The sequence below is a fragment of the Prionailurus viverrinus genome, chromosome C1 (genome assembly GCF_022837055.1).
Source record: "Prionailurus viverrinus isolate Anna chromosome C1, UM_Priviv_1.0, whole genome shotgun sequence".
Classification (NCBI taxonomy): Eukaryota; Metazoa; Chordata; class Mammalia; order Carnivora; family Felidae; genus Prionailurus; species Prionailurus viverrinus.
In genome coordinates this window covers 130,531,406-130,603,494 of record NC_062568.1, presented here as the reverse complement: position 1 = coordinate 130,603,494, position 72,089 = coordinate 130,531,406, and the positions used below count along the sequence as shown (strand labels likewise).

Sequence of the window (72,089 nt, the reverse complement as noted above, 5' to 3'; positions counted from 1 at the left end):
TTTCTTCCTCAGTTATGGCCATAAGCAAGATCTTTCCTTTTGTTCTCTGTTTCCTGCACTGCCACTTCCTCTTTGTTCTGAACCCTGCCCACAGTGAGCTGCTGTTTTGTTTGCTTTGTTTTTTTGTTTGTTTTGGTGTTTTTTTGTTTTGTTTTGTTTTGTTTTTTTGCCACAATAATACCAGTACTATTCTAGAGTCCTTAAAGTGCCAAAGTGTGGAGGTATTTGGTGGAAGTGGAGGTGAATGCTGATCTCACCTTTTTTTGTGTGAGGCACTCTCCTAGGCAGCAGAACAGTATTGCTTCCACTCTGATGTCTTGCAGAGTTCCTAGATGCAAAGGAAAGCTCTTTTAATCATTCAAACTTTTTAAAAATTTAAATCCAAGTTAATTAATATATAGTGTAATAATGATTTCAGGAGTAGAATTTAGTGATCCATCACTTACATAAAACACACAGTGCTCATCCCAAGTACCTTCCCTAATGCCCCTTTACCCATTTAGACCATCCCCCCACCCTGTATCCCCCAGCAATCCTCAGTTTATCTGTATTTAAGACTGTCTTATGGTTTGCCTCCCTCTCTGCTTTTATCTTATTTTTGCTCCCTTCCCCTATGTTCATCTTAAACATTCAAACTTATACTCTTCCTGGGACTTCAGACCCAAGTTCATGAAGGTTAACCTAAGAGGCAAAGCTATGTGAATAAATATCAGCAAATGTTTTGAGGTCCATACCCCCTCTACCCGTAGACCAAACTTCTCTGTCCAGGTCTTTTTATGTAAACCCTGTGGGGAAATTCCCCCTGATAAGGCTTCTCAATATCTTATGCAAGTAAACTTCTGGCAGTATAGACTCATTTCATCTGATAAAACAGTTTAAAACTGTTTTACTCCTAATAGTAGAGATATAATGTAGAAAAGAGGTAGCAATTGTGGTCTGGGGGTCACATTCGTCCTGATGCTTATGTTGATATGGTCTGGCCAGCTAATTGTATTTTATGTTATTAAGTGGTTGGAAAAAAAATAAAATGGAGAATATTTTGTGATGTGAAAATTTTAAATTCCATATCCATTAATACAGTTTTATTGGAAAACAGCCATACTCATTTTTTTGCAAATTGTCTGTGGCTGCTTTCACACTACAATGGCAGAGTTGGGTAGTTGAGCCATCATAAACCTAAAATATTTAGCATCTGGTTCTTTAGGGGAAAAGTTTACCTACTCCTGACAGAGTAAAGATGGAACCACCACTTTAGGTGAAGGTCTGTATTGTGGAGGTTGACTTTTTAGCAAGAGCTCAATAAACATTAGTTTCAGTTATCCCTTTCTAACACATTACTGTATGGTGATTTGTAGTCTTTTTCTCCTCCCTCCCTCTGCTTCCTTCCCACCTTCCCCTCCCCATCCCCTCCCTCCTCCCCTCTCTACCTTCCTTCTTCCCTTCCTTCCTTTTTTCCTTCCTTCCTCTCTTTTTCTTTCATCTGCAATAACTTTTACCTTTCCTGGTGAGTATTTCACTCATTCCTTAATTTTCTCAGTGTATGACAAGAAGTGACTTTAAAATATTTTATGTCAGATCAGTGTTTCTTAAAAATTTCATTCTAAAGTGCAATTTTAATATACTCTAATTAATAATAGTCAAAACATTAAAGACATTTTGATTTTTTTTCTCAATTAAATGTCAAACATGGTTGTTTCATTTACTTTAGATAAATTTTGCTAGAAAAAGCATGACTTATGGGCAAATACATTTTAAAATATCATTTGAGGACCAAAAGTATATTAAAATGTATATGGCAGCTTAACTGTTTATTTATAATATTAAACATTGGCAGTTTTGAGCATTGGCACTTTTATGAGTTGATATTTGATGTTCTTGCACTTTGTGTTTAAAAATGTGTTTTGCAATTTCATTTTTATGTAAGTTTAAAAGTTTTATATAAACTTAAGTATTTTATACAATATTTATATGATTTATCTCCTTGTTATTTAATGTTTGTTTTATGATTAATGAAATAAGAAAAGTCTCAGGCTTCTGTTTGCAAACAATTTAACAGAAATAGCACAGTATGTAAGTGGATAATCTTTGTTATAAAAGAAAAGGCAAAATGAGTGATCATTATTTTTTCACCTTTTTATTTTGTTTTTAAAGTAATAGACATATCTTGATATTATACAATTATTTTATTTAGGTGAATAAACTTTATTAACCATGAATATTTTTTATTTATTTAGGTGAATAAACTTCATTAACCATGAATATTTTTTAAAAAGTTTATCTATTCTGAGAGAGAGAGAGAGAGAGAGGGAGAGAGAGAGAGAGGAAGAATGTGTCAGCGGAGGGGAGCAGAGAGAGAGAGGGAGAGAGAGAGAATCCCAAGCACTGTGCTCACAGCACAGAGCCTCATGCAGGGCTTGAACTCATGAACCGTGAGATCATGACCTGAGCCGAAGTCAAGAGTCAGACGCTCAACCCACTGAGCCACCCAGGTGCCCCTGAAAAAAAAAATTATTTTTTTTAATCATGAACAGCATGAAGGTAAGGATGTATCTTCATTTTCACATTTCAGGGATTAGCAAAATGAGTACTTTTTGGGTGAGTTGATTATGGAATGGATAAATAATTATCTTTAACTTTGTATGCCACTAGCATAATCACTCAGCACAAACATCTTCACCATCTTGGCCATGAGATGTCTTATCTTTCCCCACTCCTACTCAGCACATAGCTGCCAGGCCCATTGAGTGCTCTTACTTTTCCTGGAGGAGGGTATTGCTTTCTCTGTATTGAAGTCGTATCTCCTGACAATGGATGCTGCCATCATCCTAAAGTAAGGAAAACAGGCTCCATCCATTTGTTTGCAAGGACAGCATGAGGTTACAGCAGAATAAGCTTGTGCTATTTGTTTTCTATGGCAGTGTTCTCCAAATGTTTGAGTGTGTACCTTGTTTATACATTTTTTAGTGTATTCCTTCATAGGTAGATAGATGCATAGATACATAGATGGATGTGGATAGATGGATTAATGAGTGTAGTGATGAGGATAGATGGATCTGAATGAATTACTTCAGATAAGTATATAAATAACCTTTAATTTTGACAATTCTTTTAAATACATTGCCTCAAGATATCTAGTGCACATAAATGTAGTAGATAACATTTTTATATATAGTTCCATCCTATTTCAAATAATTGTGAACATCCATTATAGAAGACAATGTAATGCATAAATCACTTGAAAATGTCATAAATCATGATGTCCTGAGAGTTAACAAATGTTGGACTACTTAGCATATCGTATGTGATGTAAGGCTGATGACATATGGCCCTGGTGCATGTATCAGTATCTAGATGTGCAATAAAAATTATTAAAAGTAGTTTTTCTAATTTTTCTATAGAAGACATAAGTAGAAATTCTAACATATTACCTTACATTCCAGTGGATTGTCTTCCACATCTTCTGGGTAAAAGAAGCTCATTTTTGGCAATTATTTTGTTGTACCTCTGGATGTGTGGCTTTTTCAGTTCATTACATTCCTTCTCCTGATGTAATAATTCTAAAGATTTGTGTCAGGAGACAAAAATGAATTAACTTTAGTGTGCTCCCTTTAAAATTTTCTGTTCTGTCATCTAACCCTAATCCTGGATACCTCCAGACTAACATCCCTCCAGACTAACATCCTTCCTTATTTAGAGCATGGCCTGGAAGGCTAAAGAACAGTAGTCATTCCTCAACAAATGAACAGGTCTAGGTGTGAGGTTCAGTGGGTTTATTCTCTATGTCTCTTTGGAGCTATCAAGCCCTCCTGTAGTTAGACACATTTAGTCCTACTCTGTCAACCTGTTCATGCATTCCTGGTGTTCTCATTAGTTTTGTAGATTGGAGCTCATCGTAGGACCTCAGATAAATTAGTAATCTTGCGGGAGTCTCATCCTTAGAGAGTTGAAACAAGTCAGCATGTAGGGGATAGGGAGGAGATAGTATGTAAGTTTTGTTCCACATGCTAGTATCAGTTATTTTGTGGATGTTTAGTCATATATGAACAATGAGTAAAGGGTTGGGAAATAGGGTGTCAAACTTTTGAGGTGCTTTGATTCCAAGGTTGATATTAAATTCTGCATTCAAACATTACCATATATAAAATGGAAATAGCAACTAGTAGAAGTCTTATTAATAGGCCAGAAGTGCTTAAATGTCCACCATTAGAATCATGCTCTTGGACCAAGATGTTCATTACACAGAATTAGGATAGAAACACTAATCTAAGAAGAAAAGCTTATTCATTCATTCGAAAATATTTCTTTGGTACCTACTTACCTACCAGGTATTCACTGCTTGGCCCTGGGTATAAAAGGAGGGCAGTGTCAAAAAAACAATTTCCAGAACTTACCAATTCATAAATTGAATACTGAATGACCACTTTCTGTTTAGAATTGTGCTTTGGTATTGTGTGGAAACAAAAAGCGTAAAAGGAGGTCACACAACCTATTTAGTTGAGTAGGTTCTGAGAGAAGATACTTACTGTCTTACAGAAATCTTGTCCTTTTTATACTTTGGTGCATCCATGTGAAAATTTGGAATAATAGCTTCATTACAGGTGTTAAGATTTAGTTCATTCATGGTGATGATAAGATCTCTAAGTCAGAAGCCTCCTTAGGTAAGGGGATCATTTAAGTGTCATAAGTAGAGAATATAATTGCATTCATGTTCATATATTGAATAAATTCTACCTTGTAAACATTGACTGAGTCTCATTAAGACGAAGTAATAAGATTCTCTGCTAACAAACACCATTTTCTCGAGTATGCATTTGCTTCTACAAGATCAAAATCCTCCTTCTGAGAAGAGTTGCCAGTGACATGTTTAAAAGACCCATTTTAACAGGAAAAGTTACAAAGCCAAGGAAGTTTAATTGCATGTCACCTCTTGGTTTTGACAAAATATAATGGCACAAGTTGCTAGTAAACTTAATTATGTAGATTTATTTTAGCTTAACAAAATATATGCTATATAGAGTAAGTGGTTAGCTATGAGCCAAGTTTTAACTTGATCTTCTTTTTTTATTACAGTGAAAATGCTCATGAAAGAATGATTTAAATTAATGAAATTTACCAGTGTCATTGTTGTCAAAAACAGTTTTATACTGGAAAAATACCCCTTCTTATGTTATAAGGAAATATATAAGGACCCCTTTTCAATGCGTAAGCAGAAATTTGCTAAGGATATTACAACTCCTTGTCTGGCCTTGTGCCTCTGCCAAGACTCCCCAGAATTTCCATAATTACTCTCTAACTACTAGTGTTCAACTTTTTTTTAAGCCACTTCTTAGAATATGTTGTATGGGGACAGAGATTGTTAACTAAATGAAGATTCATGGTCTTTTGATGACACCCACCCTACCCCATTCCTCCCCATGCTATTTTTTTTGCCCATTTCTTCAGTTCCATTATTCTTCTTTTGTGCACTAAAATGAAAAACAAAAACAAAAAAAACCCAAAACTTGGAGGCATATTTGACTCCTCCTTCTCTTTCAGCACCTCCCACTCTTTCTTAAATATTTTCTGATGTCAGTGTTTCCCATTCATTCTCCTTTCTATCACCTAGTCTGAGAGAGAGCAATGGCCTTTTCATTTATCCTCTGGTCTTCTTCCTCTTTAACCAATCCAATACCTATGATTAATATTACTAAGATAGAGATTTTATCACTGCCCTGCTCAGTGTTTCTATATAGCCAGGAAAAAGTTCAAAACCTCCTCTTGACCTTTAACCTCTTCCATATGACAACTTTTGTCTATCAATCCATGTGTATTTTCATTCTCGCCAGGCTTGACACCATATCCAGACCACAGCATTTGGTTTTGTTTTTGTTCAGAGTGTTCCCATTTCCTGTTATTCCTTCTCCCTCATCAAATCTTTCCCAACTTTCCTGACTCAGCTGAAATCCTAACTTATTTACATAGCTTCTCCAAGTTTCCTAGCTCCAATTGATTAATTCTTCAAGGTAAAAGGAATCTCAGAAACTATGTAAATGTGCCTCTTCATTGTACACAAAAAGAAATTGTTAGTCCTAGTTAGAGGCAGTCATGGTTAGAAGCAAACCTGTGATTGGAGCCCCTTTGCTTTCCTTCCTGCTTTATCTTGTTGCCTTTCTAACCTGCTTGAAGAATTGATGGCATTTAAGAGTTATATATTCTCTGTTTGGTGATTAAGGATATACTACCTTGCATTACTGCCGAACTATTTTATCTGTATGTGCTTGTTCTTGCTCTCTATTCTGTAAGCTCTGAAAAATAAGGGACTGTGTATCACATGCCCTTCAGTGGTAAGCAAATTCAAGCAATTGTAAATACTTAGTGCTTGGAAGGCTTGAATGTAGCCTTTAAAATTAGATCTAAAATTCTAATGAGGTCCCTGGTTTGTTTGTTTTTTTTTGCTAATGTGTTCCACTTGAACATTAAATCATATTTTATTCTTAAAGAATAACAAACTGTTTAGATATTCAGCATCTAGCCAAGTAATGAAGCAAAGGGAATGAAGATTGGATAGTATTAGAAGGTAGAATTCAGATATTTAGGTTAAGAAATAAATCCAAATACCTTAATGCAATTTGCTAATTAAAAGATAATTTCTGAAATAAAATTAAGATGACATGTTTTGCCAACTTGTTGGATTTTCTTCAAAATCATTTTTTGTATAGTTGATTAATATTATTGGATTAGGGGAAATATTAGTATATGCATAGTAATGTCATTATTTCTTTGGTAAATAAAAGAATTTTTTTTCTTCCTGTGTCTTGTTTGTAGCCTGTAACACCTGGGGAATCTCCAATAATTAATTAACTAGACAAGCTTTTGAACTATAGAGAGACATACATGAAGTCTAGCTTCTCCTGATAAAAAAGAAATTGTCCTTGACCTATAGATACCAACTCCTGATATTGTCTCATCATTAGGGGCAAGCTAAAAATTATCTGTAACATTAACAATATCCAAATATAATAACACAGTAAACAGTTTAAATTTAGGACAGAAAAAATATGTTATCTCTCATTAATTACCACCTTGCTGATGAACAACAGTGATGATCTATGAGTTAATGCAAAGTCAGTGGAACAAAAGTTAATTTTTTAAAATGTCATTTACCATTCTGAGAAAGTCTACATGCAACATTACATTTCTCACTTTCTGCAAGTCTTGGAAAGACATAAAATTTTCCTGGTTTCGTCAGCAGTGAAAATGCCTTCACACGGGCCTATAGTTGATGACATTGTAGTGAAAGCTCTCCAAACACTAATTGGAAATTTAAAAAAAAATCTTGACAACACCTCACTACATCATAGTTATGTTTCATCACCTTAGACATTCATTATCACTCACCACATACACATATGTTAATGGGAAAATTATTTAGAATTGTATTGGAGAGTCAAGATATTTCTCTTTCTCTTTTTTAATCTTGTTAAATTATTTTTGGGTGACTAACAACATGTGATATTGAGTTGTAATTTTATATGTATCTTATTGTGCAGAGCAATAAAGATCCCCCCCCCCCCCATTTTTAAAGAAATTCTTTAGAGAAAGTTCTTCCAAAGAAAAAATTGAAATGCTTAGATTTCCTCACAACATTAAGAGAAAGACATTAGGAATGCCTGGGTGGCTCAGTCGGTTAAGTGTCCGACTTTGGCTCAGGTCATGATCTCATGGTTTATGGATTCAAGCCCGCATAAGGTTCTGTCCTGACAGCTCAGAGCCTGGAGGCTGCTTCAGATTCTGTGTCTCCCTCTCTCTCTGACCCTCCCCAACTCGTACTCTGTCTCTTTGTTTCTCAGAAAGAAACAAACATTAAAAAATTTTTTAAAAAAGGATGGTCCTTTAAAAAAAAGACATTATGCACTCTCTTCATATTTATGTGATTTATTAGAAGATCATCACTATCTATATGACTTTAATTTTCTTATTATTTGAAAAATTATTTCAATTTTTTTCATCAATGAAATATTAATTGACATTTTAGTTGTTTATGATGATATATGAAAATTATTGAATGAGGTACATAGAGTACATTTTAATATTTGAGAACAAAGAATAACAAGAGAAGAAAATACTGCTTAGTTTGTACAAGGGACTGTAAGGAATTTGGAATATGATAAAGATTTAGTAAACTCCCCTCTGCCTGTTTCTCCACTTTGTAACCCACAAAGAGTTACCCCAGGTCTTCTTGCAAAATTATAAATAAAAAAGAAAGCCTCAATTTGTGTGTGATTTGTAGAATGAGGTTTATAATGAATGTAAAATACTAAATACAATACATACAATAATACAATTAAATATTAAGTACATTCAATATATTGTACATATTAATACAGCCAGTACATTTGGCCACACCATTTTCTGTAGCTTTAGCTTGGGTTCTGTCTTCACAGAATACTTTCTTTTGGATAAGTCTAATATGACTATATTGTATATGGAGACTATCCAAAGGAAATAACTTCTTTGTTCTCCTCATAAAGTTCATATAAAGGATATCCTATAAATGTATGATGTGACATAATCCATAATAGTTCTTAGCCAGGCCAATATTCCATCTCTTTCCTACCCATTCATTTGTATAGCCATGAACTTCTGCATGAAAACAGTAGCTACATCAATGGATAGGACTAATGTCCTTTCTAGAAATACCTAATTATGCTCCTGAATTCTTCACACTACCTATACAATTAGAAATTTGTGACCTGGAAGTAAAAATGTGCTGAAGATGTATTATCCTCAGCTATTGATTGTTCACCAAAACACAATAAAATTCCCACACAATGGTAAATAATGTTCATTGAGTAATATTATGTGCATGGCATCTAAGTTAAAAACAAAGAATTCCTTAAGCTTGTAGGAGAAAATAACAGTTTAACCATGGTAACAAGTAAACCAGAACTGGTTTTAAACTTATTTAATCAATAAATGATAGTTTGCTTCTTTTAATTTGCTGCTGAAAGCCAACAAACCAGTGATAGCATCATGTCTTCAAGGTTAGTCAATCAGTGGTGGGCTTATTCCAGTGAATAAAAGCCAACATAGACATTAACCCACTCCTACAGCACAAACTGCATTTCCAAGGCTGATGTTAATAACTCTTGTCTTTTGAATTAAGATGTTCTCAAGTTGAGCACTTCTTGAGTATCGTAAAAAAGTTTGGCAATTTGTTTACTGAGTGAGTCTGTGCCTGGCTAACATAAACCCTTATTAATTCAGGATAAAATACATTACTAATCCCTTTCATTTCTGATATTGAATGGTGTTCTCACTCTATGACAAAGTGTTAACTAATTTTATTTTTATATTAGCTCCATGAAGTAGATACCATTATTTTCTCCCATTTTAGAGAGTAGGGTACTGAGATACAAGGAAGTTAAGAAATTTTCTCAAGGCTACAACTACTCAAGTGTCACGTAGCTGGTAAGAGTCCAAGCAATCTGCCTCAAGCCTAGACTCCTAACAACTTTGCTACACTGCCTCTTACACCTTGTAAAAGAGGCCTAGAAAAGTTCCCACAGTCTCTCACAGACTAGAAAAAAGAAGCAAAGTTTCAGAAAAATGACTGCAGTGTTTTTCCCCTTCACTTTTATCAGTTTGAAGCAAGAGTGATTTATGAGGATGTGGATAAAAAGTGAAGCACTTTAAAGTATTATTTGGGGGATTGTAAAATATGAAATCATCAAAATATGGATTATGTGTGTCTGAAGAACTACTTGGTGAATAACCTTATACTCCATTTGTGAACCTTTTTCTTTCTTGTTATTTATTTGTTTGTTTATTTTTTAGGAAAAAAAAATCTCCTGTGGTTGCTGCTGCCAGACAACCCATAATTCTCATCTGCTTTTCTTTTGGGGCAGTTTGGCTGGAAGTACGCAGTACCCAAGTACCAGTTTGACCAAAATTATATAGGCTAAACAGTACTTCCTCAGTGGAGAAGTGAAAACTTATTAAAAGAGGCCAGGGAGTTTGTTTGGTGCTTCATGATTAGGTGATTAGTAATGAAATTATTATTAGTATGTACAAAAGTATTACTAAAAGGTTCTTGGTGGTAGGTGCATCATATTAAGCAGTTACTAATGCAAAAAAAAACCCCAACATATAATTAAAGAATGGATGGGTATGATTAATGTGAGTTCCTCCAGTAAGCACCAACATACTAAAATTAAAACAGCAATTGTTAACAAAGAACTCTTAAAACTAGACAGTAAGAAACAAAACAAAACAGAAAACAAGCCAATTAAAAAATGGGCAAGAATCTAAACAGACACTTCACCAAACAAGATATACAGATGGCAAAAAGGCATATTAAAAGATGCTTAATATATTTGTCATTAAGGAATTAAAAAAAAAACCACTCAGTGTCTTGCATTCAAGAACGATCTGATTGATTTTATCGTTTCATGTGTTTCTAAATGGTATCTTCCCTTACCTAACTCCGGGCTGGATTTTATGATCCCCAAGTGATTAAGATTATACACCTTTTTTTTTTTTGGTATATAAATGCATTTACAGACTACTGCACACATCATAGGTGTGTGATAAATTTTGGTTTAAAATATATCTTTTGTAAAAAAACATATACAGTAGTATACAGTAGTAATTTTTTTTTTTTTGAAGCAGAGATCACAAGCAGGAAAGCGGTAGAGAGAGAGTGAGAGAGAGAATCTCAAGCAGGCTCTACCCTAGTGCAGAACCCAATGTGTAGCTCAGACTCAAGAACTGTGAGATTGTGACCTGAGCCGAAATGAAGAGTTGGATGCTTAACCACCCAGGCATCCCATACAGTAGTAACTTTTTATTCATTATGAAAATCTCCGACTTTAGTTGGCTTACTTCATTTACATCTAATGTAATTACGAATATAGTTGGGTTTAAGTCAGCCTTTGCTGTCTGTCCCCTCTATTTTATCTTTTCCTGCTTTTTGTGTAAATTGATATTTTTTTGTATTGTTTCCTTATTTAAAACTTTTTAGCCAGTGGCTGCTGTAAGCATTACAATATGCATTCTTAACTACAGTGTGTTTAGAATAATATTATGCCAATTATTAAAAATATAAATACCTAACAATAATATGTTCTATTTATTTTCATCCATTGTATTATGTAGTCATATATTTTACTTCTACATACTTTATAAACCCCACAATAAAATATTACTGTTTTTGATTAAATAGTAACTGTCCTTTAAAAAAAATAGAGTATTTTATTTTTTTCAACGTTTATTTATTTTTTTTGGGACAGAGAGAGACCGAGCATGAACGGGGGAGGGGCAGAGAGAGAGGGAGATACAGAATCGGAAACAGGCTCCAGGCTCTGAGCCATCAGCCCAGAGCCTGACGCGGGGCTCGAACTCACGGACCGCGAGATCGTGACCTGGCTGAAGTCGGATGCTTAACCGACTGCGCCACCCAGGCCCCCCGAGTATTTTAAAAAAATGGTTAACTATGTATTTATCATTTCATGTTATTCATTCTTTCTGTAAGTAAAAATTTCCATATTGTATCATGTTTTTTTCCTTTCTCCTGTGTTGTAACATACCTTTCCTAGAAGCAAATACTGTTAAGCTTTTGCTTACCTAAACATGTTGGCCAGGAGGAGGTTAAACTTTCACTCTTCGCAGAGGACATGATACTCTATTTGGAAAACCCAAAAGATTCCACGAAAAAACTGCTAGCTCTGATTCATGAATTCAGCAAAGTTGCAGGATATAAAATCAATGCACAGAAATCAGTTGCATTCCTATACACCAACAATGAAGTGACAGAGAAATCAAGGAATCGGTCCCATTTACAGTTACACAAAAAGCCATAAAATACCTAGGAATAAATCTAACCAAAGAGGTGAAAAATCTGTACACTGGAAACTATAGAAAGCCTATGAAAGAAATTGAAGAAGACACAAAAAAATGGAAAAAGATTCCATGCTCCTGGATAGGAAGAATATTGTTAAAATGTTGATACTACCCAAAGCAGTCTACATATTCAGTGCAATCCCTATCAAAGTAACACCAGCTTTCTTCACAGAGCTGGAACAAATAATCCCGAAATTTGTTTGGAACCAGAAAAGACCCCAAATAGCCAAAGCAATCTTGAAAAAGAAAACCAAAGCAGGAGACCTCACAATCCCAGACTTCAGCCTATGCTACAAAGCTATAATCATCAAGACAATCTTATGCCAGTATGATACTGGCATAAGAGCAGACACTCAGATCAACGAAACAGAATAGAGAACCCAGAAATGGACCCACAAACATATGGCCAATTAATCTTTGACAAAGCAGGAAAGAATATCCAATGGAACAAAGACAGTCTCTTCAGCAAGTGGTGCTGGGAAAACTGGACAGAGACATGCAGAAGAATGAACCTGGACCACTTTCTTACACCATACACAAAAACAAACTCAAAATGGATGAAAAACCTAAATGTAAGACAGGAAGCCACCAAAATCCTAGAGGAGAAAGCAGGCAAAAACCTCTTTGATCTTGGCCACAGCAACTTGTTACTCAACACGTCTCCGGAGAAAAGGGAAACAAAAGCAAAAATGAACTACTGGGACCTCATCAAAATAAAAAGCTTCTGCACAGTGAAGGAAAATATCAACAAAACTATAAGGCAACAGACAGAATGGGAGAAGATATTTGCAAATGACATATCAGATAAAGGGTTACTATCCAAAATCTAGAAAGAACTTATCAAACTCAACACCAAAAAAAACAAATAATCCAGTTAAGAAATGGGTGAAAGACATGAATAGACACTTCTCCAAGGAAGACATCCAGATGGCCAACCGACACATGAAAAAATGCTCAACATCACTCATCATCAGGGAAATACAAATCAAAACCACAATGAGATACCACCTCACAGAATGGCTAACATCAACTACTCAGGCAACAACAGATGATGGTGAGGATGTGGAGAAAGAGGATCTCTGTTGCACTGTTGGTGGCAATGCAAGCTGGTGCAGCCACTCTGGAAAACAGTATGGAGGTTCCTCCAAAAACTAAAAATAAAACTACCCTACGACCCAGGAATTGCAGTACTAGACATTTATCCAAGGGATACAGGTGTGCTGTTTCGAAGGGACACATGCACCCCCATGTTTATAACAGCACAATCAACAATAGCCAAAGTATGGAAAGAGCCCAAATGTCCATCAATGGATGAATGGATAAAGAAGGTGTGGCATATATATACAATGGAGTAATACTCGCCAGTCAAAAAGAATGAAATCTTGCCATTTGCAACTATGTGGATGGAACTGGAGGGTATTATGCTAAGTGAAATTAGTCAGAGAAAAATAAAAATCATATGACTTAACTCATATGAGGACCTTAAGAGACAAAACAGATGAACATAAGGGAAGGGAAACAAAAATAATATAAAAATAGGGAGGGGGATAAAACAGAAGAGACTCATAAATATGGAGAACAAACTGAGGGTTGCTGGAGGGGTTGTGGGAGAGGGGATGGGCTAAATGGGTAAGGGGCATTAAGGAATCTGCTCCTGAAATCATTGTTTCACTATATGCTAACTAATTTGGATGTAAATTTTGAAAAATAAAAAATAAAATTAAAAAAAAATCTTTATTCTGCATATTTGAAGAACATTTTCACTGGATATAGAAATTTGGTTTGCTTGCCATAATTTAAAGGTAACACTTATTTGGGGGGCTCCATTGTTTCTGATTAGATTCATCATTATTCTTATACATAGGATGTCTTTCTTCTCTAGCTTCTTTTTTTCCCCCTCTAACTTCTTTTTATTTTTTAAATTTAAATCCATTTTATAGTCCAATCTATTTAAATCCATTATATAGTGCAATAATGATTTCAGGAATAGGATTTAGTGATTCATCACTTACATATAACACCCAGTGCTCATCCCAGAAAGTGTTCTCATTAATGCTTCTTGCCCATTTAGCCTGTCCCCCCACCCAGTATTCCTCCAGCAACCCTCAGTTTGTTCTCTGTATTTAGGAGTCTCTTATGGTTTGTCTCCCTCTTTGTTTTTATATTATTTTTGCTTCCTTTCCCTTATGTTCATCTGTTTTATATCTTAAATTCCACATATGAGTTAAATCATATGATATTTGTCTTTCTCTGACTTATTTTGCTTAGCATAATACACTCTACTTTCCATCCACATTGTTGGAAATAGCAAGGTTTCATTGTTTTTGATTGCCAAATAATATTCCATTGTGTGTGTGTGTGTGTGTGTGTGTGTGTGTGTGTATCTTTATGCATTCATCAGTTGTTGGACATTTGGGCTCTTTTGACATTTTGGCTATTGTTGATCATGCTGCTATAAACATTGGGGTACATGTGCCCCTTTGAATCAGCATTTTTGTATCCTTTGGATAAATACCTACTAGTGAAATTGCTGGGTTGTGGGATACTTCTAGTTTTAATTTTCTGAGGAACCTCTGTGCTGTTTTCCACAGTGGCTGCACCAGTTTGCATTCCCACCAGCAATGCAAAAGGGTTCCCCTTTCTCCACATCCTCGCCAATATCTCTTGTTGCCTGAGTTGTTAATGTTAGCCAGTCTGACAAGTGTGAGGTGGTATCTCATTGTGGTTTTGATTTGTATTTCCCTGATGATGAGTAATGTTGAGCATTTTTTCATGTGTCTGTTACCCATCTGGATGTCTTCTTTGGAGAAATGTCTATTCATGTCTTTCACCCATTTCTTCACTGGATTATTTGTTTTTTGGGTGTTGAGTTTGATAAGTTCTTTCTAGATTTTGGATAGTAACCCTTTATCTGATATGTCATTTGCAAATATCTTCTCCCATTCTGTCGGTTGCCTTTTAGTTTTGCTGATTGTTTCCTTCACTGTGCAGGAGTGTTTTTATTTTGATGAGGTCCCAATAGTTCGTTTTTGCTTTTGTTTCCCTTGCCTCCGGAGAGAAGTCAAGAAGTTGCTGTGGCTGAGGTCAAAGAGGTTGTTGCCCGTTTTCTCCTCTAGGATTTTGATGGATTTCTGTCTTATATTTAGCTCCTTCATCCATTTTGAGTTTATTTTTGTGTATAGTGTAAGAAAGTGGTCCAGGTTCATTCTTTTGTGTGTCACTGTCCAGTTTTCCCAACACCACTTGCTGAAGAGACTGTCTTTTCTCCACTGGATATTCTTTCCTGCTTTGTCAGAGATTAGTGGGCCATACGTTTGCGTGTCCATTTCTGGGTTCTGTATTGATCTAAGTGTCTCTTTTTTTTATGAGTACCATACTGTGTTGATGATTACAGCTTTCTAATACAGCTTGAAGTCCAGAATTGTGATGCTTCCTGCTTTGGTTTTCTTTTTCATGATTTCTTTGGCTATTTGGGGTCTTTTCTGGTTCCATACAAATTTTAGGATTATTTGTTCTAGCTCTGTGAAGAATGCTGGTGTTATTTCGATAGGGATTGCCTTGAATATGTAGATTGCTTTGGGTAGTATCGACATTTTAACAATATTTGTTCTTCAACTCCATGAGCATGGGAAGTTTTTCTTTCTTGTGTGTGTGTGGTCTTCAATTTATTTCATAAGCTTTCTATAGTTTTCAATGTATATATTTTTCACCTCTTTGGTTAGGTTTATTCCTAGGTATTTTATGATTTTTGGTGCAATTGTAAATGGGATCAATTCATTGATTTCTTTTTCTGCTGCTTCATTATTGGTGTATAGGAATGGAACTGATTTCTGTGAATTTTTTAATATCCTGTGACATTGCTGAGTTCATGTATCAGTTCCAGCAGTTTCTTGGTGGAATCTTTTGGGTTTCCCATATAAAGTATCATGTTGTCTGTGAAAGTTTGATTTTCTCTTTGCTGATTTGGATGCCTTTTATTCCTTTGTGTTGTCTGATTGCTGAGGCTAGGACTTCCAACACTATGTTGAATAACAGTGGTGAGGGTGGACATTCTTGTCATGTTCCTGACCTTAGAGGGAAAGTTCTCAGTTTTTTTCTCACTAAGGATGATATTAGCAGTGGGTCTTTTGTATATGGCTTTTATGATCTTGAGATATGATCCTTCTATCCCTACTTTATTCAAGGTTTTTGTCAAGAAAGGATGTTGCATTTTGTCAGTGCTTTCTGTGGTTCTTATTCTTTCTTTTATTAATGTGATGTATCACATTGATTTTCAGACATTGAACCAGCCCTGCATCCCAGGAATAAACCCCACTTGATTGTGGTGAATGATTTTTTAATGTATTGTTGGATCTGGTTTGCTAGTCTTACTGAGAATTTTTGCATCCATGTTCATAAGGGAGATTGGTCTGTAGGTCTCCTTTTTAGTCTTTGTCTGATTTTGGAATCAAGGTAATGCTGACCTAGTAGAATTAGTTTGGAAATTTCCCTTCTATTTCTGTTTTTGGAACAGCTTCAAAAGAGTAGATGTTAACTCTTCTTTAACTGTTTGGGAGAATTCCCCTGGAAAGCCATCCAGCCCTGGACTCTTGTTTTTGGGGGGATTTTTGATTACTGATTCAATGTCTTTACTGGCTATGGGTCTGTTCAAATTTTCTACTTCTTCTTGTTTCAGTTTTGGTAGTTTATATGTTTCTAGGATTTGTCCATTTCTTTCAGATTGCCTAATTTGTTGGCATAAAATTGCTCATAGTATTCTCTTATTATTGTTTGTATTTCTGTCGTGTTGGTTGTGATCTCTCCTTTTCATTCATGATTTTATTTATTTGCGTTCTTTCCTTTTTGATCGGTCTGGCTAGGAGTGTATCAATTTTGTTTATTCTTTCAAAGAACCCGCTCCTGGTTTCATTGAGATGTTCTTTTTTTTATTTCAGTATCATTGATTTCTGCTCTAATATTTATTATTTCCCTTCTTCTGCTGGTTTGGAGCTTTATGTCCTGTTATTTTTCCAGCTCTTTAAGGTATAAGGTTAGGTTGTGTATCTATGACCTTCCTTGCTTCTTTAGAAAGGCCTGGATTGCTATCCACTTCCCTCTTTTGACCACCTTTGCTGCATCCTAGAGTTTTGAGCTGTTGTGTTTTCATTTTCATTGGCTTCAATGTACTTTTTAATTTCCTCTTTAATTTCTTGATTAACCCATTCATTCTACTAAGATGTTCTTTAATCTCCAACTATTCATGATCTTTCCTAATTTTTTCTTCTGGTTGATTTCAAGTTTCATAGCTTTATGGTCTGAAAATATGCAAGTTATGATCATGATATTTTTGCACTTGTTGAGGACTGATTTTTGTACCATTATGTGATCTGTTGTGGAGAATGTTCCTTATGCACTCAAGAAGAATGTGTATTCTGCTGCTTTTTCATGAAATGTTCTGAATACATCTGTTAAGTTCATCCAGTCCAGTGTGTCATTGAAAGCCATTTTTTCCTTGTTGATTTTCTGTTTAGATGATCTGTCCTTTGCTATAAGTGGGGTGTTGAAATCTCCTACTATTATAGTATTATTATCAATGAATTTCTTTATGTCTCTGATTAATTGATTTATATATTTGGGTTCTTCCACATTTGGGATATATAAATATTTACAATTACAGATCTTCTTAGTGGATAGACCCCTTAATTATGATATAATGCCCTTCTTCATCTCCTGTTACAGTTTTTGTTTTATGGTCTAGATTGTCTGATATAAGTATAGCTACTCCGGCTTCCTTTTGATGACTGTTAACATGATAGTTGGTTCTCCATCCCCTTAATTTCAATCTGCATGTCTTTAGGTCTAAAATGGGTCTCCTTTGGGGCACCTTAGTGGCTCAGTTGGTTAAGCAACTTCGGCTCAGGTCATGATCTCACAGTTTGTAAGTTTGAGCCCTGCATCGGGCTCTGTGCTGACAGCTCAGAGCTTGGAGCCTACTTTGAATTCTGTCTCCTTCTCTCTCTGCTCCTCCCCACTTGTGCTGTCTCTCTGTCTCTCAAAAATAAATACATGTAAAATGGGTCTCCTTTAAGCAGCATGTAGATGGGTCTTCTTTTCTTATCTGTTCTGATACCCCATATCTTTTGTTTGGAATGTTTAGTCCATTGACATTTAGAGTGAGCACTGAAAGATATGAATTTAGTGCCATTTTGGTACCTGTGGAGTTGGTGTTTCTGTTGATTATCTCTGGCCCTTTCAAGTCTTTTTGTTTTGTTTTGTTTTGTTTTGTTTTGTTTTGGTCTTTTTTTTTTAAACAATCTTTTCTCCAAAGAGTCCCCCTTAAAACATCTTGCAGGGCTGGTTTAATGGTCACAAATTCCTTTAGTTTTTGTCTGGGAAACTCTTTATCTCTCCTTCTATTTTGAATGACAGCCTCTGGATAAAAAATTCTTGGCTGCATATTTTTTGTGATTCAGCACATTAATATATCCACTCCTTTCTGGCCTGCCAAGTTTCTGTGGATAGGTCTGTTGTGAACCTGATCTGCCTTCCCTTATAGGTTAAGGACTTTTTTTCCCCCCTTGCTGCTTTCATAATTCTTTCCTTGTCTGTATTTTGTGAATTTAACTATGATATACCTTGTTTATGGATGTTTTTTTGTTGAATCTAATGGGAGTTCTCTGTGCTTCTTGGATTTTTGTGTGTGTGTCCTTCCCCAGATAAGAAAGTTTTTCACTATAATTTGCTCACAATAAAACTTGTGCCTCTTTTTCTCTCTGTTCATCTTTTGGAACTCCTGTGATTTGGATGTTATTCCTTTGTAATAAGTCTTTGTATCATGCTCTTTTGCCTTAGTTTCCATCTTTTTCTGCTTCATTATTCTACATAATTTTGTTTCCTATATCACAGATTCGCCTCTTTGCTTTAGGATTCGTCCATCCTTGCCATCGTGGTTTCCATTCAGTATTGCATCTCAGTTATAACATTTTTTATTTGTCCTGACTAGGTATTACTTTTTTATCTCCACAAAAAGGGATTCTATGCTTTCTTCAACCCCAGCTAGTATTCTTATTATTGTGGTTCTAAATTCTAGTTCAGACATCTTGCTTATATCTGTGTTGATTAAGCTCCTGGCTGTCATTTCTTCGTGTAGTTTCTTTTGGGGTGAATTCTTTCATTTTGTCATTTTGGAGGAAGAAAAAAAAATAATAAAATAAAAAATAAAAAATTAACAAAACAAAAAATCAAATAAAGGAAGCTAGATCCCAACCATGTTTTGGTTTGCTTGTTGAAAAAAGCTTGATAGAGAAAAAAGAGAAAGAAAACCAGGAAAATAAAAAAAAAAAAGGTTAAGAAAAAGATTAAAGATTAAAACTTTATATAGCAAAATGGAATAAAATGAAATAAAAACGAAGTAGAATAAAAATTTTTAAAAATAAAAATAAAGTAAAGCTCTCTCCCCGGTATCTCACCGCTGTGTCAGTGCAGTTAGGCATCAACAAATTAATGAGAGGAGAGAGGAGGCCCCTGCTCTTGGGCACCCGCAGGAACTTACTCCAGCTCCAGAAACACCGTAAACACTTTCATCTAATGGAAGATAAGCTGTGAAATCGGATTTCTGAACCACAAGACACTTGTGTAAAAACTGCATTCCATGCCAGGCCTGAAATGTTCCAAAGCTCAGTTCGCTATCAGCATCCCAGGTGGTGCAATTAATAAAGAGCTAGTGTGGGGCCACTGGCACAAACAAGGCAGCTCCTTAGAACCTGAACTTCCTATTTGTCCCATTCCTTGGGTAGATAATGGCTGTTAATTACTCTGGAGGTTTTGTTAGAACATTCTATCTGGTCTCGCTGGATCAAGCTCTCCTCTCCAGATCGCCCTATATGGGGAACTGAAAATAATCCTCGTTTCAATGAAATTATTTTGGCGAGGAGAGAGGGAAGATGGCGGCGTAGGAGGACGCTGGGCTCACCGCGCGCGTCCTGCTGATCACTTAGATTCCACCTACACCTGCCTAAATAACCCAGAAAACCGCCAGAGGATTAGCAGAACGGAGTCTCTGGAGCCAAGCACAGACGAGAGGCCCACGGAAGAGGGTAGGAAGGACGGCAAGGCGGTGAGCACTCCACAGACTGGCGGGAGGGAGCCGGGGTGGAGGGGTGGATCGCCGGCCAAGCAGAGCCCCCGAGTCTGACTGGCAAAAGCGGAGGGGCCTGACAGACTGTGTTCCGCCAGCAAGCGCGACTTAGCGTCTGGGAGGTCATAAGTTAACAGCTCTGCTCGGAAAGTGGGAAGGCTGGAGGACAAAAGGAGGGAGAGCTGCTGAGCCCCCAGACGACAGAGCTCAGTTTGGTGGGGAACAAAGGCGCTCACCAGCGCCATTTCCCCCGCCCATCCCCCAGCCAAAATCCCAAAGGGAACCAGTTCCTGCCAGGGAACTTGCTCGCTCTGCGCAAACACCCCACTCTGTGCTTCTGCAGAGCCAAACCTCCGGCAGCGGATCTGACTCCCTCCCGCTGCCACAGGGCCCCTCCTGAAGTGGATCACCTAAGGAGAGGCGAGCTAAGCCTGCCCCTCCTGCCCCCGTGCACCTTGCCTACCCACCCCAGCTAATACGCCAGATCCCCAGCATCACAAGCCTGGCAGTGTGCAAGTAGCCCAGATGGGCCACACCACCCCACAGTGAATCCTGCCCCTAGGAGAGGGGAAGAGAAGGCACACACCAGTCTGACTGTGGCCCCAGCGGTGGGCTGGGGGCAGACATCAGGTCGGACTGCAGCCCCGCCCACCAACTCCAGTTATACACCACAGCACAGGGCAAGTGCCCTGCAGGTCCTCACCACTCCAGGGACTATCCAAAATGACCAAGCGGAAGAATTCCCCTCAGAAGAATCTCCAGGAAATAACAACAGCTAATGAACTGATCAAAAAGTATTTAAATAATATAACAGAAAGTGAATTTAGAATAATAGTCATAAAATTAATCTCTGGGCTTGAAAACAGTATAGAGAACAGCAGAGAATCTCTTGCTACAGAGATCAAGGGCCTAAGGAACAGTCACGAGGAGCTGAAAAGTGCTTTAAACAAAATGCAAAACAAAATGGAAATGACGACAGCTCGGATTGAAGAGGCAGAGGAGAGAATAGGTGAACTAGAAGATAAAGTTATGGAAAAAGAGGAAGCTGAGAGAAAGATAAAAAAATCCAGGAGTATGAGGGGAAAATTAGAGAACTAAGTGATACACTAAAAAGAAATAATATACGCATAATTGGTATCCCAGAGGAGGAAGAGAGAGGGAAAGGTGCTGAAGGGGTACTTGAAGAAATTATAGCTGAGAACTTCCCTGAACTGGGGAAGGAAAAAGGCATTGAAATCCAAGAGGCACAGAGAACTCCCTTCAGACGTAACTTGAATCGATCTTCTGCACGACATATCATAGTGAAACTGGCAAAATACAAGGATAAAGAGAAATTCTGAAAGCAGCAAGGGGTAAACGTGCCCTCACATATAAAGGGAGACCTATAAGACTCGTGACTGATCTCTCTTTTGAAACTTGGCAGGCCAGAAAGGATTGACACGAGATCTTCAGTGTGCTAGACAGAAAAAATATGCAGCCGAGAATCTTTTATCCAGCAAGTCTGTCATTTAGAATAGAAGGAGAGATAAAGGTCTTCCCAAACAAACAAAAACTGAAGGAATTTGTCACCACTAAACCAGCCCTACAAGAGATCCTAAGGGGGACCCTGTGAGACAAAGTACCAGAGACATCACTACAAGCATAAAACAACAGACATCACAATAACTCTAAACCCGTATCTTTCTATAATAACACTGAATGTAAATGGATTAAATGCGCCAACCAAAAGACATAGGGTATCAGAATGGATAAAAAAACAAGACCCATCTATTTGCTGTCTACAAGAGACTCATTTTAGACCTGAGGACACCTTTAGATTGAGAGTGAGGGGATGGAGAACTATTTATCACGCTACTGGAAGCCAAAAGAAAGCTGGAGTAGCCATACTTATATCAGACAAACTAGACTTTAAATTAAAGGCTGTAACAAGAGATGAAGAAGGACATTATATAATAGTTACAGGGTCTATCCATCAGGAAGAGCTAACAATTATAAATGTCTATGCGCCGAATACCAGAGCCCCCAAATATATAAAACAATTACTCATAAACATAAGCAACCTTATTGATAAGAATGTGGTAATTGCAGGGGACTTTAACACCCCACTTACAGAAATGGATAGATCATCTAGACACACGGTCAATAAAGAAACAAGGGCCCTGAATGATACATTGGATCAGATGGACTTGATAGATATATTTAGAACTCTGCATCCCAAAGCAACAGAATATACTTTGTTCTCGAGTGCACATGGAACATTCTCCAAGATAGATCATATACAGGGTCACAAAACAGCCCTTCATAAGTTTACAAGAATTGAAATTATACCATGCATACTTTCAGACCGCAATGCTATGAAGCTTGAAATCAACCACAGGAAAAAGTCTGGAAAACCTCCAAAAGCATGGAGGTTAAAGAACACCCTACTAACGAATGAGTGGGTCAACCAGGCAATTAGAGAAGAAATTTTAAAAAAAGAGTTGTTTTTTTGAAAAAATAAACAAAATTGACAAACCTCTAGCCAGGCTTCTCAAAAAGAAAAGGGAGATGACCCAAATAGATAAAATCATGGATGAAAATGGAATTATTACAACCAATCCCTCAGAGATACAAACAATTATCAGGGAATACTATGAAAACTTATATGCCAACAAATTGGACAACCTGGAAGAAATGGACAAATTCCTAAACACCCACACTCTTCCAAAACTCAATCAGGGGGAAATAGAAAGCTTTAACAGACCCATAACCAGCGAAGAAATTGAATCGGTTATCAAAAATCTCCCAACAAATAAGAGTCCAGGACCAGATGGCTTCCCAGGGGAGTTCTACCAGACGTTTAAAGCAGAGATAATATCTATCCTTCTCAAGCTATTCCAAGAAATAGAAAGGGAAGGAAAACTTCCAGACTCATTCTATGAAGCCAGTATTACTTTGATTCCTAAACCAGACAGAGACCCAGTAAAAAAAGAGAACTACAGGCCAATATCCCTGATGAATATGGATGCAAAAATTCTCAAGAAGATACTAGCAAATCGAATTCAACGGCATATAAAAAGAATTATTCACCATGACCAAGTGGGATTCATTCCTGGGATGCAGGGCTGGTTCAACATTCGCAAATCAATCAACGTGATACATCACATTAACAAAAAAAAAAAGAGAAGAACCATATGATCCTGTCAATCGATGCAGAAAAGGCCTTTGACAAAATCCAGCACCCTTTCTTAATAAAAACCCTTGAGAAAGTCGGGATAGAAGGAACATACTTAAAGATCATGAAAGCCATTTATGAAAAGCCCACAGCTAACATCATCCTCAACGGGGAAAAACTGAGAGCTTTTTCCCTGAGATCAGGAACACGAAAGGGATGCCCACTCTCACCGCTGTTGTTTAACATAGTGCTGGAAGTTCTAGCATCAGCAATCAGACAACAAAAGGAAATCAAAGGCATCAAAATTGGCAAAGATGAAGTCAAACTTTCGCTTTTTGCAGATGACACGATATTATACATGGAAAATCCGAGAGACTCCACCAAAAGTCTGCTAGAACTGATACATGAATTCAGCAAAGTTGCAGGATACAAAATCAATGTACAGAAATCAGTTGCATTCTTATACACTAACAATGAAGCAACAGAACGACAAATAAAGAAACTGATCCCATTCACAATTGCACCAAGAAGCATAAAATACCTAGGACTAAATCTCACCAAAGATGTAAAAGATCTGTATGCTGAAAACTATAGAAAGTTTATGAAGGTAATTGAAGAAGATATAAAGAAATGGAAAGACATTCCCTGCTCATGGATTGGAAGAATAAATATTGTCAACATGTCAATACTACCCAAAGTTATCTACACATTCAATGCAATCCCAATCAAAATTGCACCAGCATTCTTCTCGAAACTAGAACAAGCCATCCTAAAATTCATATGGAACCACAAAAGGCCTCGAAAAGCCATAGTAATTTTGAAGAAGACCAAAACAGGAGGCATCACAATCCCAGACTTTAGCCTCTACTACAAAGCTGTCATCATCAAGACAGCATGGTATTGGCACAAAAACAGACACATAGACCAATGGAATAGAATAGAAACCCCAGAACTAGACCCACAAACGTATGGCCAACTCATCTTTGACAAAGCAGGAAAGAACATCCAATGGAAAAAAGACAGCCTCTTTAACAAATGGTGCTGGGAGAACTGGACAGCAACATGCAGAAGGTTGAAACTAGACCACTTTCTCACACCATTCACAAAAATAAACTCCAAATGGATAAAGGACCTGAATGTGAGACAGGAAACCATCAAAACCTTAGAGGAGAAAGCAGGAAAAAACCTCTCTGACCTCAGCCGTAGCAATCTCTTACTCGACACATCCCCAAAGGCAACGGAATTAAAAGCAAAAGTGAATTACTGGGATCTTATGAAGATAAAAAGCTTCTGCATAGCAAAGGAAACAACCAACAAAACTAAAAGGCAACCAACGGAATGGGAAAAGATATTCGCAAATGACATATCGGACAAAGGGCTAGTATCCAAAATCTATAAAGAGCTCACCAAACTCCACACCCGAAAAACAAATAACCCAGTGAAGAAATGGGCAGAAAACATGAATAGACACTTCTCTAAAGAAGACATCCGGATGGCCAACAGGCACATGAAAAGATGTTCAGCGTCGCTCCTTATCAGGGAAATACAAATCAAAACCACACTCAGGTATCACCTCATGCCAGTCAGAGTGGCCAAAATGAACAAATCAGGAGACTATAGATGCTGGAGAGGATGTGGAGAAACGGGAACCCTCTTGCACTGTTGGTGGGAATGCAAATTGGTGCAGCCGCTCTGGAAAGCAGTGTGGAGGTTCCTCAGAAAATTAAAAATAGACCTACCCTATGACCCAGCAATAGCACTGCTATGAATTTATCCAAGGGATACAGGAGTACTGATGCATAGGGGCACTTGTACCCCAATGTATATATCAGCACTCTCAACAATAGCCAAATTATGGAAAGAGCCTAAATGTCCATCAACTGATGAATGGATAAAGAAATTGTGGTTTATATACACAATGGAGTACTACGTGGCAATGAGAAAAAATGAAATATGGCCTTTTGTAGCAATGTGGATGGAACTGGAGAGTGTGATGCTAAGTGAAATAAGCCATACAGAGAAAGACAGATACCATATGGTTTCACTCTTATGTGGATCCTGAGAAACTAAACAGAAACCCATGGGGGAGGGGAAGGAAAAAAAAAAAGAGGTTAGAGTGGGAGAGAGCCAAAGCATAAGAGACTGTTAAAAACTGAGAACAAACTGAGGGTTGATGGGGGGTGGGAGGGAGGGGAGGGTGGGTGATGGGTATTGAGGAGGGCACCTTTTGGGATGAGCACTGGGTGTTGTATGGAAACCAATTTGACAATAAATTTCATATATTAAAAAAAATAAAGTAAAAAAATAGTAAAAGAAATAATTTTAAAAATTAAAAGAAAATAAAAGTTACTTTTTCTTTTTGTATTGAAGAAAAAGAAAGGGGGAAAAAAGCAATGTAAACAGAGTCAGAAGCCAAAGAAGAAAAAAGACTAATAAATGAGTCAGCAAACAGAATGAAACCTGAATGAAGGTATATACCGTTTCCCCTATAACTGAATCTGTGCAGCACTCTATAGTTTGTGCACTAAAAGACTTGTGCTGGTCTTCTAAAGGGATGTGCTTGGAGGGCGAAGTTGGTCCCGGTTTGGTGTAATGGCTCCATTCTCCACTAGGTGTGGCACTACTTAGCTTACTGGGCTGGATCAGTGTGCGTGTGCACATGCCGATGCAAGGGAGTGGTGGAAATGGCTTCATGCAGCTCCTTAGTCTCTGGTACAGGGACTTGGAACTCTTACTGACCCCATGGTCAAGCATCCGTTCTTTGTCTTAGGTCTCTGTCCACTCCCCCCCTTTACCCTGTCCATGCTCAAGCCATCCACCTGCCAGGCGACATCTCCCTCCAAAGTTTCATCTCAGATGGGTTGTGTTTCAAAACCCCACACTTTAGAGATCCCTGTGGCTTGGACCCCCGCTAACTCTCTGGGGAAGAGTCTCACTGAGCAATGGCGGGCTGCCGGCTTGCCCCAGGGAACATTTGTGCGATCACACAGTGGCAGAGATTCAGAGAGTATGACAAATCACAACACACAGCCAGCACCAGGTTTCACCACACTCTGGTGTCTTTGTCCCAATACCAGCAAACGTGACTGCTCTCTGGGGTCCGTGGGGACGTTTGCCTATAGGGAGGCCATATGACCTCTACCAAATACTCTCCAAGCAGGGGAACTGTTTCTCCCTGTGTGGCACATGGACCCCTCAGACCCTACTGTCTGCTTCTGGGGATTCACCTTGCTTCCTCACTAGAGCACTACCAGACACTGAGCTCTGAAACTTCAGACTCTGGGATCCACTCTTTATAGAATCCTGATGGTATTGAACCCTCTCCTTTATTCCTGTCAATGGTTTTAGGGAACAGATTTCTTGTTCAGTCCCATGCAAGTGTTTTCACTCTTTCTCTCCAACTACTTTCAGGGGAGTGATTTTCCTGCACTCTCTAAATGTGCTGCACTCTCCCCCTTTTTCTGTCCTCTCTCTGCAGAAAGAGCTCCCTACCTTCCGTAGCTTTTCTCTCCCCCAGGTCAACTCTCTGCACCATGTACCTGCTGAGTTCTGTGCTTCCAGTTATACAGATTATGCTGTTAATCCTTAGATCAATTTCCTAGGTGTACAAAATGGTTTGGTGCTGATCTAGCTGCATTTCAGGATGAGACAAGCTGAGGGTCTCCCATGCTGCTCCGCCATCTTAACTCCTCCTCTTTTCTCTAGCTACTTTTATAATTTTTTTCATGTTTGGTTTTTATTATTTGGCAGTGATACATCTAGCTGTAGTTTTCTTTGAATTTATAAGGTTTGAATTCATTGATTAGTATTGTCCCACAGGTTACTGAAACTATTTTTTTTTATCATCTTTCTGCACCATGATTTTCAGATCAGGTAATTTCTTTTAATCTGTCTTAAAAATCAATAATAATTTCTTCAGTTTCCAATATACTGTTAAGGCTGTCCAGTGATTGTATTTTTCATTTCAGATATGGTACTTTGAATTCTAAAAATCTCTGTTTGCATTACTGAGCTGTTGACTCATATATCTACCTTTACTTTTAAGACCTTGGACATATTCATAAAATAGTTTTAAAGTCTTTGTGAATTTCACATTTTTGAGTCATCTTCTGTGTTTTTTTATTGACTGTGTTTTTCCCCTTAATTTAAGAGCCATTTTGCTGTTTCTTCACATATCTAGTAAGTTTTAAATGTATGTTGGTCATTGTTAATGGTACATTGGAGGGAGACTGAATTTTGCTGTTTTCCTTTAAATGCTGCTTAATTTTGTCCTGGGAGGCAGTTATATTACCATTAGGGTATTCTTGATTTTGGCAGGCTTAGTTTTATGCTATGTTAGGATGTGTCTGTTTTTCTTTTTCTTAGTCCTAGGGACATGGCCCTCATTCTAGGGTACAGCTTCTGATCCTGAGGCATAGTCTTATGATTGTCTCAACTGATGCTTTAAGTGTCCAGTAAGACCTCATTATTCTCTGGACGGTCCTAAACTATAAATTTTCCATCTCTTCATAATTGTCATATTTCCATTTAACTCTTAGTTTCAGAACAGACTCTGAGGCTATGTGTGGTCTTGTGTTAGGGGTCAGCTAAGAACACACCTAGTCCTAAGTCAATGACATGTGAAAAACCCTCAGTCAGACTTCTGAGGTTCTCCTTTACAGTATCTGCCTCTCTGAAGCCCTGTCTTGCAAATTCAGTCATTTCAGTAGCCCTGTCATTCTGCCTGCTCTGCTCAGCAAGACTAGTCTCTTTACATGGGCATCACCTTCTTGCACTATTGGCTTAAAAAGTGCTCCCAGGGAGAAGGTCTGACCACTCACATGGGTAGGCAAATCTTAAAGGTGCATTTTCAATGTAACTATACCTGAAATAAGTAAGTAAATACGACAGACTATGCCTTAATGATGAAAGTCTGATGATATGCAAACCTTTGATAAAAATGCCACCACCAGCATGTTTGATGATCTCTCCATTGTGAAATGGACTTAAATTTTAGGTTTGATAAATTAATTTTGCTCTCTTGGTGTTGGCATACGATTATAAGGTACAGGTAGATAAAATTCAACACAGGCCATAAAGCCCTATGCATTTGGTAAGGTAAACTTAATAGAGGAATTTTTGAAAATTTAAACTGATGCCAGAAAATAGGGACCCAAGAAAATATAAAAAAGTTAGAGATATAAGAGAAAACAATCCTTGCATATAATTTCCTATTGTTGGGGAAGAAGAATTTCCTATGCCCTTTAATATCCTTCTGGCTGGACTTAGAATCAAATTGACATGAGACAGATTAACAGACAGTCAAAAACCATGATGCTTATATGACCTAAGGAGATGGGTATCGGTCTGAGGATACAAAGGGGAGAGAGATCCTTAGCCAGAAGATAAAAGGAGATGTTTGTAAAACAAAGATGCCCTATTCAGATAACTTTCCTAGGTAAAGAGGAATCTCTGTTAATAGCTTTCTTCTTGGTAAAGCAGGCACTTGAGAGGAAAGTCAGGAGCTTTTTCAAATCTACTGGGTTTGGATTGCTTTTAACTCAAAATAATGTTCATGCCAAAGTGGCCCAACTTGGCATGGCCTGCCCTTGGCCTCTATACTATCACACTATCCAACTCAGCTACTAAGGAGTTGAGATCTTCCTAGTACCTAAGTGAAAGTTAATTGAAAACTAAAATACTTAATTTTTAAAAGTGTTTTTATTATCTTAGAGTGATCAGGAATGCTATGGGGATTCCCATGGGTTTTACAGAGGTAGGAAAATGTCCATTTCCATAGAATGGGTTTGAGATGGAAATACTGGGAGACAAAAATTTATTGGTAATTGTACCCCCAGATTCCTGCTGACTCAATGTAAATGTTATATAAGAGATCAATAGATGGCTGCTATAATGTAATTTTATTAAAGGTATTAATGGTAATCATGGTAGTAGTAGTAGGGGTCATGGTAATAATATTCCATGAGCTTAGTTGATATTTCTAAGGAGGAGACTAAAGGACGAACTGAAAATTCTAAAAACAATAACATTGATGTATTTTTCAAATAAAATGATTTTCTAGTTTCTTTTTCATAATACCTCAATGACATCTTCACAGATTTTAATGTTTTATAAAATATTAGATTTCCCCTTGATGTTATTTCCCTTTCCCTTTCCTTGGTACGGTTTGAAGATGACATGGAATGGGTTGCTCAGTCTCACCTTTTTGGAGGGACTGTATAATGCTTACATTTTCTGTGTCCCCACCCTACTTCTCCATTCATCCTTTAACAATTGTAGGTAAATTGGTATTGTCTCCTGAGATTGCTCTCTCTCAAGCCCATTCTGAAATCTATTATTGACCACAATACTTTCCTAATGGAAACCAATGGCCATTCATAACTGGTAAGTGTTAATGCTCAAGATGGACTCCTTTTCTGTATAAAGGCCAACTGATCATTGTAGTTCATGCGTTAATTAGCCAGTTTGCTAGTAAACAAGGAAGTACATACTTTCAAAGTCCTTTACTTTTAAATAATTACAAATTCATGGATTTGGAAAGTTCTCTTCAGGAGAACCAAGGTCTGCCAACTTTTACATTTTTTCATCAGGAAAATAGGGCCAAAGATGTTATGAGGAAACTATAAATATAATTTTCATGTTATATTGAAATGTCAATTGAAGTAAATAATCGAGAAATCTCAAGTAAGCTGTATTTTCATAAATGCTTAAAAGCACAGGAAAATGCTTTTTATTATCTTTTTCTTTTAAATAATGGAACATATTACACCTACAGGGTGAACATTCATTACGGTTGAAAAATACAGGAACCGTAGACATTAGTGCCTCCTTTATTTCTTCTTCCTTCTGGATATTCTTTTCAGTTGTTAGTTTTTGTAAAGTAAAAAACCTGGTAAGAACATATAAGTATTCATTAGATATCTGGAGGAGTAAACACAAAGAAATAAGTTTTCAATGAATGCAAATTAGTAAGTGTTATTGTTGTTTTCTTTATTTCACTCTAAGGAGCCCACACCACTGAACAAACTTTAAGTGCCATTTATCTTCATGTATCAGCCTCAAACCAGAAATTAAAAAAGAAAATCCAATCTGACTGACAGGTATGATCAGTAATAACAGGTTTACTTTGATTTTAATTTCACATTAGAAAGATATATCCTTCACTTGATGCCTTCTTGTACTTTGTACTCCATGTTAAAACAGGAACAATGCAAGCAATTTTAGGGATACAGAAGTATGCTGTGCTTTTTATTCTATTTGGTATGGTTTCTGTATTCATAACTGAAACCTTTGCTAGTATTTCCACGTGTTATATCATCTAAAGGCTTCAGTCTTCTGCCTGTTCCATTTCTCATGTTCCGTTGGTCTTTCTGGTTATTTCAGAAAAACAATCATCAACTTTGCCATTGCCTGGGAGGGTTTAAAGCAAAACTCTTGAAGTCAAATCTCTGATTTACTACCTGGCCTATTCATGTTACATCTTTGAATCTCAGTTTTTATATTTATAAAGTGGTGAATAATCATTATAATAATTATTACCTCCAGGGACCATGGAAAGATGTAGTTGATAATGGATACTTATATAAAACATTCAACATAGCACATAATGAAATTATAAGAAATGGTAGCCTCTTTGTTTCTCATAAACATCTAAAAGGTTGTTGAACCTCTTCTCTATTCCACATGTTCTACATTCATAATGACATTGACAAATAGGTAGGTTTTTTTTTTAAATTTTTTTTCAACGTTTTTATTTATTTTTGGGACAGAGAGAGACAGAGCATGAACGGGGGAGGGGCAGAGAGAGAGGGAGACACAGAATCGGAAACAGGCTCCAGGCTCTGAGCCATCAGCCTAGAGCCCGACGCGGGGCTCGAACTCATGGACCGCGAGATCATGACCTGGCTGAAGTCGGACGCTCAACCGACTGCGCCACCTAGGCGCCCCGACAAATAGGTAGTTTTTGATGAAGTTTTGGGGTGATGGTGGGGGGTGTCCAGAGCCGATGGCCAAGAAAGAATTCTTGAAAAATGTCTTTGGTGCAAAAAGGTGATTTTATTAAAGGATGGGGACAGGACCCATGGGCAGGAAGAGCTGCACTGGAGTTGTGACGGGTAACTCATTATATACCCTCAGGTTGGGAGGAGGGTAGGGACAGTGTAAGTCTCTAAGGAATTTTGGAATCAAAGTTTCCAGGACCTTGAGGGCCTAGCTGTTGCTAGGAAAATGCCATTTATTACTGTTTGGTAAAACCTCAGTCATGAGACCCTTTGGATGTATATCAGGGGGCCATAAGCTTGCAGTATGATTGCCAGAATATATCTTGGGGGAGTTGAGATAAAGGAAGTTTCCAAAGAAATTTTTATATGTTAATGTAGATTTACAGGTTCCTGGGGGATCAGGATGATGTTAAGCTAAGATTCCCTTTTGCCCCTAGCAAAGTGTCATCAATTGAGGCAGCTGAGCTCCTAGAGGGAGGTCACTCTGCCTGTTTCAAGTACTTGTCAGTGGGCTGTAGGCAGTAAGGTAATTTAATTTTTCATTTGCCTTTGCTTCCTACATCACCATGGCAAACACTTAAATCACCTTACATCTTGATGAGGGTGATCTTCAGGCTCCAAGAAATAGAGTCTATAGATTTCTGGAGATTAGGCTATGGATAAGATTGCCTTTTTCTTACAGTTTACTAAGTTATCTATAAACTGAAGGAGACTCCTGGCCTGCATCACTGTGATCTCTATCAGTCAACCGTTTGCTTTCTTTCCTTTCCTCTGTTCTTGGGCAGCCAGGAGTGTCCAAGGAATATCACACATATCTCAAGGGGTGGCGGTGGGGGGCGCAGGGGGGTATGGTGCTATTAGCCTGTACTTTGCCCTCAGGTTGCCCCACGCTCCCTCATCAGTTTTTATTTACATGAAAAGCATCTCTTAAAATTCCCCACTCCACTTAAACATCCATTTGTCATATAAACAGATATGGTCATCAACATGTAAGAAGGCATCTTTTCAAGTTTGTGAAAGAAACAGGATTTAAATTTCCAACTTATGATTTAACAATTTAATATTTTAAGATATGCCTTTACATAGCAAAATTGGCATTTACTGGGTAGCAGCTAATAACACTATTTTGAATAAGATATCCAGGATATGCAGATCTTTACAAGCCCGAAAAACTAAACTGTAACTCCCAAATGGAATTTTTTACTGTCATTGATTTACATGATTATAAAGCCAGCAAGAAAAAAACTACCAAATTATGACTGTGTAGGGGTAGAAAAGTTTCCCTTTTCTTATAGGTTCTTTGGATGATCTAATATTTAAACTGATATAAGACAGATAAACAGGAATAAAACAGAAGTTTAATAACACATTTACCTCCTGTATATATGGGGGAGTCCAAGCCAGGAAAGCTGAGTAAGATCTCCAGAGCAGTGGCCAAAGCCTTCACCTTCATAAAGAAGACAAAAGAGAAAAGATGTTGGGGATGGAGAGTCAGTTATGGGAGGTTACTAGGTAGGAAAAGAATAGTAAACAAGGATAAGGTTGTTGTCCATGTAGATTTAAGTCCTTGCCATCTTCATTGAGTTTCTAGAGGTTGAGTCTTCCTGGTGTGGCTAGGGAGACACTTTTACAAATGGGTATTTCCCTTATAAATGCATCTCTTATGAAAGGGTAATTCCTAGTAAGTTTTCAGAGTTCACTTTGCTGTTTCTTAAACATAACCAGTTAAGAATAATCAAGATATCAAAGAGGCATAATTTGGGGTGGTAAAATTTGCTCTCCTTCAACTGTAAATACCTTTAGGAATGATTTTTACTATTTTTATTATATTATACTTGAATTTCATTTTTTATATCAGAAATGTAGATAATGCCAATAATTGATTTGCTAGGTTCATTTATAGCATTCTACTTTATTGTTTTATATGAAATTTATTGTCAAATTGGTTTCCATACAACACCCAGTGCTCCTCCCAACAGGTGCCCTCCTCAATGCCCATCACCTAACCTCCCCTCCCTCCCACTCCCCATCAACCCTCAGTTTATTCTCAGTTTTTAAGAGTCTCTTATGGTTTGTATCTCACCCTCTATAACTTTTTTTTTCCCTTGCCCTCCCCCATGGTTTTCTGTTAAGTTTCTCTGGATCCACATAACAGTGAAAACATATGGTATCTGTCTTTCTCTGTATGACTTACTTCACTTAGCATAACACTCTCCAGTTCCATCCACATTGCTACAAAAGGCCATATTTCATTCTTTCTCACTGCCAAGTAGTATTCCATTGTGTATATAAACCACAATTTCTTTATCCATTCATCGGTTGATGGACATTTAGGTTCTTTCCATAATTTGGCTATTGTTGAGAGTGCTGCTATAAACATTGGGGTACAAGTGCCCCTATGCATCAGCACTCCTGTATCCCTTGGGTAAATTCCTAGCAGTGCTATTGCTGGGTCATAGGATAGATCTATTTTGAATTTTTTGAGGAACCTCCACACTGTTTTCCAGAGCGGCTGCACCAATTTGCATTCCCACCAACAGTGCAAGAAGGTTCGCGTTTCTCCACATCCTCTCCAGCATCTACAGTCTCCTGATTTGTTCATTTTAGCCACTCTGACTGGTGTGAGGTGGTATCTCAGTGTGGTTTTGATTTGTATTTCCCTGATGAGTGACGTTGAGCATCTTTTCAGGTGGCTGTTGGCCATCTGGATGTCTTCTTTAGAGAAGTGTCTATTCATGTCTTCTGCCCATTTCTTCACTGGATTATTTGTTTTTTGGGCATGGAGTTTGGTGAGTTCTTTATAGATTTTGGATACTAGGCCTTTGTCTGATATGTCATTTGCAAATATCTTTTCCTATTCCGTTGGTTGCCTTTTAGTTTTGTTGATTGTTTCCTTTGCAGTGCAGAAGCTTTTTATCTTCATGAGGTCCCAATAGTTCATTTTTGCTTTTAATTCCCTTGTGTTTGGAGATGTGTCAAGTAAGAAATTGCTGTGGCTGAGGTCAGAGAGGTTTTATCCTGCTTTCTCCTCTAGGGTTTTATTGGTTTTCTGTCTCACATTCAGGTCTTTTATCCATTTTGAGTTTATTTTTGTGAATGGTGTGAGAAAGTGGTCTAGTTTCATTCTTCTACAGCATTCTACTTTAACTATCACAGCAAATTTTGTCTCATTTTGTTTTCTATTTAATTCATTTAAAATACTGTTTTAATTTAATAGTATTATTCATAAACTTTTCAGCAAATTACTCTTCTAAGTGTTATTGCAGGTATACAGATGAGTATGATGTGGTCCTAACATGCAAAGAAGTATGCATGTCAATAGGGAATACAGACATACCCAACAATGCATAGAAACAAAAAATGGGACAGGGAGGCAAGTAGACTTCTGTCTCCTAGACCATACCCAGTAGGTAACTCCCTTAATTACTGAGGTCATCTTTCTAAAACATAAAGCATTTTGCTTCTTTGGTCTTTATTTTTTTCTCCTGTCCCAGTTTTAATGAACAATTAGTGTTATTCCAAAATAACTAATCTGTTAAAAAATGTGAGTAGTAGGGGGCGCCTGGGTGGCTCAGTCAGTTAAGCGGCCGACTTCGGCTCAGGTCATGATTTTGCGGTCCGTGAGTTCGAGCCCCGTGTCAGGCTCTGTGCTGACAGCTCAGAGCCTGAAGCCTATTTCAGATTCTGTGTCTCCCTCTCTCTGACCCTCCCCCATTCATGCTCTGTCTCTCTCTGTCTCAAAAATAAATAAACGTTAAAAAAATTTTTTTAAAAAAATGTGAGTAGTAGAATTTATATACTTAACTAGTAAGTGCATGGATATAATTTCTTTCAGGTATAGTGCATTTTGACTTTTTTGCCACCTTTGCCTTCTTTTCTGGCATATAAAATGCATATTTTAGATAAAATAAATTCACTTTTCTCCAGAAAGAGCTCATATTTAAAAATAAGCTTAAACAAAGCATAATGACCTAACTCTAAAACTTTATATTTCTCTGTCAGTAGAAATTTCTCTCCCTGTGATCAAATAAATCCAAAGCAGCATACGATAATACCATGAAATTAAGTAAAAGGGACCCAGAGGAATGTAAGTTTGTCATGTGTATGACATTTGAAAAACTACATGTATGCTTGGGGGTAGCTGGCTGGCTCGGAAGGTAGAGCAGGCAACTCTTGATCTCAGGGTTGTAAGTTTTTGAGCCACACGTTAGGTGTAGAGATTACTTAAGTCAAATCTTCACACACAAAAAAATGCATGTATACTTGATGGCGAAGACAAGATTCTCCCCTCAAAGACCAAGAAATTATATAGTCATAATTTGTCTCCTTGCAGATAGCTCTTCACTTGTTTGATTAAGGGCACTGTTACCCACAAATCCTATAGCTGTATCCCACAACTTTAATAAGAGCATATGCTGATAAATTTATGTTGAGCCATCCATATTTTTTCCCTAAAGTGCTTTAATTTAGTTTGATGACTTAGAACTTGCCTTATTAGATAAGAGTCTTCAACTTCTTTTGTGCAGAGAAATAATATTTTTTAGTGTATAATTTTGGCAAAACTCCTTGACTTGTATCTTATTCAACACAAGAGAATACTCATTTTTAACATGGATGCTAAAATGATCCATTTTTTATGTGTCAGATTAGGAAGAACCAATCAAGAATAACTGCTTTTACTCCAGATCTTAGTGAGTCACAGGGTAAAACACTATCAAAGCAGACTGTACCTATATATATGGTGTAATATATATATATATATATATATATATATATATATATATATATACACACATATGTGTATGTATGTGTGTATATATATATGGTATACACATTTTAATAAATATATATATTTATATACATGTATGTATTTTCACCCTCTCAGGATCAATTTTAACATGTGATTTTTCTTAAGCTTTGAATCAGATATCAGATACAGGTCAACGAAGTTTGTATTTTTAAAAATAACAATGCAGTTTGTAATATAATCTGAGATGCATTTATTCAACATTTCCCCTCCAAATTGCTGCCTCAGGTAGGAGCAGCCATAGGTAGTAAGTAGTAAGTCAGGAATTTAGGGATTCTGGATCCTGGTTGAGTATCTTTCTATCTCATCATGATCAACAGTCTGAAGGAAACTCTTTAAAATCATGTATTGTTTAGGGGCACCTGGGTGCCTCAGTCAGTTAAACATCCAACTTCAGCTCAGGTCGTGATCTCACAGTCCATGAGTTCAAGCCCCACGTCAGGCCCTGTGCTGACAGCTCAGAGTCTGGAGCCTGCTTCGGATTCCGTGTCTCCCTCTCTCTCTGCCCCTCCCCTGTTCACACTCTGTCTCTGTCTCTGTATCTCTCTCAAAAATAAACATTTAAAAGAAAACCATGTATTGTTTACCATGATCTATTCAGCATTTAGCAAAGTGGTCTGTCTAGTGAAACATTTATAGATGCTTTAAAGCCGTGTCTGGCTAAGAGCTTCATAATACCTGGTAATAAACATATCTCCTGTTCTCTGAATCTTCATGTGGTGATAATTAGAAGCCCATAAGTGTAGATCTAGTCCTCTTCAGGGGTCCTGTAGTGAAAACTCCAAAGTGCAGGAGCGGGTTACCCCACAGAGCATGCTGAACTTTAAGAGTATCAGGGTCATCAAACCATATGGTTTCATTTGAGGCTGATTTGAGGATGTGGAGAAAGATTTGTCCCCCAAATCTTGACTCTCAATTCCCAATAAATGTAATTGTGATTTTGGATCCAAAAGATGCTGTTCCCGGACAAGCCCAAAAGTTTTAAAAGTAACAAGTTGCAAAATGGAGCCTGGCGTATTGAACCCCTTTCTGCAGGAATTTTACATTTCTGTAGAATTGTCACTCTGAGTGGATCTTGGGGACATGGAACAACAGTGTTCACAATTTTTCACACCTGTGGAAAGTGCTGAGGGAGCATGGACCACTATAAGGCCTTTAAGGTTGGGTCAACTGAGGTTTATATTCTGTCTCTTGTTACTTGCTACTTTGTATCCCACCTGTAAAGTGGGATGAGGATATGTATCTCACACTGTTGGGAGGATCAACAGAGATAAGTTTGTTACCAGTGAGAGAGTCCTCCTTGTGTGAATGGAGGTCTCATTCCTTGGATTCCCCATGAGATGATTTACACAGGGATTCATGCTCCCGTAAAGACAGCCAGAAGGAAAGTGACAAGCATAAAGCAACTTATTAAAAAGAAAGTACACTCAAGGTGGGAGAGCAGGCAGGTTCTGTGAGGTGGAACCAACCCTAGGTCATTTTGGAATTCGATATTTGTTACATTTCTCTGGGCTGGGAGGAGCTGGGAGGTATGGTGGGGTGATCTCTAAAGGAAGCTATTTATAATCATTTGGAGATTTCTCCCACAGGTTGGGAGGGGGAATTTTTGGACCCTGCAAAGATTGTGCCAGAATCCTCATGCACCCCTTTCTCCAAGGGGTGGGGGTGGGGGGGGGGCTGTACCTGCAATGTAAATGAATTATAATGAACCTGGAAGTTACCCTGTGGCAGAGGGGGAAGAGGAGAGCCATGCTATGTACTGTGGCTCTTGATCTGTCACCCCAAGTTCTTGGAAGCCACAGGTCAGGATGTTGTGCCCCTGGGCTTTTAATGTGTAGTTTATCACCATCCTTGCCTCCAGCTCACCTCTCTATTGTTCCCCTTCACGGATTTGGGATTCTGCTTTGGGGTGTTCCGTCCACTGCTCCTGTCTAGCTTCTACCTAACAAGTTCACAATGGTCTATAGTGGAGAGGGAATAAGGATTATGCCAATTATACCTTCTGACCATGGGACATATTTGAAAAGAACATGCACAGAGCAGGAAGTCCCACTCATTTTTTTTTTCTGCCACAATGAAAAAAAAAAAAAAGGAAAATACATATCTTTGTCTGGAAATTATCTTAAAAGCCATATCTTTTTCTTTTGCTGTCAGTGGAAATGGAAAATAGGTGGCCTAATGTGACATTCTGTCATGGAAATCATATAGAAAGCTTACAGCTTTCTCTGCTGAAGAAATTTAAGGAAATTAAGCTGTCACCTTCCTTATTTGTGATACTTGTTTATGAAGTATTGTTCTAGAGCAGTTGTTTTCCAACTATGGTTCTTTGAAATCTGCCTCAGAATTATGAGGTGCTTGTTAAAAATGTAGATTCAGGGCCTAACCCCAGAGTGAATGGAAACATAGTGTGTTTCAGTTGATAGCTTCTGGAGAGAACTGCATGTTTACACAAGCCTGCCCATCAGGTGGTACAAATGTACCCCAAAGCTGAAGATGTACACCAAGAGCAGCAGTCTCCAAATATTTGACCACCCATCCACTTAGTAAACTTATGATATCCCCCACACATGTGGGTATATGTTCTGTTCACTCTAGATTATGGACATTGTCAAACATACCCCAAATTTGAGAAATATACTAAGGATTAGAAATATAACTAGAAATTAAATATCTTCTTTCTTTTTTATATATTGGTCTTACAAACTGCCTGGGATGCAAGAATTATATTTTGTACCTCTGGCCAAAGGTTGGGTTGACTTCACATGTGGAGGATAATAAAAATCCAACTCCATGTGTTATTCTGTTGTAAAACATAATATAACCCCTGTCTCTCATCTAATTTTAATGAATCTTAATATTTTTCCAAATTTACTTTAGAAGTTTTTATTTTTATTTTTGTTATTTTTGTTTCAAATTTGAATGTAAATTCTAGTAAGTTACATTAAAGTCTATAGTATAGTATAGTATAGTATAGTATAGTATAGTATAGTTATAGTCTAACATTGGTTTCAGGTGTCAGAATTTTTTAAATAATGAAAAAATATAGAAGCATTTAACGTTTATTTATTTTTGGGACAGAGAGAGACAGAGCATGAACGGGGGAGGGGCAGAGAGAGAGAGGGAGACACAGAATCGGAAACAGGCTCCAGGCTCTGAGCCATCAGCCCCAGAGCCTGACGCGGGGCTCGAACTCACGGACCGCGAGATCGTGACCTGGCTGAAGTCGGACGCTTAACCGACTGCGCCACCCAGGCGCCCCTATAGAAGCATTTAAAATCCCTGTTCTCTCTCTCTTCCTTTTAACTGCAGAGTAGCTGTTATTCTGAAATGTAAGCATTATGATCTCAATTATGATTTTACACTATATCTGCACAGACATTTATCTACAAACAAGTCTCTTTTTTTTCCCTCCCTCATTCTCCAAGAGAATTGTTACATGTGATTTAATCATTGTATAAGTATTTGCTTGCTTAGCTCAGTATTGTGGACTTAAGATTTATACATATTGATACCTTTAACTAGTTTATTTTAACTACTGTAATATTTCATTATACAAATACATGTATCATTGTACATATGTGAGAAAGTTTTTCTTAAGACTGGAATTTCTGGCTTGTACATTTGGTTGATGAATAGTTTCATTTTTCACAAATCTTAAGTTATGTCAGTTACTAAGGTATAAAAAATGTGTCTTGCTTTAAATTGTATTTAACTCATGATTAGAGGGATAGCCATATTTTTATGTTTATGACCCTTTGTTTTCATTTTCACTGAACTGCCTACTCATTTTGTTCATTTTTTTTTTTCTGTTGGGTTCTTTGGCTTTTCCTTATTGATTTGTGGATATTAACCTTTTATTTGTTTATAGATATTGTAAATGCTTTTTTTCAGTGAGTCACTTGCCTTTTAACTTTTTTCTTTGTGCACAACAGCTATACAATTTTATGTTAATGAAATTTATAATTTTTTAAAGGTTTTTAGAATTATCGAATCATCAGAACCATAATGTCGTAAAGATATTCTTTTATTTATTTTTTTTCTTCTAAAAGTTTAGCATTAATTTTAGTATGTAGGTCTTTGGTTCATCTACAGTTTTTGTTAAGTGTACTTTTCGACTTACATGAAGGAAAATTGTTATTTCTGAACAGTTTTGTGAGTTTTGGCAGATTCATACATTTGTGTAACCACTACTACAGTTAAGATATAGTGGTGATGGGGCGCCTGGGTGGCGCAGTCGGTTGAGCGTCCGACTTCAGCCAGGTCACGATCTCGCAGCCCGTGAGTTCGAGCCCCGCGTCAGGCTCTGGGCTGATGGCTTAGAGCCTGGAGCCTGTTTCCCATTCTGTGTCTCCCTCTCTCTCTGCCCCTCCCCCGTTCATGCTCTGTCTCTCTCTGTCCCAAAAATAAATAAACGTTGAAAAAAAAAATTAAAAAAAAAAAAAAAAAAAAAAAAAAGATATAGTGGTGATATATAAGAACAGTTCCATCACCTCGAGAACCCCCTCATGTTACCTTGTGTGCTCATTTTCTACCCACTCCTGACAACTACTGATCTGTTCTTTATTCCTACAGTTTCCTTTTCTAGAAAGTCATAGAAATGGTATCATACAGGGGCGCCTGGGTGGCGCAGTCGGTTAAGCGTCTGACTTCAGCCAGGTCACGATCTCGCAGTCCGTGAGTTCAAGCCCCGCTTCAGGCTCTGGGCTGATGGCTCAGAGCCTGGAGCCTGTTTCCGATTCTGTGTCTCCCTCTTTCTCTGCCCCTCCCCTGTTCATGCTCTGTCTCTCTCTGTCCCAAAAATAAATAAACGTTGAAAAAAAAATCTTTTAAAAAAGAAATGGTATCATACAATATGTTACCTTTGAGTCTGATTTCATTCACTTAGCATAATGTATTTGAGATTCAGCCATGTTGTTACATGTATCAATAATTTGTTCTTTTTATTGCTAAGTAGTATTCCCTTGTATGGATGTACCACACTTTGTTTTTCCATTAACCCAATGGAAGACATTTAGATTGTTTCCAGTTTTGGGTGATTACGAATATGCTGCCAAAACATTCTTGAACAAGTTTTTGTGTGAAACATATGTTTTCATTTCTCTAGGGTAAATACCAAGGATAAGTGTTTGTTTTACTTTATAAGAATTTGCCAAAGTGTTCCCAGAGTGGTTGTTTTAATTATGCCACATATGAAAATTCCAGTCATTCTGCATCTTTGTCAACATTATAGATATTATCTTTTCTTTTTCTGTCATTTTTTCTTTTCTTTCTTTCCTTTCCTTTTCTGTCCTATCCCGTCCTTCCTATCCTTTCTGTCCTTCCCTCCCTCCCTCTTCCTTCCTTCCTTCCTTCTTTCCTTCCTTCTTTCCTTCCTTCATTCCTTCCTTCCTTCCTTCCTTCCTTCCTTCCTTCCTTCCTTTTTCTTTCTTCTTTCTTTCTTTCTTTCTTTCTTTTTTCTGTTATCATTATTGTTTTAATTTTAGCCATTCTAATTGGACTGTAGTAGTATCCCATTCTCGTCTTTATTTACATTTTCTTAATGATTAATGATTTTGAACTTTTTTCTCATGGGCTTGTTTGCCATCCATATATCTTCTTTGGGGAAATATATATTCAACTATTTTCCTGGGGTGTGTGTGTGTTTGTTTTCTCATTGTTGAGTTTTAAAAGTTACTTGTGTATTCTATATATAAGTCATTTGTTAGGTGTATGATTTGTAAATATTTTCTCCCAGTAGTAAGCTGTAGGCTTATTTTTGCATGTGAACTTATCCATTCACTTTGATTTTTAGTATCTCATCCTTTTTTCAGGGCACAATTTACTTTGATTATGTGTAACATTAATAGTTCCAAATTGGTGTGCCTCAGTACACTGGGTGGTATTGATCTCCTCAGCCTTCAAGATGGCTCAGTAGATCTGAGGACCAGGGGTTCCCAGTTGAGCACAGCCTTGTTTGTTTACCCCCATATGACGTAGAGTAGTCCTGATGTTCTAAGTGTGTTGTTATGTAAACAAGTTTGGGAAATACCACATCAACAGCTCTTTCAGTGTGCATCTGTAGCTTCAACTCATGTTGTCTTTGAATGTCTGAAACGTTTTTCATAACCTAGCTTTACAATTTGACGTAGACAGTTATTTTTCTTTATCACTTTAACAATATTACTTTATTATGTATTGCTGCTGATGAGGCATATTATGTCAGATTAATCTTCATTCTTTTGTTCATAATCTTTCTTTCCCCTTGGATAACTTTTGAGATTATTTCTTTATCCTTGATGGTTTTACATTTCACACTGATGCATTTAGGTATGGGTTTATTTTCATTTATCTTGTGAAGAACACTTTGAATTTGAGGACTAATGTTTCATTTCTTTTTTCAATTTGGAAAGATGCCCATCTATTTTAAATCTTCACATTTTGTGTCTCTATCACTTTTTTTTTTTAAAGCCCAGAACTCTCATGTTGGAACGCTTTTATTCTCCATGTTTCCTAACTACTCTTTCACTGTGGTGTTGTTTTAATTGCTTTGTGACTCTGTGCTGCCTTCTGGACTAAGACTTCAGCACTGTCATCCACTTCACTGTTCTCTCTCCTCATCTGTCTGACCCTGTGTCCAGGCTAAGTTTTCTCCCATCTTTTTGGATTTTATCTCCCCATCATTGCTATATTTTTATATTCAAAATTTCCACTTATGTATTTATTTTTATATTGTAATAGAATTCTAAGATAGCCCTCAATGACCCATGTCTTATCCAAGCTCCTTTTCCTGAGTATAGATAGGATCTAAGCAATGAAATATGGGGAAGGTGATGGAATATTATTCCCATTATTATGTTTACTTGTATGGCAAAGTGGAAGAGATTTTGCAGATGTAATCAAAGTCTCCAGTCTGTTGACTGTAGGGTAATCAAAAATGAGATTATCCCAGGTTGGCCTGTTCCTAAACAGTAGAGACATTTTAAAGAAGGTCTAGGGGTCAGAGATGGGAGCAGCAGAAATGCTCTTTCACATGGCCTTGAAGAAGCAAATTGCCATGATTTTTAAAGCCTCAAGGAGATGAATTTTAACAGCAACTTCATGAACTTTGAAGAGGTCCCTACTCTCAGATGACATCATAGCCTTGGATAACACTATGATTACAACCTGACAGACCCTGAGCAGAGGACGGAGATAAGCTGTGTCTGGCCTCCAGACCTGCAGAAACTGTGAGAAAATTAATCTGTATTGTCTTTAGCTGTAAAGTTGTGGTAATCTGTTTCTCAGAAATAGAAAACTAATATATATATTTATCAATTCTTATTTCATCATTTTCTGTTTTGATTTCAAGATTCCTTGTTTCTTTTTCAAATATTACTCTCACATTTCAGTTTTACTCTTATTGATTTTAAAAGCTTTCTAATTTTGTTTTTATTTCCTCTTGCCTGCATTAAGTTAATTTTTTTGACTGTCTAAAGCTACATTTGGTTTTTGTAATTTTGGGTTTTAGGCTCACTTAAATAGGAAATTCTCTCTCTTTACTCCTTCTCACTACCCTGTCTATATCTCTCTTTGGTATCTATTTCTTTGGCCTGCCTCCAGAGGGCCACTGGTTAAGAAGGAGATCTTGTATCATCAGTTCATAACTTGCAGGCATTTTTTTTTTTTTTTTAGGTTCTGTTGTGGAGATATTTCGGGTTGCCCTTCAGCCTGTCTAGACCATGTATTCATGGGATATCTAACCCATGAAGCAGTTTTTTAAGATTTCTTTCTAGAACAGGGGAGCTCCATCCCAGCCACCGGTTGGTCATAAACAGTAGCCTGGTCTCTCTCTTAACGTAAGGTCCTTTTGGTATTTCTTGCCCCTCAGCAACTTACAGCCCCAGGTCTACTTTTGAATCAAAAGTTCATCTGGCTTGTAGCTTTAGCTGTGCTCATCCCCCTGTGCCATTTTAGGATCTCAGGTATATTTACCATTTTGGAGCCCAGCCTTTTCTCTTTAATTACAAATATTTATTATTGCCATTTAGTTATGGGGGGGAGGCATAATTCAAAACTATCAAAAGGCTTATAGCCCTATTAGTTTATCAGGTATATCACTGCTACTCCAGGGATGCCATATTCTCACTAACATTTGCATATTAATGTGTATTCACACACCCTCTTAAGATACTTATCACATTCTTTTGTTTGTCATTTTCTGACTACTGTCTCTTCTACGGTGAAAATAGTCGTGGATCCCTGGCATCTATTTTATACAATGAATCCTCAATGGCCAAAGTTGCTTGGATTGGTGGTTGGTATCTAGGTAACCTAAGTAAATCAGAGGTGTTTCCCTGAGAATTTGAAATTGAGAGGGAGAGAAGATGACAAAGAAAGAAAAGCTGTTGGTTTTCATGGGGATTACTTGTGTGAAGCAAGCTTAGGCCAAGTCTACCACCACATAAAGGAAGAAGTAGAAATTCTTTTGCAGAAAGAGTGAAGGTACACAGAGAAAAATAGGGATTAGAGATGGTCAGAAGGCTTTTTAGTTCCTGATCTTCTATCTGTCCTAAATTTTAGTTTTAAAAACTACCAACATTTCCTTTACAATAGATGTATTTGTTTTGGGGATACTTTATTTAATTTCTGTTATGTACAAGTAAATTGAGTTCTAACTGTCTGTGAGATAAAATTCTATTGTTGTTCACTTAGCTAAGCTGGACCTATGCCTCCCAGAGTCTCCTTCCATTACTGTTCTGGGTTAGAGTTGGCTAAAAAGTGGTACTTGCATGAGATTTGGGTATAGAAGGATAACAGTGTCCAGTGCTCTCTGAAGGTTGTAATGGTTAGTCATGGTGACAGACCATTCATGGTGACATGAATGAGCATAGCTTGTTAGTTCCAGCTTGTCCTTTAAACTATCCTCTGCCCCAGATCCAACTCTCTTGCCTGCTCCAGACTTTACTGACCAAGAGAGACCTCAGGCTCATCACCAAATATTTGTTAGAAACTTCTCCATCAGCTTCCCTGAGTGAGTTCCATGAGTTCCACTTACATGTCTGGACATGCTTGGGTTTTGCGGATTGACTGGTTTACAACTTGTCTGGTTTCTTTTCTTTTTTTTTTTTTTTTTAAATGTTTATTTTTGAGCGTGAAAGAGACAGAGGGCAAGCGGGGATGGACAGAGAGAGAAGGAGACACAGAATCCGAAGCAGTCTCCAGGCTCTGAGCTGTCAGCACAGAGCCTGATGTGAGGCCTGAACTCACAAACCGTGAGATCATGACCTAGGCCGATGTCAGACACGTAACCGACTGAGCCACCCAGGTGTCCCTTGTCTGAATTCTTAATTTTCCTTTCCAGGCATTAATTTCCCACTCCTCCCACAATTATGGAAGGTATAATTGCTATAGTAAATCTCTTATCCCATAGTTCATAGTCATTTTGCTTCTCGATTGAACTCTGACTGGTATACTGATGTAACTCGTGTCAAAACATTGCCTCAGAAGTGTGATTGCTGACCAATTTCCTCAATATTATTGCTCACTAAAGGACTAGTTGCCATGCCTTCTGTAATGTTCCTTTGAGAGTTTTCTGTTCCAGTAAGGAACTTTTCATTATAAATATTATTAAATACAGTGTAATATATTTGAAATCAAAATATATATATGCTTTACATAATATCTGTTGAGCACTTACTGTCTGCTAGGCAACACTCAAGTACTGGGGATGCAATAGTAATCAAGATAAAAATATTCCTGATTATATAGAGTTTTGCATTCTAGTCAGAGGTGAAGATATACAAAAGACTAATAAATGAGTAAGATAATTTCAGATAGTGGTTGTACTATGGTGGTTGTTCACTTAGCAAAGCTGGACCTATGCTTCCCAGAATCTCCTTCCATTACTGTCCTGGGTTAGAGTTGGCTAAAGAGTGGTACTTGCATGAGATTTGGGTGGTACTTGCATGAGATTTCCTCAGAAGGAAGATCTGAGATTGGGTAACTGGCTATGGCAGTTTTTTTAAGATGTGAGTGGTCAAAGGAAGTCACTCTGAGAAGTCTTTCAGAGACCAAATGACATGGAAGACCAGCTATCTGGAGATTTTAGGGCCCAGCATTCCGGGCAGGTGGAAACAGCACAGGCCAAGGCCTAAGTGGTGAAAGAACTTAGTAAGTTTTAGGAAAGGAGAAGAGAAAGGTAAGGGTAAAATAATGTATGGCCTTACAGGCCACAGAAAAGAGTTTGAACCTTTATTCTAAGTGCAATGAAATGCCAGTGCCAGAACTAAGTTTCTTGTGGTGTGTTTTGTTTTAAATCTCTCTCTTATAACTGGATGGAGGATGAAGATAGCGGGGGCAAGACTGGAAGCAGAGACTACTATACCTAGTATGCTGAGGAAACAAGACTCAAGGTGTATAATCATGTAGCACCTTTCTGTTTTCTTTCTTTGTCCCTTTATTATTTATATCAGTAAGGCAAATTCTTCACGGACCTTCAATGAAAATTTGAGTCATTCAGTGTCTTTTTAGAGTACTTTTGGATAGCAAGTTTTAGAGTCACTTCAAGTTACTTCATAAATTAGAGTGTGCAGTCCCACAGAATGATCATGACTTCAGTTTTCAAAGTTCAAGCCTGCTACATGTAGGAAGTCCACATTCCGGGCAGGAGTTGTGCTTGACTTTTTTCTCACTTCCCATTCCATGGTTTCTGTGCCTTGGAAAGAGACTTGGAGGGAAGAAGATAAGAACATCTGAGATAGGAAAGTTCTGACTTGCCTGGCACTTTCACTCTCTCTGTGTCTGTCTAATGTTTAGAGCTTATGCTTTCCTTTCTGAGTACTTTCATGGATTCATCAGAGAGCTCACCTCCACCCCGAGCCCTGTCGACCATTCACTTGAAATCTTATTGATGAATGATGTTCTCTCCTTCTTCATTCAGCTACTTTTGAAGTCCTTTTGGGTAGTCCTGTGGGGCATGATATAGGCCAACCTGACATCGGCTCTCTTGGATCATGTGAACATCATTTGATATACAAGAAACATTTAGGCATAATTTCCCTGAAAAACTCCAGGAGTTTTTCTGACCCATCACCCATCTAGCCCATCTCCCACCCACCTCCCTCTGTCATCCCATAGTTTGTTCTCTATCATTAAGTCTGACCAATTTAGCCACCTCTCCTTTAGTCCTTTACACACTTCTCTTTCCTTTTGAATTTTCCAGGCAGAAGTCAAACACCAGTTGATTGTTTGCTCTTCACTGACACAAACCAGTCTTCTTCCCATAGTGCTAAATATACCCAGGTTTATATCTCATGTCATCAAATATTCCACCTGCTACCACCCTTTTACAGTCTAACACAACACATGAGTCATTCCTCACTTGTTCTGTGAAGCATAGCAAAGTGGTTTAGAATATAATTAGGGATCTAGACAGCTTGGGATCAAATATGAGTTCAACTTATTAGCTGTGTGACTTTCAGTGAATTGCTTAAGTTGTTTGTACCCAAATTTCTTAGTTTGAAAAATAGTAATAGTAGCTCATATACTTGTGTAAGGCTAGAAGAGTCAATATTTGTATAGATTAGTATCTGGCTCATTGTAAGCACTCAATAGCTGTTGCCTGTTATTCTCTGAAAATTTGAATTCCTAGATCACTGTCTCTCTTCCTACATCTCTTTCTCTCCAACACTGTTGTGCTTTTAGTTCTTTTTCTTTTTTAATTTAAATTTCAGTTAGCACAGTGCAGTATTGGTTTCAAGAGTAGAATTCAGTGATTCATCACTTACATACAACACGCAGTGCACATCGCAAGTGCCTTCCTTAGTACCCATCGCCCACCTAGCCCATCTCCCATCCTCCTCCCTCTGTCAGCCCATAGTTTGTTCTCAGTTCATTAAGAGTCACTTGTAGTTTGTTTCCCTCTCTTCTCTTCCCCCACCTTCCAGTATGTGCATCTGTTTTGTTTCATAAATTCCACATATGAGTGAAATCATATGGTATTAGTCTTTCTCTGATTGACTTATTTTGCTTAGCATCATACATTCTAGCTCCATCCACATGATTGCAAATGGAGATTTCATTCTTTTTGATGGCTAATATTCCATTGTATATATGTACCACATGGTCTTTATTCTTTCATCAGTTGATGGACATTTGGGCTCTCTCCTTAGTTTGGCTATTGTTGATAATGCTGCTATAAACATTGGGGTGCATGTACCCCTTCAAATCTGTATATTTGTATCCTGTGGGTAAACACCTAGTAGTGCAATTCCTGGATTGTAAAGTAGTTCTAGTTTTAGTTTCTTGAGGAACTTCCATACTGTTCTCCAGAGTGGCTGCCCCACTTCGCATTCCCACCAACTGTGCAAGAGGGTTACCCTTCTTCTGCATCCTCACCAACACCTGTTGTTTCTTACATTGTTAACTTTAGCCATTCTGACAGATGTGAGGTGGTATCTCATCATGGTTTTGACTTGTATTTCTCTGATGATGAGTGATGTTGAGCATCTTTGCATGTATCTATTGGCCACCTGGATGTCTTCTGTGGAAAAGTGTCTCTTCATGTGTTCTGTCCATTTCTTAACTGGGTTATTTCTTTTTGGGGTGTTGAGCTCTTTATAGATTTTGGATACTAACCCTTTATCAGGTATGTCATTTGCAAATATCTTCTCCCATTCCTTAGGCTGCCTTTTAGTTTTGTTGATTGTTTCCTTCACTGTGCAGAAGCTTTTTATCTTGATGAAGTCCCAGTAGTTCATGTTTGGTTTTATTTCCCTTGCCTTCAATGACGTGTCTCATAAGGAGTTGTATTACTTGAGTATATTATTTTAATACCTTGGCTTCCCTCTTCCTTAATTATGTCTTCTTCAGTGGAATTGTCTTCTACCTTACCTAAGAAATTTTCTTAGTTCTATCCTAAACTTGGATTCAAACAGGTATAACCCTTTTGTAATCTATTTTCCCTCTGGTATCTCAATTGCTTTAATCCTTCAACGCTATCCAGAACCCATAATCCTATTGCTTTTACCATATTTGCACTATCTTTCAACCCCGTCACATCTCAATTTATCTCTTATGTATTGTAGTACTTCTGATTGCCTACATATTTCAAGTTTGACAATGGATGTGTAGACTTAACCCTTTGTCCATAAGCTTTATTGTATATACCCTTGGCAATACCCAATTATGGTTAAATCTATCTTTGTCATTACTCAACTTCTGCATATCTGGCTGATTGCAGCTAGACAAAAATCCTATCACGCTAACTGTTCTCGCATCAAATTCATGATCCCTGACTTCAAGTGGATTCCAAATGGTGTCCATCAAATTCTGTAACATTTTCCCAGTCACTTGCCCTCCCATTGTCTTGAGGACAATGTCATGCATTCTCAACTATTGTCAGACTTCTACCTTTGCCTATATCTCAGCAGATTTTCAGTAAGAAATTGGAAGCAACAAGAAGAATTGGGCACAGGTTCTCTTGACTACGTACCTACCAGAGTATAAATATACTCTTTCTTCCTCTCACCCAGGATGAATATGCGATTGTGCAGGACTAACTGCCCATGTGCATTATCTCATTTTCACTCATTGACTCAATTCCCTCTCTTATAGCATTTTCCACAACTATTGAATTATGCTCATCAGCACAAAATATGCTCTAACTCCCAATTAATTGAAAAAAAATTCCTTGACTCTAAAATTACCTCCATCTAATGTTATCTTTGTAGCAAAACTCCTTGACAGATTTTATAATTGCTGTCTTCAATTATTCTTCTCCACAACAACTAGCTATTGCCTCACCCTTAATATCATATGGACTCATGGCTTTAAATTACACCTACGCATTAGCAACTCCCCAAATTAAATTTCCAACATGTCCATTTAGATATTGACCAGAGACATCATAAGATTAGCTCTTTCCCAGCCTCTATACCCTGCTGCCCAATTCCTCACCACTATTCTTTTCAGTCTTTCCCAAATGACTGACACCATCCTTCTAGTGACTGAGGCCAATAACCTTGGGTCAAGATTGACTTCTTTCTTCTAACATACTATCTATACAAGGTCATGAATGGCTTCTTTCTAACGTACTATCCAACTAGTGAAACCTGTCAGATGTATTCAGGTACATCTGACCACCTCTATTGCTTTCATCCTGGTCCATGCCATCATAATCTCTGACCTGGAATTTTGCAGTAGCTTCCTATTTCAATCCTGACTGCTTCTCCCCAGATGCCTTTCAGTCAATTCTCAATGCAACAGTGGGAGCAGTCCTGATAAACTCTATGGCATGACGACTAATTCAGGAAGAATTTAAAAACAAAATAGAACTAAAATACTAGATATCAATAACATGAAATAGAAGAGAAGTGATAGGAATTAAAGCATCCTGAATTTCTTCTGTAAGATAACAACTCATTAAATCCGTGTATTGCATTTGGGGCTACAGGGGGTGGGGTGGGCTTTCTTTGCCATGAAGCAGTATTCGTTGAAACATTTTCTAGTATACATTTTCAATAAACCTGATGAAAGTGCTATATGCTAATTAGTCTTAAAATGGAAGGAGAATTTTTAAACTTAATTAACACTATGTTGTTTTCTGTGGCCTGTTGACAGAGACCAAGTTGTGTGGGAAACTTCCTTTAAGAATAGTATACTTACTATATATGTTAAGTGTGGTCTTTCACATTATGAACCCATATTTTCTATTGGAAGGGCCTATTGAGAATAGGATTTTCTTTTAATAAGAAAATATTGTTAGTGAGGAAAGAAGCAAAGTTAAATTTAGATATGCTAGGCTCAGAGGAAAAAAAGTAGGCATTCTTTTAATGTAAGTATGTGAAGAATCCTTTTGTAAAGTTATAATTGTCAGTCTTCTTGGTCACATGGCAGGACTTAGCGATACCCTTTTTAGCTATGTTGGAGATGTAAAATTCACATAAAATATGTGAAAGGGACAGCCTCGGTGGCTCCGTCAGTTAAGCATCTGATTCTTAATTTTGGCTCAGGTCAGGATGCTGGGTCGTGGGATTGAGCCCCGCAGTTGGTCTCTGTGCTGAGTGTAGAACCTGCTTAGGATTCTCTCTCTCTGTGTCTCTCCCTCTGCCCTTCTCCTTCACTCATGCTTTCTCTCCCTCTAAAAAATAAAATAAAATAAAATAGAATAAAATAAAATAAAATAAAATAAAATAAAATAAATAAGTGAAAGCAACATGAAGTGTGTTTAACCATGATATTTATTACCTGTGTAGAGAAACAGTTCTGTCCTGTCACTTGGCAATTGGGATCTCCTGCATACTCCACCTCACTTTCATATTCTATAGCTCAACAGTCCTATTAATCCTATTGCTACTTTGAGCATTTGAGCTACAAGAAGGAGGCAGAGAGGGTATGAAGCTAATGTAGGCACAAGTCACACTACTCAGAGTCTCCTCAGTTTCTCTAACCTTTCCCTGAAGCCCAGCTTCAGTGACTTAGGTTCAGCCTCATATATAAAGCATTTTTATTTTTATTTATTTTTTTAAGTTTATATTTATTTATTTATTTATTTATTTATTTATTTATTTATTTATTTATTTTTATTATTTTTTTTAAACGTTTATTTTTTGAGAGACAGAGACCAAGCATGAGTGGGGGGAGGGAGACACAGACTCTGAAGCAGGCTCCAGGCTCTGCACTGTCACCACAGAGCTCGACACGGGGCCTGAACTCACGAACTGTGATATCATGACCTGAGTTCAAGTCCAACCCTTAATCAACTGAGCCACCCAGGAGCCCTTGTTGATTTATTTTTGAGAGACAGAGAAAGCGCACAAGAGAGGGAGGGGAAGAGAGAGAGAGTGAGATGGAGAATCCCAAGCAGGCTCTGCACTGGGCTCAAAACCACAAACTGAGATCATGACCTGAGTCAAAATCAAGAGTCCGACACTTAACCGACAGAGCCACCCAAGCACCCAGGTGAAGCATGTTTATATGGAAAGGTCAAGAATCTTGACTTCCCTCAACTGTATTATCTTTTTTTTTTTTTCCAGTCAACTTCAGTAGTGTTTAATTACTTTATCATTCATGTGGGGCTTTTGTTTGGCCAGTCATTCCTCAGCTTGTACTAGCCAATGCTCATACAGGGTTACAGGGAATTTATTTGTTAATTTATTTTTAACCATTTGACCATAGACAATACAAATGTCTATGCTTTTGTCACATGCTTGCAGGAATCTTATATTTCTATGGTATACCTTAAGTGGAACTTCCTGTCAATGGAATGCTGCCAATCCCGAATCTCCTATTAAGAAAGAAGCTTCTTTCCCCACCCCCCTAATTTTCAGTTATTAAAATGTTATTATAAATTGCTCCCCAAAACTTTTAGTTTGGTCTAAATGCTTGATCTTGCTAATTTTTGACAGGTTGCAAATTGTTTAATTCAGATTCTTCATTTTCTTATTAGTTGGATTGACATAAAAGCAGAAGCTAGATTCTCTTCTCTTTGCTGACATGGTCACATGGATGATACAGGTTAATATATACTCTTTCCCTTAAACTCCAGTAATAATTCATTAGTTTAAAAATTTTTGCAAGCTGACCAGCTCAACATTTCTTTTGCTTACTTCTGCACTAACAACACAAAGAAGTAAATTGAATAAAAGTATTGGCACTTTTAGAAAAAAACAATATCTAAAAACTAGTTATTGGACTATATACAGACCCTGAAAGAGATGGGACATTGTGCCCACATGCTAATATTTATTCATGCCATCATATTTTTACTGATTGTGTGTAACTGTACCTTGAATCATTAAGAAAGTGCAGAGGTTGGGGAATGGCATTCATTTACCTTTCCTTTGGCCACTTTTCAGTGAACTGCCTGTTGCAAATATTTTGTTTCCTTGAAGAATGACAAAATTTCCAATTTGTGTGATCCCAGTTTCTTTGTTATCTACTACACTTAAATATGTATAATTTTGCACGATTTGCTACACAGATGAAGTGAAATCACCAGGAGAAGCACAGTATACTATATTGTAATAGAATGAACAAATATAGCCGTGAACACTGGGCAGAGACTCTTGGCAGCTCTTCCCTGAAAGCTGTGGAGGACCTGCTGTGCAGAGCCCTGAGGCATTCTGACAGTGAAAAAGCACACTGATAAAGAATGTTTTAAAACATTTAATTAATAACTAAGGCCACGGTATGTATCCCTTCTAGCTCAGACAAGAGAGTTTTTTTGGTTTTTTTTTTTTTTTTTTGGTTGTTGTTTTCTTTACTCTGCAGTATTAGCAACTTTCCCAAGAGGTAATATACAAAAGATATTGGGAAATGCTAGTGTTTTTTTAATCAGTATTTTCAAATAGAAATACTGGATAAGCTTTCCAAAATGAATTATAGGGAGATAAAGTGGTGACTCACCTAATAGGTACAATAATGATGATAATAATAATAATAATAATAATAATAATAGCAATATATTACTGCATGGGAAGACAATAGAGTGTTTAAAAGCCCAGACTCTGGAGTCATAGAGATCTGAGGTCAAATATTTTTTGCCAGTGAGTGACCTTGAAAAAGTTATGTAATCCTCCTGTGTTTCTTATAAAACAGGGATGGTAATAGGACCTATGCACCATGTTGTTAGGGTTAAAATAGATAATATATATAAAACACTTAGTGCCTGGAACATATTAAACTCTTAGTGTATTCTAGCTATTAATAATGAGTATTTTTGTTTTACATAATCCTCCATCCCGAGGGAAAGAGTGGCAGCATATGCTGTGCTCTAGTGCAAGGAATGTTTCAGATTCTGACCTGTTAGACATTCTCTGGAGCAGAAAATGTAGAGCCCTCTGAGGACTGGTATCCATAAAAGAACTTACAGGGAATTCATGGTCCCATATCCTTTCATAGCTTCCTCACTGATCCTACCTTTGGGATTTTTAAGGGATACAGAAGGGGAGGGAGAGACAGACACTACTTACAAATTCTACCCTAAAGTAGAAAACCTGATGTTCTTAAGTCTTGCTCATACTGCAAGCATGCCTATGTGCCCATGATTTCCATGCTGGGGACCATCCTCTTAGTTCTTTCAGATGGTGATTTGTTTTCACCTGTTCACCTATCCTTTCCAGGATAGGTTAGTGTGGACTTTTTTTTTTTAAAGTAGGTTCTATACCCAATGTGGGGCTTGCAGTCATGACCCCAACATCAAGAGTTGCATGCTCACCTACTAAGCCAGGCAGTTTCCCCTATGTGGACTTTCAATTCCAGTCACTATCCTCAAGAAAGCCTTTCTGACCACCAAAGTCCAGGCATGGTGTCTCTCTCATGTGCTCCTGGAGCACCCTATACTTCTGTCTCACCACCACACCCTGTGGCAATTGCCCCATTTTCTTGTCTTGCTTCTCCAGCCAATCTGTAAATTTGAAAAGACAGGCAACATGGTTTGGCCAGTACTTAGCACAATGCTTGGCATATAGTGACTGCTCAATATTTTCACATGGTTCTTGTTAATGATTAAGTGAACAGGCTAGCTGTGCAGGTAGCTATAGTCCGTTGCTTCTGTTCTGAAGAACATTTTTTATCCTCTGGTGGAAATATAGCCTTAAAGAATATGAAGTGAAAGGTTATATATGGTAGTGATAGTAAAATAAATCGAATGGGGTACAGACCCTATCCACTGTTGCCCCTCTTTCATTTGCACAAAGACAAAAATATTTCAAATTGCCCGGGAAACATAAGAAGATATGAAAATATGAGTCTTGTCCACATACTTTTTATAAATTTGCTTAATTGTTGTGCACTTGGAAAGGATTAAGTTATCCTTCAGCATAAGGTAATATACTTATAAAAGGATAATAACATTCAATGTTCATATTACAAAATTAACTGGAAATAAAATTTGTACATGCCTGTATATTTTACAGAGTACTTTCATATAAATTGTTTCACAGTAACTTAAGTCTTAATATTTTTTTTTGTTCTGAATTTTCCCTTGTCAATTCCTTAGCCCGATGAAGTTTGGTAAATGACTTCAAGATCCAGAGCTCTACCTAACCTTCCCTTAGCAACCTTGGCTCTATGGACTTGACTGAAATTCTTTTGTTTGTAACCAAAGACTGACTCAGAGCTATTTTGATATTTTGTACCCATTTGACCCCAGCTATTTTCCAACAGTAGCAACAAGTTTTGTTTTGTTTTGTTTTTTAAATTCAAGGTTCAGTCACATATCTGAAAGTACCCCCACATATTACTAGCTTACTAATTATCAGTCTTCAAATGACTTTCTTTTTCTCTTTAATCCTCTACTAATTTGGCAAGAACTGCCTGATACATCTAGGTTTTTCACCCTATTTCAATATCCTTGCATTGTGATTGGAAGGCTAATTTGTTCAGGACTTGTACAATGATGAGCTTTTCTCAAAACAGAAGCAGCAAGCTGCTTCACACCAACGTATACTTGGCCCCTCTCCTGTCAATCCATATGTAGCAGATGCAGATAGAATCTGTTGGTTGGCACAAGAAGCTCTGTGCACATGGCTCCTATTTTTAAGCCTCTGTTGGTATCCATGTGCAGAGAATGCGGCCTGTTACTGACGGACTCTGAATCACTCCGAAAGGAACCAGACTCAGAAATCCATGCAAGCAACCTTGAAATGAAGAACTTCCTAGTGTGTGTGTATGTGTGTGTGTGTGTGCGCGCGTGTGCATGTGTGTATGTATATTGACCAGGAAAACATGAATAATTCAACCCTCTCATACCCAGCCACTGAGATCATAGTACTCTAAATAGAATTGCAATGATTCCATGTAAATCATATCAGTCTGGAAAGGTTCAATGATTTTATTGACAGATTTTCTCTCACTCTCCACCTTTTAAAACATACTATTACAGATGCACAGATATATGAATTAATGGCTTTTTGATTTTAAATAATTGATGCAAAAGGCCATAAGGGCAGCTTGCTATAATATGTCATTGTATGGAAAATAAAGATCCCAAAGATAATTTCAAAAACATGTTGTGTCCTGTCATTAATGATAAAAGTGCATTAATTGATTTGGCTGTCATCAAAACAAGAGAGAAGTTAGATGAGAGGTTTTCAAACTGGTTCCTAGAAAGTGAGAAAATGGTTACTTGATATTTTTTGTCGATGATTATAGTAATTCCTTATTATAAGTTAGCTTTTTAAAATCATAGGATAACTTTCAAAATACACTAAAATTCCTAAGAAGTATTCTTAGAGGAAAAAGGATTGTTATTCAAAAAACGTTTCATTTAAAAAAAAAAATCCCTTCCCATATCTGAGCTGACACATTGTACTTTTATCTTTATCCCAATCTTATCCATACAAACAGTACCCATCCTTCAGATTTTACACGTCCTATTATCCATAATACCTGGATTACATTAAGGAAGACCTAAGGTATTTCAGAACTAGTGAGTGATATGATGAAATAGAAAGATATTTTTGGAATAAGAGATCAAGAAAAGCAAGAGAGGAGCAAACATGATAGAGGAGGGTTTTTTAAAAATAATACACCCTATTCCACAACAGATGCATCTTGGGGGGGCCAACACCTGTAGTGTTATCCTTAAACTCACATACACTCTCTTGTCTCAGACTTTGATTTATAGATTGTATGTCAGTTTGGGAAGATACTGTCCAATAACCTTGACTTCTGTATCCATCTGTCAACCACCAGTCCTTCCCTAAAACCAATGATGTCCAGATGGAATTTATCATCTGGGTTGTAAAGCAATATTTTTCAAATGATGAAAGGCTCATAATATCAAATGAATGGATCTTGACCAGTATTTTTTAATAAAATAGAATAAAATAGAAAACATCAGCTTGTATATACAAAATATGGAAGAGTATTAGTTTTGTGAAACATTTCTTTTGGTTATGTGTGTGTGTCTTTGTGTGAGTTTGTGTCTTATGGGTCATGATTCACATATGTTACCACTATGGGCAGTTGTTAAACAAGTGTGAAAGACACTGTATCAGCCTCTTATATTCATGAGGTGGACATGGCTAGTCCTCCCATCAAGCTAGTTAGTAATTGGCAAGTAACAACCAACCTAATCTCCCACTCAGAACCTTGCTACTTCCTGACTTCCCAGTACCAGAAGCACTCTGAGCCTGACCAGCTGCTAGATCAATGACTATTTAAGTGGAATCTTTTGACATCATCTCCATTCTACCAGGGGGCAATAAAAAAGAAGATCCAGATGTTCCTACCTCAGGGCATCTGAGAGGAAGAGAGATGATGACAGCATGCTCACTTCTCAGTCTATGCGTAGCCCTCACAATAAGGGAAAAAAGAGCATACCTCCTTCCAGAACTCTCTACCCAGAACCACCTGTTGAAGATAACCTGTAATCAATCCTATTTCCCCATAAATCTACCTTCACCCCTTTCATATGCAGTTGAGGATAAAAGTTTTGGCATGACCACATATATTCTAAATCAAGAACAATAGAATATGCTACAGTATTTGGCTAAGCGACCATAGTAAAAACCTGGCTCTGTCTCATTCTGGAGAAGGGGGTTTCTACAAATCCACCTCATGTATCCATACCAAAGAGGATGAGGAATGTATGAAAACCCATTCACTCTCCTGACTCCCATTTTTTCAAGATCATCTTTAGTTCATTTTTACCAACTTATTATTACTCCTTTCTGTAATCTCAGCCTGTTTGACTCACCTTGGCTCTGCTCTTTGGCCTCTAGTCCTTATGTCAGATTCTACCTATCATTAAGCATCTTATATGGACATGTTTCTCTGACCTGATCCCTAGCCCTCCCTTTAGGACAGAATTTTATGCTTAATGTCTGTCTCCCTGTGCTTTCTACCTTCCTACTGCATCACCTAGGTCAGTTAGATTATACTCTACAGCTGTTCTGGAAGAGGATAGGAAATTATATATAACTCTTTTCTGCCATTGAATTACCAGGACATATCCTATCTCTCTTAGCCTCTGCCCATTACTACCTGTGCACTGGTGGAAGTTTTGCAAGGAGAAGGAAATCAACTACATGAAATAGGAATGAAAGACAGAATTAATGAACTGATGACTCTGTAACCTTTGCTTTTCCCAAGTTGGAGTATATATTATCTTCTCTACTCCTCTCTCACTTGTCATTTTTCTCTCAAGATAATTTCTAATGAGGGCTGTCTGAGATCATGGTCTTCTAGCAGCAGATCCTGAGCCAAGCAAGGCTTGAGGTGCAAGTCATTTTATTTCTCTGCAGAAACCCCTAAGGAAATGGGGGCAGCAGGATATAGAAGGGAAGAAGCCAAGCCAGGGGCACCTTTTTCATCCCAGTCCCGGAGTATAAACTATGTCTCAGAGTTTGAGAGTATGTCCCCTATAAGGCAAAGGAGCAGGATTTCTATACTTTCACACCAGTGGGTCTGTTGGGAACTGCACTGAGAAGGGAAGAGCCTGGAAGCAGTAAATGCTAAACCCTAGGCACTTGTGCATCTCCTCAGTGTGAGGGGCAGGCCTCTGACGTACAGGTGGTACTGGGCTAGGGGCGCAGGGAACTTGTGAAAGGGATCCTCGGGAAGCTAGGCAAGGCACATGGGTGTGTACTACAAAGGCCTATGCTTATAGCCTTAGTCTGAAAAGTTGAAGCCATTTTCTAAAATCACATAAACATTTTGACTAGAGTTTCCCTTCCAATCAGAAGGAATCATGCTTCCCATCTGCTGATATTAGGATTAGAGAGAATGGTGTTGCATAGCCTCTGATGGGCTTGGCCAGTATTGGATGAAGTGGCCTAAAATTATTTAATGCCACTGAATGCTTCTTCTGGCCTATGCACTATTAAAAAAAATTTTTTTTAATGTTTATTTATTTTTGAGAGAGAGAGAGAGAGAGTGTGTGTGTGTGGGCAGTGGAGGGGCAGAGAGAGTAGGAGACACAGAATCTGAAGCAGGCTCCAGGCTCTGAGCTGTCAGTGCAGCTCTCAGACTCACAAACCGTGAGATCATGACCTAAGCCGAAGTCAGACACTTAACTGACTGAGCTACCCAGGCACCCCCTTATGCACCATTTTAAATCTGGAATATGTATTACTTCTTTTTAACACATTTAATCGTCACATCAACCCAATACAATACATACCAGTATGTGGTTGAGCCAGGCAGTCTGACATTGGGTTATGTGCTTCCCTTCAGATAAGGTGGGTTCTGCAGAATTAGAAAGAAGAAACTCATGATTCCCAGGCCAAATTTCTATAAATTACACCTCTCCCTGACTCCCACACCCCAAATTAAAAAAAAAAAAAAAGAATCCTGAGTTAATGGATTGAGAGCCCTAAGCCTGACCTCATTAAGCTGGATTCTTTCTAATGTGTATAATCCATGACGGCACACACAGTGTTCCTACACTGGGGATGTCATAGTCAGAGGATGATCTCCAGTGTTCTAGGATGCTTTTCTCTCCCCTAAGGGAAAATTTTCTATTCTGATGAGGCTTCAGAGCAAAGGTATAGACCTTCAGAGATCCTGACTGAACCTTAACCAAGGTTATGACACATTTTCAATGTGGAATTCACAATAAAAACAATGCCAAACTATAAATAAATATACTGAAACCTAACAGTTCTTGGAATTTAGCCATGATGATCATTTCTTACTTAAAATATATCCAATTCTTTCAGAAAGGTATTTAATCTCCCTTTTTTTGGTGGTGGTGGTGGGGTGCCCCAACTCTTGGTATCTTAAGTACTAGAGTCTGACTGTTGAATAGTCAACTCTATCTCTCTTCTCTTCTCCCCACCTCACACTTTAGTACACACACACACACACACACACACACACACACACACACCCAACTTCACACACACCCTATACATATGCCCAATTTCACACCAAAGTTAATCAACTTTTTCAGTGTGCAGTTCATGGGCTTCATTAATCTCACATTGTAAGAAATAATATTTCCTCCTAGAAGTAACAGAGTATGTCCCTTAGGAATAGATTTAAAAGCACATAGGTTTTTCTTTCACGCAGCTGCCAGTCTTTACAAAGAATAAGAGGCATGCCCTTTTCCCCTTACTGTGCAGTTGTTTTCTCAGGTATGATGCTCTTTGGTGTTGCTACAGTTTCTACTACAAACTGAATTTTCCCCCTGTTACTGCTGGTTTATAGTGTTCTCCCCTGCAGAGTTCCTTACCTGGTTTACTTCCATCAACAGCAGTTTGTGAGTCTCGGATGCTTTGCTGTTTATATTAAACTGAGTTTGTGTCAGAGAAGCTGTGAATTCACTACCAGAAGGCTATGATTCTGTCCTGAAATTGTCGTAGTTACCTGGTTTCTCCTCCATTATTAGTCAGTTATAGTTTGGAATTTTATTATATTAGCTATTTTATTAAGCTGTTTTCCTAAGTGCCATTTGGAGCGTAATGGAATGTAAATTATTTAACAAAAATACATGTATGAATGTAATTCTTTATCTTTCTATTTCAAAAACTGTTTTTCCAAATGTAGGATACATATTTTCTCCAGATCTTCATTTTAGGTGTGCTTGTTTCTGTATTAATGAATTCCCTAGGTTTTAGATAACTATTGGTAGTATTTTTACATCTGTTCTCTTTACTCTAACATAACAAATTATTTTTGAATAAATGCCATCTCGTAATATAATGGAAATTGAGATTGCATTTCCTCTCTGGCATTGACTTTTTGTTATATGAGGGGCAATTCTATTAAAGTCACACCATCTTTGTCTTTCTAAGCCTTAGTTTCCCCATGTGCTCAGTGAGAAATAACATAAAAGTCCCCCTTAGTACTGTGTAGACTAACGACAAAAATTATTGGATTAATGTTTGGAAAGTGTTTCAGAATTCTCTCAAGAAAGCTATTATGTAAGTATAGCAAGTACTATTATTATTTTGCTATTTCAGCTTCCTTATTTTTCATTTCTCAAAGTCATTTGGGTCATTTACTATGGAATTTTCTGATTCCTTGACAATTTTTAATGGCTCTTTGGAGAGCCTTTTGAGGGCTGTTTAATCCCCTTGTTGATGATCCATCTGCTTGTGGAGTTCATGCTTTTTTCACAACACATTAATATTCAGGATTAAAAAAAATAGTTGTAGCTATTTTGTACCTAGATGAAATTGCTTATCTTTTGGAGGAGAAATTTATGATCTTGCTTTTCAAATTGGATTTTTTACTTCTTGTAGGCTTTTTTTTTCATGTGGGGATAGGTAGAAATGGAGATTGGCAATGCCAATTATTAATGACACCATTTGGAAGAAATATAATTGAGGCAATGGTCCCCATATTATTCTCTGAAACCACTCAAATGCTTTCTTCCTGTAGTATGGCAGTCTTTATGCTTTCTAGATTAGTCACAAATTAACAATGCCAATTCTTTGAGTTTGGAGCACATGCTATGAATTCCTATACATATATTATAAAATTTACATTTTCTCACAATTCCCACAATGGAAGAAAAGAAAAGGACAGCATATTTTCTGGCTTCCATATCCTCTAAACTCCTTTGAACAGGAGGTGGGACCAGGGGCTGATTTCTTCCATGGAATCTTATCATTGTAAAAGTTCTAGAATGGGTGAGAATGCTCAAACTGGTGATTTGGAGTGTACTGCTGCTTAGTGACAAAACTGTGTGTATAAAATGGCTTAAAATTTTATTCAGAGTTTATTTACACATGTAATTCCCCTAAGTTTGCTCCCAAGCAAATTTAATAGACCTAAGTTTTACCTTTAGGGGTATTAAATACAGAAAGGGAAAATAGTCAAACTCAAGTTTCCTTGTTTATGTAGTATTCTGAAAATATTTTTTTTTTTCTGAATGGACAATGTTAAGTGATTCTCTTTTCAAAAAGTAAGTAGTACTAAGTTCTTATTCTGATAATCAGCAGTTGAAAGGAAATAATTAAGCATTACTCTTACTCTACTAACTACATTTTTGGGTAAGCAGATAGCTCCAGCTGATGTTAATTATTCTTTTTTTTTCTCCAGAAGAATGACAGCTAATAAATGTGGAAAGAATTAGAAAATCATAAACGTTCAATCCCCGATGAAATAATTCTTTGGGACAGTGGTTTCCACTGGAATAGACAATTAGAGGAAAGGTTGTTGGGGAAATTTACAGTGAGAGTTCAGCTGATAACACCTAAACTGCTAATCAGCTATCACTTTTATAGAAGGACCAATCAGTGTGTGTCTCCTGAGGAACACCACCACTGACGGACTGTTTTTAACACAAAATAAGTGGACTCTGCATTTAATCAAACCTCCAGAGCTAACTTCCATTTACTAGAAAAATAGAAAATAAAAATTTAAACACAAATAACATGACAAAAACGCACAGATATATCCAAAATGTGAGCCATTCTACAGTGTAAGTAGCCAAGTTTCTGTAATGAAACAATGATGGGGAAATAGGTACCAGAGACAAGGGACTCCTTTATTTTAAAGCAAAGAAAAGGAATGTGTACATCTTGTATGAACCCTGATTCAGTTAAACTCATAGCTAGGGCATTTTTTAGAGACATTCAGGGAAGATAATTATGGAGTGTACATTGAATGATGGCAGTGAGTTATTATTAATTCTTAGGTGTGATAATGGCATCATAATTGTTAAGGAAATGTCATATTTTTGAAAAGTTATACACTGAAATATATGAGTGAAATGCAAGGAGGTCTAGAATTTAGAATACTTCAGTGAAGATTTAAAAAAATGGCTACATCCAGTGGAACAAAATTTTGAGACTTACGTGGAGAAACCATTATACTTTCTTCTTTTGCATATGTTTGAAAAGTTTCAGGATAAACTAATTTCTAAATGAATAAAAAGACATGTGCTTGAGAAAACACTTTATATTTCCTATTGTTTCACTGGCATAACAACGTCATTGAATTTTTATGCATTGTCACTGCTAATCAGTTTCATGAAAAATTGAGGGGTTGGGATATTCTCCGCCCTCCACCCCTTGGTAGCATCAGAACCACAGAATAGGGTTTTTTATTATTTATTTTTAAATCTTTTTTATCTTACTTATCTTTAAATTTCTTTTTGCCACAAAGTCACATTAAAATTTTTTAATAAATATAAGACAGCAAGCAGTTGTTGTAATAAAAACTGATAAACACTCATTTCCTTCACACTGTCAAAGGTTTGGTCTTCTGCCTGTTTTCCCATAGTTCTGATTTCCAGTCTTACTCATCTGTTCTGGGATGAGCCAGGCACCCTCGTCCTTCTGTACTTTGGTACATGTTAGTACCTTTGACTAAAATGCAGTCTCACTTTTCAACAGCTAAGCACATTTCTGCTAACATTTAAAAGTCTCAGTACAGGTACTCCATCATCTCTGAAAGTCAACTTGACTTCTTCCATCAGTTTCCTCAGTCTTCAGTGCTCCTTAGAACATTGCCCTTTTTAACTTTTTTTTTGTGTATTAGTTTCTCTGCTGAAGGGTAAGATCCTTGAAGACTGAACAGGTACCTTGTCTTTTAATCTTTGTGTCTTCACCTAGCACAGGGCTTCACCTGTATTAGAAACTGTAAATGTTTTTTGAATAAATAAGTAAACGGACAGTTTGTTGCTGTAAACTAGCTTCAAACGTAGGAAGTCATACCACTGAGATGTCCTTATCCTGAGAAATGTTTTTCAGTTTCTCTCCTTGCAGTCCCCAGGGTTTGCACTTATGACACCCTAGGCAGGAACACCAGAATTTGGCCGGCTCAGGTGTCTGGGGACTGGCTTTGGATGCTTTCAAATTTGTGCCTCTTTTTCTTTTAAAACTCAACAACGTTGACTTAGGAAAGGGGACGTATTTCCATTGTTTCCATTCCATTGCAGGCACCTTCTTTTCCTTCTTCTAGTTTTTACAACCAACCAGAGCATCACTTCCTGACAGCCTTTCTTCCCTGTGGACTTTCCAAAATTCATTTCTGTTTATTGTTTATTGTTGCATTATGTTAGTCTGGAATGGAGGGTGAACTTCATATTATTTCTCTCACCATACCATGTTATGCACATATCAAAGGCAACTTTCCCTGAAGCTGTGTCTGGCATCTGGGGACCGTGCTTTGTAGAATCTCTCTTTGCAGAGTCAGAGATCTGAGCCCAATGCCTATTCACAGACTATTTCCATTGCTGCTGAATTCCTATAGGGAAAACAGTAAAGATATTGAAGCCTATTGGCAGTTTTTAAAGCTGTCAGTTTCCCAACCCTCTTGGCTTGTTTCTGTTTCCCCAAAATGTGCTATATATCTTTCTGAAATTCAGGTGGGAGGTTCAGTCTCCCTTTGGGGCAGGAGCATAAACTTTTATGACTTTTTTCTCCCTTTAGATGAACAGATGTCCTCTGTTTACCTGAGAAACTCAATTTAATTCACATGGGTTAACTGAAAACTCATAAAATCCATAAATTTAGAGAAATCTGATAATAGTTCTTTACCTCAACTGATATTCAAGTAATTCTACAACTTTGAGGTGTTCCTTTCCCTTTATAGGTCAGGAAGAGCAGCATAAAGTTTACACAAGAGGATTCAGAGCTGAAGGATTTCAGTGAAAAGTCATAGAAATTATTTAAGGAACCACCAAGAAGTGGTTCATGCCTCATTCTCAAGGTCCTTACAAAACGATTTAGATTTATATTCAATTAGAAAGTAAGAGAAATGTTTTCAGGATGAGGTGGAAAAACTGAGAAGGTATAATAAATTAAAACAGGCTCTAGACAGCATGAGAAGTAGAAGTTGTGAGATAGGCAAGAGAATTGTGTCCAGTGTCCTCTACGGTATGGAGGCCAACATGGCAGCACCGATTTGTCCCTAGTACAAATAGCCGGAAGTGAGTCCAATAGGTTAATAAGCATTTGTTACTCAGCTTTTGGAATTGTTGCCAACTCCCTTTCAAACTAAAATTTGGATCACTGCAGATGACCATGGAAACACTTAGAAGAACAAATGTTATTTTCTCAAAGCACTTTAGTCTTGTAATTCACAAGAACAAAGAAATAAATAATGTCAGGAACAAAAAGCAACAGTCATGGCATAAAGACAAAGGAAAGAACACATATCAAGGACACGCTCCCAGCACTTTTGTGGTGATTAACAGGGGGTCTTTGTTGCATCATCTAACCATTTTTGGATCTACATTGCCAGATTTCCTAGTAGGAAAGTAGAGTCTAAAAGTAAAATTCTAATTAGTCTGACTTCGCATCATGTGTGAAGTATCAAGTTCTTTGCTGGAGAAAAAGAAGAAATATCTTGAGGAACTCATGTTAAGTTGTCCCAGAGACAGTGTAGTCAGGAACAGTGGAAAGATGTTACACAGAATGTTGCCCACTGGGTTTCTTCTTAATACACATGCTAAGAACAGTCCACCAAGGAATGCCTCCATGCTTATATTTACAGTGATATACTGGAGGGTTTTCTTCCAACTGCTTTTTCCCTGCACTAATCTGACTATTGGAGATCTTATTAATTGCTTTGTCAATGCTGTGGGAGAGCCTTACTTCTGGTGAGACAAGGAGAATTTAATGCTCTTGTAAGCAATAGCGAGTAGGAGAATGTAAAATAAAGTATAACCTAAAAAAAGGACATTTAAATTATGGAAAGATAGTTGCCAAAGGCCACAAAGGCACCTGGGAATTTTGGATTGGTTTAACGATGAATGACTTTTGAGATAGATGATTCTTAATAAGAATAGGGTAATAGTTATTATTGTGCCTGGATTAAAATTTTGGCAGTACTACTTCCTAGCTCTATGATGTTGGGCACATTATCTAACCTTCTATGTGTCAATTTCCACATATGTGAAATGGGAATAACAGTACCTGTCTCCCAGGGTAGTTGGAGAATTACATGAGTTAATATTTGAAAAGCATTGGAATGGTGCTCAATGCATAGTATGATACATGGTTTTTGTAATCAAATATTACCTGAAATTAAGTAAAAGTAGTCTCTGATCAAGAATATGTAGAGAAAATAAACTTTAACTTATATAAAATTTTATTTCACCCTTCAAAACTCCAATTTTGTATTTGTATTAAAATGTGCTTTTTAAGATAACAACTAATCTGTGTATGTAATTTATAAATTTTAGGGGGCCTGTGCAATTATTTTTTGTGCTGGATCACAACAATTTGACAACCTGTGTTCCACATTAAGAATCTGTCTGTAGGGGCGCCTGGGTGGCTCAGTTGGTTAAGCGTCCAATTTCGACTCAGGTCATAATTGCGGTTCATGGGTTCGAGCCTTGCATCAGGCTCTGTGCTGACAGCTCAGAGCCTGGAGCCTGCTTCAGATTCTGTGTTTTCCTCTCTCTCTGTCCCTCCCCCTCTCATGCTCTGTATGTCTGTCTCTCAAAAATAAATAAGCATTAAAAAATTTAAAAAAAGAATCTGTAAAATTGAAACAGATATTGTATAGGAACACGTTATGTATAGAGCATCTCTATGTTTTCAACATGATTAGTATTCTGGAAATGTTAATGTGTCTTGTCCATTTTTAAGAGTGTGTTCTAAAAAAATCTGAGCTTCACAGAACCTCTCTAAGGGGAAACCTGATGTGCCATGTGATCACTTTCAGTTACCTCTCTTGGATAATAAAAGGGTTAACCACTTGACCAGCAACAAATAAGATTCTTCTCTTTTGTGAGATGTGGAAAGAAGAGATAGAAGCTTTTGTTAGTCATTGATTAGATCCTCAGCTCAAGGGTAATAGAACATTGGGACCAGTGTCAGAATCATAGGTATACAAAATCATGTGCAAGTTAAAGTTGGAAAGGAACAAATATTAAATATTTGAGATTTTTTCATTATGACAAATCTTTTTACTGATCTTCCCAAGTTAACTTTTATGATCTCTGTTCCTCACAATCTAATGTTTCTAGGTTAGAGTATTGTGGGTTTGATGTTGGAAATTAAAAATATTAATAAAAACAACTAAGACTAGAGATTAATAAAGGAGCAATTATATCATTGAGACAGTGGGAAAACTAGAGGAAACAAATTGTCATGGTTTGTGTTTATATGAATTAGAACTGTACATTGTAGTCACATATTTACTTTATATTTACATTATTTACATTACATATTTACATTATTACTTTTTATTGAAATTACATATTTCCAGGTGTTTTCCTCAAAATTAATGACTGGACTATAATCTTTTCAGTTATTTTTGGGTAATATCAGTAGACCCATAAAATTCCATAAACATTTTTTAAGAAGCTATTTTCTACTAAGCGGAATTTTTTAAATTCACATATATTCTATTCAAGCACAAAGAGAGATTTATAGGGCTTCAGAAAGATTTCCACAAAATTAGGCAGATGCTCACATATATTTGTGTGCATTTTTAAATGAATGCACCTTGTTGTACTCCATCTGTTTAGTACTTTAAACTCTTTCTAGAAATGACATCTCAAAGACTCAAGGAGCCTCACATGCACATATACACAGTAATACTTCAGACTTGTTTCACAGTGAAATAAAAGCAAAGTTGCCCAGGCAGTCCAGCTTAAATGTTTCTTTTATTAAGATTAAAACATTTTATAGAATAACACTATAATGTATTTAGGATCATTTTTCTTATTTACATGTGTTGTTCTGTCTTTCTCAATGTCTTTGGTTATAAAAATGTCCTATTATGTTTTAAATATTGCAGACCATCAGAGGGGGAAATGGCAATGATTTGTGCTTATTACTGCACAAAGTCCAGTAAAGGTTAATGAACTTCTACTACTAAAGGAATTAAATATTCAATTTAAACACAGGCCAGGTGAAGAATATAGTGATTCTTTTAAAATCTGCTATAATTATATCTAGGCATTTCAACCTCGGTTTCTTTTCTTTTCTTTTCTTTTCTTTTCTTTTCTTTTCTTTTCTTTCTTTTTTCTTAACTGAAAAAATAGTTAAATAGAAAATCCTAGATAAACAAGATGGTCTTGTTTGAACTATAGTCATTTGGTATCCATCTAGTAAATTTCATTCATCATCACTTTCAGAGAGTGAACAGGTTAGGATTTTGTGCACCATAAAGAAGAGCAAATAGCTTTGTGCAGCTGTTTGATGGAGACTATAGGATCACTAAAAATAAAATGATTTTCAGTTATGAAACTGAGATGTGGAGTAAAGGGTTTGACTTCTGTAGTATATAATATACTAGAGCTTAGGCCACAGGGCTAAGAGTTTGAAAAATAACACTGTCTCATGAAAATCACAATTTCCTTTAGTGTAAATCATGCAACACAAAACTCAATTTGTAAGAAATTCTTTATATAAAACCATAACAATTTACCTACTTAAAAGATGGGCATATATTGGGTTAGCATTTTAAATGGGATTCTAAATTAAGATGTCTCAGTTAAATTCCTCTAGATTAGAATAAGATTGACAGCCTTATTTTGTGTAAAAACTGCCAGTTTTGTGTTTCCTAGGAAAAATCTCCCATATTGAATTTTCTCCGTAGAAAGCATGGACATCTGGAGAGGAAAGGATGCTCCCTGGGGAAAAAAAAATTCACAGATCATTCTTTATGATTCTATTTTAAATAGAATAGACATCAAACCAGTACATGTATTCATTGATTTATTCACTTAATAAATATTTATTGGCTAAACATCTCTTATGTGTCAGACACTTCAAGAATCTTGTCATACAGTTTTGAGTAAAATAGATCAAGTGTTTGCCCTCCTGGAGCTTATATTCTCAGAGAAATAAGTAGAGAATGAATTTGTAATCTCAGCATAGTTATGAGTAGAACCCTTTCAGTCTCAGTGTCCCAGTGCAGTTTATAAACATCAGGTTTTTACTGTTTAGGTTTAGGTTTATGTTTAGGTTTTAATGTTCAATGTTTATAAACATCAGGTGATGATAAGTACTGTCGAAAATAATAAGGAAAAGAAAAAGAGAGTGTGGTAGAAGGAAGGCTGTTATTGTTAATACAGAATGCCAGGGAAAGCCTTTTAATGAGAAATGAGGGAGCAAGGCCTGTAGGTAGTCCAGGGAACAGTGATTCAGGTAAATGCAATAGCAAGTGCAAAGGCTTTCAGGCCAAAGTGCCTTTGGACCATTCAAAGAGTAGCCAAGAGGCCATTGTGGGTTGAGTAGAGTGGTAAGGGGTAGAGTGGTAGGAGAGAAGTCAGTGCAACTTTTAAAGACGTGGGCTATTACTCTGAGTAAATAGAATTCACTATAGAAATTTGAAATGAGAATTAATACGATTTGACTTCTGTTGTAACAAGTAATGCTTGTTATAAGCTGAAGGAGGATGGGGGTATAAGTAAGAAGAGCAGCTAGAGGGCTACTTGGGGAGTCTAAGCAGAGAAGAAGAGTAAATAAAAGAGGTTGATAGTGGTGTTATGTGGAAAGAAGTGGTTCAATTTTGAATATGCAGGCACTTCCTATACAAAATCTCCATAATAAATATTTTCCCACTAGAATACCTCTTAATTTTTTAATACCCACATTCCATACTATACACATGAAATATATCCCAATACATTTTTAAGACTATGTTAACATACAAAAGATTAATATTTATGTTCCCAAAACTCAATAAAACATTTTTAGAAATATAATATGCATGAGAAATCTCAACTTGAAACTCAAAAACAGTTGCTAGAGTGTTGGAATCATGTGTAGGTATTAGAATAACAACCAAATATGAAAAAGAGGATGTTAATCTCAGTTGTTGCTGATGCTGAGAGGCATTGTAGAACCATATTTAGAAGGAATGATAAACATTGTCCTTAAGCATGAGGATGATAGGATGAGAAGCTTTACTTTTTACTTATAGATAGAAAACATTAGAAATGTAAGTAATACTCCATTTTGAATTTTTTATCCAAGCATGTCAGTTTTTTGTAAGTCTTCACTCTTCAAAGGTCTCTGCAAATACCCTAATGACAGGGAATCTATCAGTTACTCTGAGTCTCTTAACTTGTCAGGAATTGCACCAAAAGTGTCAGCACTATACCTTCCACAGCAAGTGACAAAGATAGCTCTAACCTTTTTCCCTTCTTCCTTCTCAACTTTTGTCAAGCTTTAAGTGTGTACTTTACTTGGTAAGTAAAGGTACTATAGGGAATTCTTGGATTTTTATCATAAAATTTTGTCTGTATTTTTTTCCTGACCAATATTGTTTACTGTTAACTATTTATTTATTTATTTGTTTATTTATTTTTCAACGTTTATTTATTTTTGGGACAGAGAGAAACAGAGCATGAACAGGGGAGGGGCAGAGAGAGAGGGAGACACAGAATCGGAAACAGGCTCCAGGCTCTGAGCCATCAGCCCAGAGCCTGAGCGAGATCGTGACCTGGTTGAAGTCGGACGCTTAACCGACTGCGCCACCCAGGCGCCCCTACTGTTAACTATTTAAAGCATTTTACAATCTAATTAAACTTTTGCTGTGTTATAGGTACATTCTAGAAATTTAGTGGGGGGGCTTTTGGTTTGACATAATTTATTATAGTTTTTTTTACAACAAAATAATATGAAATAGTCTCCTGATTAGCTTTTTTTGTGTGTGTTCAGAGCATCTAATGCTCAGAAACACTAATGTTAAGTGGAAAATGCCTGTCTTTCGAAAGTAGGGTCTGTAGGAAAGGATGGGTCAAGGGTGATTCCAAGGTTTTTAGCCTGAGCTAACTGAAGCAAAATTACAATTATTACATTGTATAGATTGCAGTTGGAGTAGGTTTTGGAGGAAAATCAAGATACTCTTTTAGACATTTTGAGTTTGAGATGCCTCTCAGATATCTTAGTTGAGATGTGAAGTAGGTAGTTGAATAAATGAATCTGTTGTTCAGGAGAGAGAGCCAGGCTAAAGATATTATTTTGAGAATTACCAGTATGAAGGTTTCCAGTACTGAGACTGGGGATCATAATTTAAAAAATGAGTGTGAATAGAAAATAGGTTTAAAAAGAAAAGAGCCCTGGGAACGTTCATCATTTAAGACCAGAAAGATTTAAGAAAAAAAAAGCCAGAGAAGGAGGTGAATATGAGTGGCTAGTGAGAAAGAGGAGATCCAAGGTAAAGGGGTCTGAGAAGCTGTGGGTACAAAGTTTCCTTCCTTTTCTTCCCTTCTATAGAAAGAGAAAGTAGTTAACTTTGTCAAATGCTGCCAGTTGATAAAGGCTGACAATTGACCATTGATCAAACTTAGCAACTTGGAGGACATGATTTGGTAAAGGCTAATTCAGTGGAGTGGAGGGGAGGGGACCTGAACCCAGGAAGAATGGAAGGGGAAGAATTGGCAACCATGAGTACAGAGAACTCTTGAGCCATGTCATGAAATCATGACTTTCATTACAGAGAGGAACAAAGAAATGCAATTGTAGCTAAAAGGGCATAATGGGTCAGAAACAGTTTTTGTTTTTTAAGATAATAGATTCAATAACATACCTGTAATTCTAGAAGAAATAGAAAAATGGTCGGTATGAGAAAATATTGGTTATATCCTTGAGTGGGTTAGGATCTAAATTAAGTGTGTGTGGGGTGTGTGTGTGTGTGTGTGTGTGTGTGTGTGTGTGTGTGTGTGTTGGGGAGGTGAGAATTTGCCTTGATAGGAACATTAGTAATTCATCTGTAGTAACAGAAAGAAAGGCAGAACATCTGGGTACAGATGTAGGTAAATAGATAGATATAGTGGTGGGAGCTCATGGAAAGTCTTCCAATTGCTTTAAGTTTTCTCAGTGCACAGAGAAGTAGGTTCCTTGATTGAGTGCTGAGATAGTGCAATGGGTTTGAGGTTATAAAGAAAATGTGTTATCTGTAGGTTGGGAACTATTGGTGATGCCAAGGAAGATGGAGTTAACATGAAAACAGAAGTCATTGAGAACAAGGAGGCAAAATAAGTATGAGGCAAAGGTGTTGCAAAAGACATAAAAATAGAAATGGATGTTTTTACAGAGACTTGCCATAGCAAGCAGAAGAGTACTTTTTTAAACCAAGATGCCACAAGCCTTCCAAAGTGTGCTACCAAATGATTATCAATGTTTGCAATGCCTTTACAGCAGACAAGATGGTAAAATAGGAGTCTATGTTTTTATTTTAACTCAAATCCTAAAGGCTGAGAACAATACCAAAGGTACGAAGTTACCCTGTGTCCTAAATTAAAGAGCTAGTTCACCAAATCAGGATATGCTAAAAGGTGGTGAGGCTAGTTTCATCTCCCACCTC

At 37.2% G+C, this 72,089-nt stretch overlaps 1 long non-coding RNA gene across 1 annotated transcript; it reads right to left on the bottom strand.

Moving 5' to 3' along the window:
* Window positions 1–29,934: 29,934 nt before the first annotated feature.
* On the bottom strand, window positions 29,935–60,177 carry LOC125173771 (uncharacterized). Its single transcript, XR_007155148.1, has 4 exons — window positions 60,097–60,177; window positions 59,044–59,108; window positions 32,525–32,597; window positions 29,935–30,039 (listed from the first exon to the last, which is right to left on the bottom strand). It is a non-coding gene; the product is annotated as an uncharacterized LOC125173771 (long non-coding RNA).
* Between the last annotated feature and the right edge of the window lie 11,912 nt (window positions 60,178–72,089).